Source organism: Castanea sativa, chromosome 6 (genome assembly GCF_040712315.1).
Source record: "Castanea sativa cultivar Marrone di Chiusa Pesio chromosome 6, ASM4071231v1".
Lineage (NCBI taxonomy): Eukaryota > Viridiplantae > Streptophyta > Magnoliopsida > Fagales > Fagaceae > Castanea > Castanea sativa.
Genome location: NC_134018.1, coordinates 27,582,751 through 27,643,698, shown reverse-complemented (window position 1 = coordinate 27,643,698; position 60,948 = coordinate 27,582,751). Strand labels below are relative to the sequence as shown.

At 38.0% G+C, this 60,948-nt stretch overlaps 4 protein-coding genes across 7 annotated transcripts; all 4 read right to left on the bottom strand.

Moving 5' to 3' along the window:
* Window positions 1-6,201: 6,201 nt before the first annotated feature.
* LOC142637912 (putative protein FAR1-RELATED SEQUENCE 10) lies at window positions 6,202-10,809 on the bottom strand. Of its 3 annotated transcripts, XR_012844933.1 has the most exons (6): window positions 10,674-10,809; window positions 10,465-10,555; window positions 8,406-9,486; window positions 7,885-8,328; window positions 7,031-7,751; window positions 6,202-6,647 (listed from the first exon to the last, which is right to left on the bottom strand). XR_012844933.1 is itself a non-coding variant. In XM_075811877.1 (5 exons), exons 3-5 carry the CDS (start codon window positions 9,435-9,437, stop codon window positions 7,146-7,148), a joined length of 2,082 nt encoding a protein of 693 aa, XP_075667992.1. In that variant the 5' UTR covers window positions 9,438-9,486; window positions 10,465-10,555; window positions 10,674-10,809; the 3' UTR covers window positions 6,760-7,145. The 3 variants fall into 3 exon arrangements, 2 of the variants coding, with proteins under 2 accessions (XP_075667992.1, XP_075667993.1); XM_075811877.1 differs by lacking the exon at window positions 6,202-6,647 and having other exon boundaries at window positions 6,760-7,751; XM_075811878.1 differs by lacking the exons at window positions 6,202-6,647; window positions 10,674-10,809 and having other exon boundaries at window positions 6,760-7,751; window positions 10,520-10,555.
* A 6,928-nt stretch (window positions 10,810-17,737) lies between these two features.
* LOC142639736 (phytochrome A type 3-like) lies at window positions 17,738-19,157 on the bottom strand. Its single transcript, XM_075813873.1, has 2 exons — window positions 18,836-19,157; window positions 17,738-17,958 (listed from the first exon to the last, which is right to left on the bottom strand). The coding sequence occupies exons 1-2, from the start codon at window positions 19,155-19,157 to the stop codon at window positions 17,738-17,740; spliced, it is 543 nt and encodes a 180-aa protein (XP_075669988.1).
* On the bottom strand, window positions 18,554-23,723 carry LOC142638323 (putative pentatricopeptide repeat-containing protein At5g09950). The gene has a single exon (XM_075812341.1). It carries the CDS (start codon window positions 22,834-22,836, stop codon window positions 19,549-19,551), a length of 3,288 nt encoding a protein of 1,095 aa, XP_075668456.1. The 5' UTR covers window positions 22,837-23,723; the 3' UTR covers window positions 18,554-19,548.
* A 242-nt stretch (window positions 23,724-23,965) lies between these two features.
* LOC142638322 (phytochrome C) lies at window positions 23,966-32,504 on the bottom strand. Of its 2 annotated transcripts, none has more exons than XM_075812339.1 (5): window positions 32,279-32,504; window positions 29,353-31,556; window positions 27,673-28,489; window positions 25,852-26,148; window positions 23,966-24,578 (listed from the first exon to the last, which is right to left on the bottom strand). In XM_075812339.1, exons 2-5 carry the CDS (start codon window positions 31,397-31,399, stop codon window positions 24,368-24,370), a joined length of 3,372 nt encoding a protein of 1,123 aa, XP_075668454.1. In that variant the 5' UTR covers window positions 31,400-31,556; window positions 32,279-32,504; the 3' UTR covers window positions 23,966-24,367. The 2 variants fall into 2 exon arrangements, with proteins under 2 accessions (XP_075668454.1, XP_075668455.1); XM_075812340.1 differs by having other exon boundaries at window positions 29,353-31,546; window positions 32,279-32,463.
* Between the last annotated feature and the right edge of the window lie 28,444 nt (window positions 32,505-60,948).

The window sequence follows — 60,948 nt, the reverse complement described above, 5'->3', positions numbered from 1 at the left end:
AAGCTAAATTTAAAAATAAAATAAAAAACTGGCTTTTTAAATCAACGTCAAACACAACCTAAGTATTAATAAGGTTATTGCTGTAAAAAAAATAATAAAAAAAAAGAAAAAAGGAAGAGTATTAACAAGGTTATCACTACCGCACACTCTTGGTGCGGTGGTCACTCCACAAATATAAGTGATTGTGGGGTGAGAATGGTAAGGGGCAGGATTCAAGTCTTTAGAAGAGAGTTTCACACACATATACATTTAGATTAAATTAGAGTAAAATTTATATATTGTATATATAAAATAAAATAAAAAGTATTAACAAGGTTATAGAAATAGCCAAAAATCATGTTCCCCTAGCTAATGTTCATAAATCATTTTACTAAGAACACTCATGTCAGCTTGTATAAAATAACATAAGGGGTGAATCTTACATATTTAAACTCAAAAATCACCCACATAAGTCAATCTAAAAGTGTGTAAGCTTACATTGTTGTTACTCTAACCATATAACTATAAATGAATACTATAATTTTATATCTAAATATTTTATTAATTTATTCAATTTTCTATTCTTTTCATATTATTTCATCTCTCTCCCTCTCCCCTCTTCTTCACTCTCACTGTCTCTTAGATAAATCCACCCACCACTGCACATAACATAAGTCAATCTAAAAGTGTGTAAGCTGACATTGTTGTTACACTAACCAAATATATATACATGACTACTATAACTTTATATCTATATATTTTATTGATTTCTTCAATTTTTTTTCTATTCTTTTCTCATTTTTATAAGTTCTCATTTAGGTCCACCACTAAAATCATATTTTTACTTACTACTATCAATCTGTCATATTAATAGATATGAAAAGTTTTGTCAATTTTTTTGTGTCTATAGACTTTCTAGAAAAGATTAAAAAAAAATACATAATTAATTAGAAATTTTGTATCTAATACAAGATAATAGAATTTAAGTAATATTTAAAAAAAAATTAAGTCATATATATATATATATACACACACACACATACATATATAAAGCCTCAATTTAGTTTTTGCCTAAGGCCTCCAAATGCTTCAAGCCGCCCTTGGGTGGCTAGGTGTTTTTGGGTTATGGTAGTGGATGGATTTATCTAAGAAATAGTGAGAGCGAAGAAGAGTGGAGAGGGAGAGAGATAAAATAAAGTTTTTCAACTTTATAGTTGTGAAAAATGTTGTGAAATTTTTTTGTCTTGCTCTTTTTTTTTTTTTTAAGAAGTACTGCATTCACAACATTTTCATAACAAATCTTTAGTGTTAAGTTGTTACTAGTTATAATTTGAACCAACCATTGAAATTACTTTTTTACTCACCAATAACAACTAGTAACAATCTGCTACTTAGAATTTGTTATGAGAAATGTTGTAAACACATTTCTCTCTCTCTCTCTCTCTCTCTCTCTCTCTCTCTCTCTCTCTCATTTGATAAAAAAAATTATTTATTGGCTAATATTTGAGCTTAATTAATACTATTACAATGAAAGAAATAACTTTGTTAGTTAAAATTTGGGGGTTTTTTTTTACTTGGGGGGCCTTAGGCGACTACATCATTCGCTTATACTATTAAGCCGCCCCTGAAGCCACCACCACCACAAGTCACAACCCATTACAAAATTTGATCATCTCATCACAAACCTCAATCAACCCATCAACCGAGAAACCCAAATCAAACCTAAACCCAAAATCATTTTTGATCAGCAACAAGAAAAACTATACAATGGTAATCCAAAATCAATCCCATCAATGGAAAAATTTGGTGAAGTGGGTCTCACATTGAGAGGAGACATACAATGACAGAGACCTAAGGTCTTGCTCATTTTGGTGATGTGGGTGTTCGGTCTTGCCATGGCCTTAGTCATTGAGGGTGGCATCAGTGTCTCAAAGAGAGAAAGAGAAGTAACGAATAAAAATAAGACAAAAATAATAATAATAATAATAAAAGAAAAAAGGTTATTTAAATAAGATAGAATGTAGAATAAATAATTTGATATAAGCATTTTTATAAAGTATTTGTGTAAAATAGGGGGAAAAAAAAGAGTAAATTCTTATGCTAAAATGGACATAAATTTTTGCATGAGCTGATATGAATATTCTAATGACAAATGGACAAAATGAAAATATAGAATTTCGGATAACTTTGGCAGAGAAGCAAATCTCATGTAAAAAAAAATTGACAAACTTTAAAATTTACCTAGTAGAGGAGAAGATGGGATGAGGATTGAAGACGGGTTAATAATTGTATATTTGTATTTAGCATTATATACTATTATTCTTTTTCTTTTTTAGAGATAATTACTACATGTTGTTAATCCCGCAACTCAAACCATTTTCCTCCTAAACCCCCCAAACACTTTGTACATGGGAAGGTACCAAATATGATTTGCGATAAATTTAACCTGAACTGGACTCAAATAAACCGGAATCATGTTGTGTTGGGGTACATTTTGGGACAGGGATGAGCCTCTTCTGATTTGACCTGGGGATTTCTAGCATTTTGCCCTTATTTTTTTAAAAAATTTAGCAATATGTCCCTATTTTGAAACTATTTAGGTCCATGTCCCTGTTTTGAAACTCGATTTTCTTAAAATCAAGTTTCAATGTAAAACTCAATTTGTAGAAAATCGAGTATGGGGTGATCAAACATATAATAATAATAAAATTAAAAAAAAAAAAAAAACTCGAGTTCTTTGAATAGAACTTGAGCTCCATGAACTCGAATTCCACAAATTTTTTTTATTTTTAAGTTTCATTTGGCATAACTCGATTTTAAACCAATCAAGTTTTACATTGAAACTCGATTTTATTAAAATCGTGTTTCAAAACAGAAACATGGATCTAAATAGTTTCAAAACATAGACATATTGTTAAATTTTAAAAAAAAATAAGAGCAAAATGCTAGAATTCCCTTAGACCTGCCCTGCATTGTATTTGTTGCTATCCCAAAGAAACTGTGAAGACAAAGGAATCTGAATTTCATAAAGTGAATCAATTGAATTCTACGTCTATGCTTTCTAGTCTTGATGGTGTTGTAATGTAAGACAGCTAGACAATTAACCGTGTCACAAGACTCGTTCTTCACCCCAAGGAAAAGTCTAGATGGATTACTTGGTTTGGCTCCCTAAAAAACAAAATAAAAAAGTTGTTGACTGACTTGGGTCTTTTTCTATCCATATGTACTACCCAAGAGTCCCTTTTTCTTTATTTTTTTATTTTTTTTAAAATTAAAATAATATATATATATATACACACACACACACAAACACATCGCTCCTTCAGTATATATAGTGAGGTGAACCAAGATTTCAGCACCTCTCAATTTACTAGTCATAGCTCCCTTTAAGCTCTCCCCAAAGGTTTCCTATTCTCCACGCACCGAAAAAAAAAACTCTTAAATTTTGTTGTTACCATAAAGAACATGGATAACATCCCGTCCCAGCATCCATACATCCAAGCTGCAAGTCAGTTCAGCCAATTGACCCAATTCTGCTACTATCCCAACAAAGCCATTAGACTCTTACTCTCAGTCTCAGCCTTATCTATCTTATTTTCTAGCTTTCCATTACTCTCTTTCCTTCTCCACTCCTTTCATGTCTACAACATTTCTACTTTACCCATGAAACTCTTTGGCTACACAATTGACAAGAACTACATGTTCCTACTTTGCAATGGACTCCTAGTTTTTATAGTCAAGAATTCCGGTCTGGTTGGGAATTCTCATTCTCAATCAGGGGATAATCTTTATCTTAATGAAGAACATGGCATCAAAAATGGACATGGGCAGCAATCAGTACCTGATCTATCAGAGAATAAGGCATTGGATTTGGATGAAAGTAAAATTGTAGTTATGGAGGTTCAAGAGGAACAAGTAATAGCAACTGGGTCTTTGTCTTTGATTACAGTAGTAGGGGGAGAAAATGAGCTTTTGACCATGCAAGAAGAAGAAGAAGATGGATTTGGGCTACTGAGTACAGAAGAGCTAAACAAAAGATGTGATGATTTTATAAGAAAGATGAAAGAAGAAATCAAATTTGGAGCCAAACAATTGATCACAGTTTAGTTTTGGCAATCCAAAGCCACACTGTGCTAGTCAATCACCCTGTTGGTGTAAGATGTCTGTGACTTCTAAATTAATTTTCCTTTTTCTGGAGGGTCTCTCTATGACTTGTAATTTCTTCTTTACATGTCTCTAGATTATGAATAGAGTTTTACTCTCCTAAGTCCCAGCCCTCTATTGTTCTAATTCTGATTTAGTTTAAGCCTGTGTAATGGTAATAATCTTAAGCTTTTTAAATTCTTGAACATTTCCATCAACTTTTCTGTACATTAAGTACCTTTCAGAAGCACAGCATGAGGTGGGTTTTTACTTGTAATAAACATCATTAAATGTTAAATATAAACACCAAGACCGTCTTTTTAAGTTAATTTCAACTATCGGGCTGTGCATAAGACTTTGAAGGTCTATAATATGAGTAATGCTACAAGCACAAACTATTTTACAATATTTTTATAAATTGTTGATGTGATAAATTCTTACTAATTCTAATATGTTTCTATCACTAACATCACATTTTACTTAACTATTTGAAAAATGCTAAAGCACATTAGCAGTTTGTAAAAATATTGTAAAATAATTTGTGTATGTAGTATTATTCGTATAGTATATATGAATAGATTAAAAAATATATATTATCAATCACAGAATAAATAAATTAAGTAACTTGTAAACAAATTCGAGTTTGTTTTGACAAGAAAATAAATGAAACTTGAACATGTAGTCTAACTTGAAAATAAATTCAAATATGGCTCATATTTAAAATAAAATTTAAAGAATCAAATCAACCCCAATTTCTAATACAAACCTAGTTAAAAGTGAGATAGTCGTGTAAATTAAGCCCTATTTTTGTTATTTGTTTCCAAGGATAACGATTAGGAGTTAAATATTATAAATTTTAAAATAAAAAAAAAATAAAATAAAAAAACTTTGATTTCATAGTCCAAGTCTTGATTTGACTATTATTCATTCTTTCATGCGACTGACAAAAGAAGCTACCAAGCAAATTCTTCGCTTGACTTGAGACTTGAGACACCGGGTCATTTGGAAACAACAAATGCAAATGAGTCTCAGTCATTCATTCACACCAGAGACAGAGAGACAAAAGATCGAAATTAATGCATATTCGATGCCTAATCTCTAAAATAAATAAAGCCAAATTTGCAAATATTAGTATTATTTTTAATGAATGAATCTGCAGACCAGGAAGGATAGTCCCTTCCCCATTTCATTGTCTTTAATTTTAGATGGTGTGACGTCATATATACTATATAATAATACATAAATAGTACATTTTAAAATTCATTTGAAATGGACTAGAGCCTAATGGGCGCATAACATTGATAAGTTCTATATCCATTATCCAATGACATGGGGAAGGTCATCACACTCACACAGACAGATAATTTTATTGTGTGCAAGTGCAAGAAATAGAGCCTAATTTGTGCAGTGATAACTGAAAAGTTGTAGCATATAGTAAGAGTATTATACCAAGCTAGAGAGTAGAGGCACTAATTAAGCAAGACATCCAGGTCCAGCATGATCAAACATTTCCCTATCTCGGATTCTATGCCTCTCAATTAGCATGTTTTAATGTTTTCCGCGCATGTGTTCTGCAAAATCAACCTCAAGCACACATGGTAAGGAAAAATCAAAAATAAAGTTGAAACAAAAACACTGACAATGACTTTGCATATGCCTAGGTCTCCTCTCCTTGGCTCCAAACACTACTCCAATCTCAATCTATATTCTACAACCGCTCATAGTGGGAGACATGAACTTCACCGTATTTGACCTGCTCCCCCATCTAATGACCCCACTATTAGATTTGGGTCTATTTTGTGGTAAACATACAGACAATGGATTTAGAAATCTAATCAAGAGTTCAGAACAAGGGAAACCATTTTTACTTCAAGTTAGACAAATTCTGGGACACTGAAGACATTGAATTAATCTCATGGCTTAATTTCTATAGGTCTTGTCCTTTGAATAGTAGTCAATACATATCAAAAAAAAAGTAGTCAATATTTGCACTTCAGTCCATGCGTTCTTACAATTCAAGTTTAAGATGCAATTAAGTATAACAATGAGGTTAGGATTGTTTTCATTCAAGTATAGAAATTTTTTTTTTTTTTTTTTTTTAAAGATATGAAGCCAAGAGCTTTGTGGCTCAACTAACACATCTTGGTATTTCCAATAGACATGTTCAAAATTCAAATCCCCTCACCACATTGTAGTAACTATCAAATTATTCAAAAAGAATACAAACAGGATTTTTTTTTTTTTTTTTTTTTAAAGAGAAAACTTAAACAAATACAATAACCAAGATTTATGTACTTGTAAAGTACAATTACACTCAACCTAACAGAGTCCAAATCTTCTATCTACTCCCAGCGGCTATCTGCGTGTTATATGCATTCTGATCCATCAATGGCCATAGTGATAGAGCCCTGACATCAGATCTACTCACATGGACCCAACAACAATACAAAAATGGGATGTTTATAGCGACTGAGGAAGAAATCCAATGAGTCTGCATCTTGATCATTCCCATCATCCCATGCATCCTAAAATAAACAATTGCGAGTTATAGTGTTGAATACCCGCTCTCAAAATGGGTAAAAATTTCACTCTTAATTCACTCTCTTAAAGAAGAAACACCAAAAATTTCACTCTTAATTCAAGGAAGAAGAAACACCACTTTCTTAATTCACCCTCTTAAAAGAAATTTTAAAAAAAATACATTTTACATTTACACTAACAGATGATCAGTCCTCACACATTTTATCAACATTCAATAAATAATCAAAAGAAAAACAGTAAGGGGGGAAAATAATGAAACTGGTGGGGATTCATTAAAAAAGAAAAATAAATAAATAAATCTGTACTTCCCTGACCCTACTTAGTTTGAAACTATCAAAAGGATGAGCTTATAAATGTCAGTAATTACTTTTTGCTGCCTTCATCATGACTTCCTTTCATCTTCCAGAAGTCCCTAAATCTCTGAATAAATCGGTCCCCAAATGAAGCACTCACATCGGCCAGCATTGCTAATTTAGCAAAACCTAAGATTCACTGACATTGTTAGCTGCTATATTCAAAGCAAATTCATCAATCACTGGCATATTTCTAACATGCTCAAGTAGTCCTGTAAGTTCTCTATGAACATAATTAAAACGTTCCTTGGAGATTAATGACTCTGTCAATAAAGTTGCAGCAAGAGAATGAAAAGCTTGAGTGCATTCATCGCTGCTGCTTTGAGCATGTTGATCATCCATAGGAACTAAAGAACTTTCTAACCGCCAACGATGTAGACAATATTTTTCTGGTAATTCAAAGTAGTTCTTCACCACAAGTACTCGAAGAGAGTGCCTGCATAACATTCCTGAATGTTCAAACTCCTTACACGAACAGTGAATTTGCTCACCATCTGGTATCCAAATCACTAGATATTCCCCATCCATTTTCTTGTAGTGTCGCACAAGATAAGATCCATTTGCCATTTCTGTTGTCGCATATTCCATGGAAAGCACAATTTCATGCTGTAACACATTGAAAGCATAAGGTGTGAGAATACTCCGTGCATGTTCTTCAATAGGCATGCATGTCTTGATATGCATAGACTGCATTTCTACTCTGGGTTGATTTTGAAGGTTAGCAGCAATTCCAACCTGCAAGGTCCAAAAACAAATCCGAACAATTTGTCAAATAGAAGTAGAGAACCCTGTGTTTTTTTTGGTGTGTGGTGGGGGGGGGGGGGGGGTGTTGGTTTGGGTTACTGGGTTAGTCCTGTAATCTGCATACCTGCTCAAAGAATACTTGCAAACACGTATGTGCACTTAAGATTCTTTTCAAGAATGAGTCCAAAGATTGTGAAAACTCGGCTGTCAACATATGAGCCAAAAAGTAACTTCTAATGTAGGAAAGTGGCCAGGATGCTCGATATGAAAAGAGTAATGCAATATGCTTATCTGGAACGAGTCCAAACCGAGCAACCAAAAGATTCCATTGATGCTCAAAATCTTCCACACTCTCTAGATGACACAACATATCAAAATCAGCTTTAAAATCTGCATACTGAGACCCAAGAGGCAAAGAGAACCAACTGGATAATTTGGACAGAATATGCGATATAGAAATCACATGTTTAGTATTTGGCAACTCCCTTGCTATAGCATCTCTGAGTCCGGAATCTATATCAGTTAGAATAGTCTGTGGGCGTCTTCCTCTCATAAATCGAACAAAAGTCTGTTCAAAAAGAGAAAATCATAAAAAATTACATGAAGATAGACGCAAATTGATCATAAGAATCTGCGTCCACAAACCTGTAAAGCCCACGCAAATGAATGAGAGTTTTCTTCTTGTAGCAAAACCGAACCAAAGAATATTGCCTTGCCATGACTATCTATACCAAACCACACTCCAAGAAGCAATCCATAGGTAATAGAACGATATGTGGTGTCAAAAGTAACTACATCACCAAAAACTGTATATGCACGTACAGAGTCACCAAATGTCCATGCAATATTTTCAACCTTACCATTTTCATCTGTAGTACAGTCATAAAGAAAATCTGGATCCCTCTCCACTATTGCCTTGCAGGCCTCAACAAGTTCCATCATATCATTCTCCCTTTTCTCACTGAGCAATGCATCATTTTCTTGGACAGTCTTTTTACAAGTCCGGACAAAATTTCTAACATCCTTCTCTATGAAGGGCAACTGTCCGGGTTGAACTCCTTTTTCTAACTCCAACACTTTCACTATCCGGTTCACAGGAAACCCAGCTTTGGAGAGTAATAGTATGCGTTCTTGATCCGCCTCTTGTATTTTCCGATAAGCAGGAAGTAGGCGAACTTGGTCATCTTCCAATAATTCATGGTTATGAACATTACTAAATTGTGAAACATACCATTGAGTAACATTGTCAATGATTTCCTTTGACAAGTATAATTTTGCATCACATCCACATCGTACTGATTTACGGTCCCTTGGATGCTCCACATTGGCTTTTTTCCTTGGTTGATTAAAGCCTGACCGATAACAAACAAAATCTCGTCTATATACCCCTAAATTTTGGCTTTCAGTTGAACGTGCTTTTCGAATTGAAAACCCATTCTTCCGGGCAAAATTGCTATAGTATTCAAAGGCATCATCGTCACTTTTAAAAATTTGACCCACATAAGGAGTAAAGACTGCCTCTGAGGATGATGATGATGAAGCCGTTGTTTCACTCTTTACTAGCTGAGAGTTTACTGAACTCTGATCATCTCCTTCGTACTTGATATAGCACTTCCAATCTCCACACGGACACTGTTGCCTTCGAATCCAGATGTTATTTGATGGCTTCATTGACATTTTATTGGAAAAAAAAAATGTCCCAAAACTATTGTTCTTCTGCTTAGTGCTGAGAAAACACAGAAAAAGAATAAAATATAAAAATTTTAGAATCAAATTTTTTTAAAGAAAATTTATTATTTGCTTCAGAAGAAAATGATTTCATTCACTCATATTGAAGTAAATATAACTATATTCATTAATTCAGCTATATTAAAACCACGGCAAATATAATTTTACAATTTTTCTGCATTATGTATTTTCCTTGTTTATCTTCAATTGTTCACTTGTTTCTAATTCACCATGGAGGGGAGGCTTTCAAGAATCAGAACGTGAACCCTCTAAACTAAAACATATCTTTTTGATTTACTGCAACAAATTGGGCTTTGCACTGTGAAAAATGAAGTAAAACAAACAAACCAGACGTACTTCACAGCAAAGGTTGGATAACAACATGTAATGATTCAATTCAATGTGGTTTCTAGGGGGAAATGAATGGGAATGGATAAAATTTGACTTAATTCAAGTTAGTTACCCTCCAAGAAGAAGAAAAAGAAGGAAGAATTAAAACATAAATGTGAGAAATGTTATGACTAATTCCTTGATTGTAACTATCTTGACTCCACTTCTTGCAATCTTGCAACTACCCCCACTAACAGATTCTTGGTTCTTCTTGACTCTCTCACAAGAGTTACACTGGTAATGCTCACTTAGACACATTACACAAGAATTTTTCTTTTTCTTTTTTTAAACAAAAAGATTCTGAATATACCCAATTCAAGGTTTAGTTTGACATAACATAAAGTAGAAAACACAATTAATAGGACCAATTTGAAAATATCTAAATTTAGGATGGGATTGTTCATGCACCACAATTTCACAGCAAACAAACGCAAGTCTAAGCAAAATGAGACAAACCCAGTTCGAAACAGATATTAAAACTCACGGCAGAAATCATAGAAACTCTAAATTTAGCTTCAGATAGTGAAAACAAATAACTGACCAAAAGCAAGGTAAATTATGCATTAAATACGAAAATTGCACATACCCAGTAAGAAAATTGCAAGATACTCCCACAAATGATTCAAAACTATATTCTCTACCTTTGTCAATGTGGTGTTGCAGAGCATCTGCAAGCACTGATTGAGGAAAATTTTATAAATTAGGGAAAGGAATTTGACGAAAAATACATAAATTTAAGTACAATAATACAAAAATTAGCAGTAAAAATAGATATATTAGACATAAATTACGTACCAGGGTGAAGATTGTTTTTAGTAACAAAATAATAAAACCCTAATTAGAACCCATTTTCAGATACACCGTTTTTTTTTTTTTTTTTTTTTTTTTTTTGGGTTCCTTATGTTTTCGTCCTCTGCGCTATTTTTTTTCTAAATTTGAAGAATGGGTGCACTTGGGTAAAGGTCCAATAAGAATTCAAAGTAAGTTGATGGACATGTCATTTGGTGGGCCTAGTGATGGGTCTTGGGCTTTTAGTTGTGAGAATTGCAAAGGTTGTTCGACTGGCCCATTTGTATAATGGGTCTTTGTGCTTTTTTTTTTTTTTTTTTAATAATTTGATACTATGATGTGTGAGTTGAACTACAAGGATTTTAGCTCGAGCCTTAACACTTGCCATCATTATTTTTGCATCTAATCCCACACAATATCAAATAGAAAACTACAAGAAAGAAATGGCATGAGTTCAAGAAGATTAGTGATGGGTAATTGAATACCAAATATCATCCAAAGGCCATTGTCCAAGTTAGCCACGTCTAACATTGATGTCCAGAGAGAAAGGAAGAAAGAAGTAACACCAGAAAGATTAAGTGTCGTATAGGACAAAGAAGGTTGTCTATAAATGAAGGCCATGGACGACCAACACTTGGTAAAATCTAAAAAGTCTTCTGGAAACCGAGAACAGTTACACCACGATTCACTATTCCGAGTTGTGGGGTAAGCTCCCTGAAATTCACCCCACTCTCCCCACTAAGTTCACACATCTCCCACAATATTAGTGGCACCCAACAAGTAAACCCACTCCAAACTCTCTATAAAAAAGACCTAACCTCTCCAAACCAAGATATGTTTTACTATTCATCCAGCCACTATACTTGAGTCCTAGAGAGAAACCGACTTAACTATTAGAAGATCATTGGCCGGTTCACCCCGATCACCTTCAATTGTCTTTCTTTCTTATTCAAGTCGTCAATCCACCATTAAATTTTGAAGCATATGACCCACTGATTTCAAACATCATCAGTTGGTGCCATTGGTGGGAACAAGTGTTAGCCACTATGCTCTCTAAGACAAAAGGTTGTATAGTCCAAACTAGGTTAATGGCCTCAAGTCCAAAGCACCCAGAGAATGGAGACACCTCTAACCATCCAAACCGCATACCAAGCCATCCAAATCACATACCATGGTGGTTGTATTTGCAAAACTAATCCAGCAAAACCAGGACTTGACTAGAGAAGTCCACAGAAAGAAGCACCATTGACATTGAGATGTAGAACAGGAGGAACTTGAGTAAAACCCAAAAGAAAGGAGGGCGGAAAGTAGCGCTGAAGGAAAAAATTAGTCCAGAGGTACCATTACCCAGAGAGTATCACATTTGGAGAGAGGGGTAGATCAGATGGAGATAGACATGAGAGAGATGAGAGACTATATAAGAAGAACAACACATATAGACGACCTCATCCACAGAACTTATTATCCTTTCATCGTGTCAATCACAACTCATCCCCTACCCTCCAAGTTCAGAATTCCTACCTTAGATTTCTACAATGGAACGCAAGATCCTTGCGATCACATTGTTTCGTTCAAGTCAACAATGCACCTCCAAGGTGTCCCGGACAAGATCATGTGCAAAGCCTTTCCTATAACATTGAAAGACCTAACTAGAGTATGGTTCAGCAATTGCCACCAAATACTATAACTTCATTCCAAGAGTTGAGCAAGTTATTCGTCAATAATTTCGTCAGAGGCCAAAGAAGCCTTGTTGGTAGATGAAATGCACAAAAAAATTCTCCTAGCGACTTTTTAAAACAGAGTCACTTCAGACTTGTTCGTTCACAATTTATATGACCAGGAGTCTCAGATAATGGTCGAGCTAATACACTCGGCGCAAAGTTTCATGAATGCTAAAGATGCAATCATTGCAAAAAGGAAGAAGAAAGATGAATGAGCTGAGGTTAGGTATATGCATCATCCAAAGCAAAGCCCTCGATTAAAGAAGGCCAAGACGGGAGAAAAGAGAGACTGAAATGATAGGAAGGTAGGATCTTCCTCAGGACGATACTCAAGCTACACACCATTGAACACTTTGCTTGATCAAGTGTTTATGCAAATTAAGGATGACCCATCCTTGAAGTGGCTAGAAAAGCTAAAAGGAGATCCTAGCAAATGGGTTAAAAGCAAGTATTGTCGGTTTTACTGAGACCATGGACATGACACTAATGAGTGCTATGATTTGAAGTAGCAGATTGAAGTTCTCATCAAGCAAGGGAAGTTATAAATTTTCATTCGATGAGAGCACAGAGACGAGAGACCACCACCAAAAGGTAGAGAAAAGGAACTAGTTCATCCACCCCTTGGAAAAATAAGGGTGATTGTGGGAGGAACATTAACAGGGTGTTCGTCCAAATCAAAGAAAACCTATATTTGAGCAGTTCAAAACGCCCAGTTCACTAGTCATTTACCAAGGATACCAAGAATGGACGAACCAATCATAATATTCATAGACGAAGACACTAGGAGATTACATCATCCTCATGACAATCGCGAACTATACAATGAGAAGAGTGCCAATGGACAATGGGAGTTCAGCAGACATCCTCTACTACCCGACCTTCCAACAAATGAGGATTGATAGGGAGTTACCCTATCCAAAAAATGTTCCTTTACGAGGATTTGGAGGAACAAAGGTTCTTCCTGTATGCACCATCTCCCTGCCTGTAGTGATTGGTTCCTACCCACAATAGATCGCCAAGTAAACTTCCTCGTCGTCGATTATTTGTCCTCATACAATGCCATCATAGGACAACCAACTCTAAAAAATTGGAGAGTTATTGTGGGTGCAAGCGCCCTTGATGTGGTGTTATCCTCGCAATTAAGAAGTATGCCTTGGCCTATGGTGGACCATGGTGGAGGGTGCAATTGGACTCGCCACCTAGTTTAGGTTTAGGAACCATAAATATAGCGCCCTTTGTGGAAGGACTAATCTTTTACCAAAGCATGTGTCCGAAGTTTAGGTATGGAGATTGGAAGGTGTTAGGCACTTAACCCCACCCGACCTGTGGGTCAGCTTCTACTTATTGTGTTTCAAATATAAATCTCATTAAATGCAATTTTAATATGTTATTCTAATCTAAACACATACTAGCATGCACCTAAGACACACAACATGGCATAATCATCTCCAAACCTAATATTCATCTATCAAGGCATACAAACACAAATCTCTTAGGGAGAAAACATCACATGGCAAAACCAAACAAGCATGTTATGACATCCAAACATTAAAGGCATAGCATTCAATCTAAGAATATTCATGTTATTTAATCAAGAAAAACTTATATTCAAATCAATGCATGTTCATGTGAATGCATGACTTACCTCACTACATCACAACACCTACGCATCAATGCATGTTCATTTTCATATGCATGTTCATGGTAATCAAACAAATTCAAACCCTAATAGACATAAAAGAGGTAAAACGAGTAAAACAAAAAAAGGCAGAGAAACAAAGACTCAATGACAGATAAAATAGGTTAAACAGAAGCTAGAACATATAAATAAGACAAGGGAAAAGCAAACATGAGTGAATTAAGATTTTTGGGCAAGAGTATACGTGCGCATACGCATACTCAAAGCATGCACATGCATACACACCCGAAACCCTAACCCAAAAACTCAGAAAATAGAAAATCTAACAACCTAACATGCTCTGAACACAAAAACAAAGCAAACCTAAACTAAACAAACATATTAAAGCAAATAAAACACATATATAAACACAAAATCAAAAGAAAAGCAAAAGAAAGCGAAGTGCCAAAGTTAAAAACTTTACCTCAACACTAGAACTTGATTTTGACTATTCCCCTTAGTCAATCTAGTCACAACCAATTCAAAATAAATTAGTAAACTTCATAACTCAAAGATCAAGACCAGAAAATGTCCTAATCAAATAAAATTTGACTTAAGGATGTTTTAGGGCGACTCCCAAACGATGTGGGATTCGTTCCGAACCTAGTTTAAATGTAGAAAATCTTTCCTTTCATAGTTTCTAGAACCCTAGCATATGCACGCAGATCTTAAGCAAATGTGCACATACGCGTGTATGCGTACGCATGCCCTAGGGTTTCTATGGTATTTATTTTCCAAAAATAATTTATTTGGTCCAAAAGTAAGTTATATTTTCCATAAACACTTTCCTCAAGTCAATTTTCATCTAATTGGGCCTTAAACCAACCTTGGGCTTTAGAATTCTTACATCATTAGGGAATAAGGACTCGAGTCGTAAGGGGTACAAAATGCGGTGTCTACAGATGCCCCTCTTTTAATTCATGACTATGATAACGAAATCAAAAGAATAAGAGACAAAATGTTTTGTTTCGATGTACAACTCAAGCGCAACACACACACATGGCAAATAGCACGCATACATGGGATGGGGTGCAACTCCGTAAAGTTGCGTGGGATTCATATGTCCGAATTCCCACCTTACACGAGAAACGAGCAACAATAGGTTCACTATCCAAGAGCCTGTTTTGCCAATTGCAAGCAAAAGGCAAGTGACTCACTATCCTAGAGTCACTAAAAAAAGAAACAAACATGGCCATCAGCTTAACCATCAACCAAGTAAACAAGGTGCTCTTACGAGCTAAAAGGATACGTCTCTTTAGTGTCCATTTGGGGCTTTTCCCTCAAACTTCTCCAGGTGACTTTCTCCTCTAGGTAGTGTCTGTCTCTATCTCAATCTCTTTTGATCTAGTGAGGCTCTTGCCTATATGTGACTTCTATCTCAATCTCAACCTCTTCTATTCTAGGTGGCTCTTGCCTCAATTCTGATGTACATGCTCAATTCCAAAAAGGATATGTACTCCAGTTCTACATTCTTCTTTTCTTGACTTGTCTAGGGTTTGTGCTTGCATATTCAATTCTTGCAGGATATGTGCACAAGTATGGTAGCGATCTTAGTAGCTCTGACTTATAAGTAAGTCCTTGGTGATGTATGATCCATCGGGAAAAACGAATCGCTGAGGAGTGTGTGTGGGTGACTCCCAAGGGAGCCTTCTAAGGGTGATTCTTGACCTATGAGGAAGTCTCTTGATGGTGCAAAGCCCACTAGGGAAAAATTTTCTTCTCTTTTTATGACTCCTTGAGGAGCTTATGTTAGTTCTACTCACGGGGGAGTTTTCTTGGTAATTCTCAGCTCCTTGGGGAAAAATTTTTTCCTCACAAACCTCAGGGGAGTTGTTTGGTGCTTTGGACCCACAAGGGAGCCTTTGATGATTCTTAGGAAACTTGTCTATTTTGTGACTCGCTAGGGAGTTGGTTGATTATTTTAACTCACGAGGGAGTTTCCTTAGCGATTTTCAATCTACTGGGGGATGTCCTTAACCCTCCTAACCCATTAGGGATGCTTGGGGAATCCTTGTGTCTTTCAACCTGCTGAGGGTATTTCTATCATTTGGGTGCATTTTTTAATTTTCCTTTGCATTTTCCACCTTCTAGGGGTCCATTGTGGAAATTCTAATTTTTTTGCTAAACTACAGGTAGTTTAGTGGGAGGCCTAAACTACATATAGTTTAGTCATCAAATGCCTTCCCGTCTCTTCATTTTTCTCCAATGGTTACCAACCGTTTCTTTTTCTTCTCATTCCTCTTCATCTTCCTCAACTTTTCATTTTCTCTCTAACTCTTCAACCTCCATTTTCTCTCTACAAAAACCTCTGCCCTTTCTTCATTTCTTCATCCCTCACCATTTGACTCTCTCTTTCTCTTTCAAACCCTTTCATCTTCTCCCAAACTCTCTCATCTTCTCTAATGGCACCTAAGAGTCCGTTTGGATAGAACTTATTTTGCTGAAACTGAAAACTGAAAACTGAAAACACTGTAGCAAAATAATTTTTAAATGTGTGAATAGTACTGTGGGACCCATTTTTAATGAAAAAGTTGCTGAAAAGTGAAATTTGTGGGACCCATGAACAGTGCATTTGTGCACTGTTCATGGCTGAATAGTCAAATCTTGCGGCTGGGTTTAAAAAAAAAAAAAAAAAAGGAAGCAAAACGCGGACGTGGGATGCAGACGTGGGATCCAAACGCATTCTAAGTCCAAAACCAAGAAAACCTCTTTCAGACATTGCTCCACAAAACCATCTTTCAAAGGGTGCACAGGCCAGATTGGTAAGTTTTCCAAAATTTTCCCATTTTATTGTAAATGCACACCTTGTAAATGTTTGCAACAAAACACAATGATTGACCAGGAAAAAAAAATAGCGTCCTTTTTATAGAATTTTGATACAGTGAAAATGCAAAATAGATTCCCAGATGAGCATAATAGATTGAAAACTGAAAACTTGGGAACTCAAGGAATTTTCTCTATAATGTTCTGCTAATCTATCTATCATTCCAATCAATCTTTCAAAAATGTCGATCTTCTTCTCATTTGACATATCGTGGGACCTTTTCACTCTTGTCCGAAAGATAAACAAAAGACTAGAAAACAAGGGGGGAAAAATTTGAGGACTCAAGAAAATTACAAAAACTAAGCATATTGAACACTAGGAAAAAAACTTAAAGACTCCTTGGACAACACTTTATAATGACTCATACCAAATAAGTATTTTATTTTGGATGACAGTGAATTTTCCTTAGCTACATGCCTTAAAAATAATTGTATAAGGACCACTAAAAACTGTCATGTATTATTATTAAGTTTCACAAAAACAATGAATTTGAGTGGAACTTTAATAAAATAATTATTTATGATATTTGTCATCATCTTACTGTTTTTACGAGATAATACTATATTTTTTAACTTCTTTTTTTAATAAATATTAAAACTTTTGGGAGGCAAGCCCCCCACCCCCCCTCTCTTAGTCTTAATGTCCAGGAAAGTGAAACCACATATTGGACCATCTTAATCGATATGGAAACAAATAAACTGATAGTACACAAGATTTCGAAGAAATACTCACTAAAAGACCATGCCATTCCTCAATTCTTTCAATATCAGTATCATTGACAAACTTGGCTAATTGTTCCCGACACAATGAGCTTGTCTTAAATAGCTGCTTCTGCTCTATGCTTAAATTAGAAGATATCATTAGATTCTGCATAAACATAATCCCACAGAGGCTTGCTGGTTTCCTGACCAAAATATGATAATTTCTTGATGCTATCAGCTTCGGCCTGTTCTGATATTCTCTGCACCTGCAGAGCATATTGAAGGTCTGGACTAGCCACATGCAAAAAGAACAATACCCCAGTAATACTTCCATTTGCATCAGTCCTTTTGTTTGCAGAAAGTAATGCTTCAAACATAATTACTCAAACGATCATAGAATTCAAATAACAACTTATCTGCATCAGGGCCAGCAATTGCCCCATTAAGTAGTATTCTAAGCTAGGTCAATATGTCATGGTCTGCATTGCTTCATTCCAATCCAAGCCTAGGCCATGCTCATCAGTCATAAAAATTGGAGGAATATATGCAGAAGGGCTCCAAATGATTCCAACATAATCAACTTGGATATGTGTATATTTATCCCAAATTACCCTTTTTCCTGTATATTTGTTCTAAGTTTGATTTCAATATTTTGCTCTTCTATAACTGCCATTACAATATCAGATTAGATGCTCTAGCAAAAAATCATGAAAGAATAATACAAGGAACATAAAGCAGAAAATAACAGTTTAGCTGGAACTCAAGAAGCAAATGAAGTTGTACGAGATAATCAGTCTCCATTTGGTAAACCTGGTACATAATTCTTATACATATTATGAGTCACAACGGAGCTAACCCCAAAATTTTGGGACTAAGGCTTGGTTGCAGAAGTAGTTGTCAACAGGATTGAATGTATAACTGTAATTTTCCATTTAAACAGCATGCTTTACAGAAAGTGTGTGGTTAATGTACAATATCCTTTTATTTTCAATATTCACTACATTCTCAACAATTCGTTGAATGGGACATGACATAATTAATCTTACGCTGTTAAAGGAGTGGGTTAGGAAGCAGCATTTAGATTAAACATGGCAAAAGCATGAATAATTCGTCTGTTCAGAGCTTTTTGAAGTTCATAAACTCAGAAGCGATAAAAATAAATAAAATAAAAGACCCAAGTAAAAGTCTAAAACAGAAGCTCCTAATTATTGGGAAACTAAATGTTAATTTTTGTACATGTTTACTTTCATTTATTGAGTCCATCTGATAAAATGCATCTTGATCTTCAGGCATGAGTGCATAGGTAAACAACCAACACACGGATTCTGACCATACCCAAGTCAAATACTCCGATCTAAATAACATGCACATAGAGGTACGTATGTACAAATCTGTCTCCAATGGAACATTCACTATAATCTTGGACTCATCCACAATCTCATCTTGGAAAGATACTCTCAATACCAGCTGCAAGGAAAGGATGGCATCCATTTCCACATCTTCCCAAGGCCGGCTACACTGCTTAACTATCTCCAGAAAAGCCTTGAATGAAGACCTGGGGTGCATCTTTCTTCCATCGTCCTTGTCACCAGGGTCAGGTTTTGCACCACCCCACTCGATTTCTTTTGCAGTGTGGGACCAGTTGCCGCATGCTTGATTAGAATAAATAGAAACATTTACACTCCCTTATCAAAAATTGGTCTCTGAATTCTGGTATAAAGAAAATGTAAATAGACTTTCAGGTGAGCGTAACATAATGAAAGTTGAAAACCTGATAACTCAAGGAGGTTTCTCCATAATGTGCTGCTAGTTGACCATTGGTACTCTTAACCCTCTACAGTCAACGCTGCTTCAGTGAATGTTGAAAAAACAAAAAATATTGAGGATGTTTACAGTCTCCTAAATGATGGATTCTACATCATATAACTTCCATGGATTTAAAGTTTCCAGTAGTCAACTACCAGTAATCCCCACATGAACACTTACCATCTTCAAAATGATGAAATCTATTTGAATCCCGTAACACTATTAGCCGCCCAACAATCCCCGATATATATTTAAAGGCAGTGTGGCAGTCACCACAAATCCGGAGATTTTTCATTATCCTTATTGGCAATCCTGATTGACGAGTGAGAGCAAAAGCAACAGCAAGTTTCTCACTGTGATAGCTTAGCAGTTCCTCCTTGTTCTCCAGTTCAAGATCATATAGTGCGAATTTTGTCTCAGGCACATATCCGGCATCTCTCATTTTCCTGTTAAGCTCCTTCAGTTTTTCATATATCAAATCTTTCTCTGGGTGTGAATTGTCTCCAGCCACAAAAACATGAACTTCATCCTTCATGGTTACCCAACTACACCCAGCTTCCTTCTTTACCGCTGCATTCCTCATTGCCTTTCTAGCCTTTGCCACATCTTCCCACTTCCCTCCAGAAGCATACATGTTGGAAAGAAGCACATAGTTAACAGCATTTTGAGGTTCCAACTCCAAAAGCATTTTAGCAGCCATCTGACCTAGCTCTGTGTTGCGACCATTAGCTCGGCAGCAGGCCCCTAATACTGTCCTCCAAATAAGAACATTAGGTTCCATTGGCATCTTATTGATGAAGTCTTCTATCTTATTAAGTTCACCTGCCCGGCCAAGGAGATCCACCATACATGAGAAGTGCTCAACACGAGGAGCCAAACCATATTCTTTACTCATGGATCTGAAATTCTTGAAACCTTCATCCATCAAACCCACATGGCTACAAGCTGACAAGACCCCGACAAAGGTGACATGATCTGGTGGCTGACCATGTAACTTCATTTGTGAAAAAAGCTCCAAAGCTTTGTGTCCATTTCCATGGCGTGCATAGCCTGATATCATTGAATTCCAAGAATAGACATTTCTCACAGGCATCAAATGAAAAAATCTTGAAGCATAATCTATTCTTCCACATTTGGTATACATGTCCACAAGTGCACTGCCAACTACAACATCACATTCCAAACAAGCCCTTATTGCACAAGCATGGACTTCCATGCCACGCTCTAGCGTTGCAACTGAGGCACAAGCACTGAGAACAGTAGCAAAGGTGAAACAGTCCAATCTCCGACCCCTCTGCATCATAAACCAGACCAAATCCATGGCCTTGGCCAAGAGTTCATTGTGTATGTACCCAGAAATCATAGAATTCCAACTTACTTCATCCCTCCTCTCAGTCATCCTAGAAAAGATCTTCTCACATTCATCTACCTCTCCACATTTACCATAGCAAGCCAAAAGTGCATTCTCAATAGCAGTGTCATTTGCAACACTATATTTTAGCACTAGACCATGAATCTGATGGCCCAGTTGGTGAAGTGCAAGGGATGACACTGCTGCGAGAATATTTATAAAGCTTATTCTGTTAAGACTCCATCCAGCTCGCATCATGTTTAAGAAGTATTTTACGGCTTCTACAACTGATGCCTCTGAATCAGCAAAAGCCCTAATTACTGAATTCCATGAAACTTGATCATAGTCTGGCATCAAGGAGAAAACCTTTTCAGATTCAGTAAGACATCCAGTTTCAGCATACAGTGCAAGAAGAGCATTAGAAACTGAAACATCCAAATCAAGTCCCAATTTAAGTCCTTCGCAATGTATTTGTTGTCCTAGCAGCTTCCACCCCAAGCTTGCACACGAACTCAAAGTACTAATCAATGTGAAATTTGAGGGCATTAATCGAGTTCTCCTCATCACACTGAAGTTAATGACTGCATCTTCGAAACACTCATTCTGGTCAAGACCAGCAATCATGGTGTTCCATGAGACTGAATCTTTATGAACCATGAGTCTGAAAACAGCGCAAGCATCAGCAATAGAACCACATTTAGCATACATATTAACAAGCCCATTCCCAATTTCATGCTTTATGTCAATTAAGCCTGTTCGGATTACGTACGCATGGACCTCTGTACCCTTCCTTTTGCCATCCTCCAACACACAAAATTCAGGAAAAGCACTTAGTAGAATCACATACGAATCAAGATTGCTATCAACCAAGTCTCTCATCTCCATGAAAATCTTAGCTGCTTCTTCTCCTCGTTTTTGCCTCACCAATCCAACCATCAAACCATTCATGGAAACTGCATTCCTCTTGCTCATCTGTTCAAACATCTGCTTAGCATAATCAATCAGTCCAAACCTGGCAAACCCACTTACCAAGGCACTGCCAACATACAGGTCCACAAGATATCCCGATTTCTTAACCCTGGCAAGCATCTGCTTAAGCAAACTCAAACCAGTATCAAATGATGAACAAGCAACGGATATTAAGCTTCCAAAAGTATATTCATTAGGTTTCAAACTGAGTCCGGAACCCTGCCATTCCATTCTTGAAAAGAGTTGAAAAGCAGAAACTGCATCTCCTCTTTGAGAACAAACTGAAATAATTGAATTCCAAGATATTGAATTTCTGATCTCAATCTGATCAAAAACACGGCGAGCATCATCAGCAGAACCAAGAGAATTACCGTACATTGATATCAGCACATTACATACCACCACATCAAATGCAAACCGAGTTTTTGAAACTAACCCATGAATTTGCATTCCAAAAGTAACACCCCATGGCCCACATTCCTGGCAAGCTCGAAGAGCACTACCAAAAGCATAGTGATTAGGTGAAAAACCAGAACCAACCATTCCTTTAAACAACAGGCATGCCTCTTCGGGCACACCATTCTGGGTATACCCGGAAATCAAACAAGCCCATGTAACAGAATTTCTTTGAGGCATTTCATCAAATAGCTTACGCGCGGAAAGCAAATCAGGAATTCTAGAGTAAATATTAATAAGGGTATTGCATAAAAAAAGATCATTGGCAAAGCCATATTTGAAAATCTGCAAATGAAGGTGTTTAGGAGAAGAAGAATGTCGGTATGGGGCAACAAGAAATTCAAATGATTGGGAATCTGAATACGATGTAAGTTGTTGGGGCTTATTGGATGATTTGTAGTGATGAAGTAAGTTTTGTAATGGGATTAAAGGAGGGGATGAAGAGGATGGTGTAATGTGATTTGGAGGTTTGAGGAAAAGAGTGATGTGTGGTACTGGCACTGGCACTGGTACTGGTACTGGTACTGGTATGGGCGAGACAGTTTTTTTTAATGTAGTTGTAGTTGTAGTTGTAGTTGTATAAAAACCAGAGTTTGAAATTCGCCTAGTATTACTATTACTAATACTATGACTATAAAACCAGCGAAATGAAAACAACACCATTTTCAGGTTTTGCCATCAAACTTCCCTTCCCAATTATCAAAGAAAAGAAAACAAATACTACTTGATTGATTTGATTTTTAAATGAGGATAACCTTTTTTTCCATAGCGTACCCTGCACTTTTAATTGTGATTCTCTTTTAAATATGCTTTCTCAAATCAGCTGGTGCAGCTCTAGTAGTCTAGCGGCACCTATTCAAAGGGCTAAGTAAGACATGGTCCAATAAGTAGTCATCAAAATATATTGTGTTAACGCATTTGGCCAAGACAAATCATATGTTGCTATACCAGTTAGAGATTAGAGAGTAGAAACCACTACCTTATCCAAGCTAAATTGAAGCAATTAATTGATTCACTCATCAGATACTGAATCACGACATTTCCCAAGCCATAGTTGAAAGTGATGACAGAGATTTGAATAGATACTATAGTTTTTTGTTTTTTTTTTTTAATTCTAAATATCTCTATAACAAATTTCAATTGAGTTGCAACATTTTGGCAATAGTTGATCGATCCAAATTTGCATCATGGAGAATATCGGTGTTATGCTCTGGCAACACCTGACTCTGAGACCGGCCTCATAAGTCCTGGATCTTCACTTCAGATGGACTCAAAAGGAGAGGCCGTTCATGTTTTAGCATCCTGGTATCTCAACAAAAGGTTGGAAGTTGGAAGGTAGTTTTGTTTTAGGCACTGCCCTTCTGTTTTTTTCTGATTGACATTACTTGCCCAGAGGAAAAAAAAAAAAGACTAAACTAGTCCTAGAAGCCGAAAAGGTCAACTTTCAATCATAGTCGAAACAAGATTTACAAATAACTTTAAACTTTTAGACCACAGATACGCAGCAAACACCATATATATATATATATATATATATATATATATATATATATATATATATATATATATATATATATATATAGAATGGGCTAGCATTACTATGCCCAAGGACCTTCAGTAGCTTTCAAAGTTCAGTTGGATGATATAATTTCACAACGTTAGTATGTAAGTTTGTATTGATGCAGTACCAAACATGCTATCACCCTTGCTTGGCTTATTGAACAACCCAAACTGCACGCTCCACTGCTGGAGTAAAATGAGAGAGAGAGAGAGAGAGAGAGAGAGAGAGAGATTTTAATTTACAAGGCTTTAGCCATTGAGCTTTTCCCTTAAACTAAGAGAACCTGATTGAGGAATGATGTTACAAAAAAGATGTTAAAGAAGGTCAGAAAGAGTATGTCTGGCTTGAGGCTGTGAGAAGGGTTCCACTGAACTTTATAATTAATTGTTCAGTCTCAGAAACATCCAAATGGACCCGGCTATTCAACTTTCACCTGTTTTGCATTTTCTGAACAACAATCATCCAGTTTCCCAAGTTGAGCAGGCAGCACTAATTCAAACATCATCCAGCCTATGAACAATCCCTGGGTCCAACTATAAGCTATTTAGGCACTTCTTTTGTGCGTACACCAATAACTTGATTAGTTGGCCAGCAGATGTTGGTTGTGTGAGAAACCTCAATAGACCATCGGATTCATTGGTCAATGGGACAAACCAATGGGAATTCTATAAGAATTATAAAGGATGATCTCTCTGCCTCTCTCAGATATTGTACAGTGCCATTCATGATCTTCACAAGCTTCTGGCAAATGTATAGGCCAAGCCCTTCCCTTGAGACACCATGGTTGTGGTGAAACATCTCCTGAATTAAATCTTCTGGAATCCCAGGTGCCGGATGGGTAATCCTGCCATGTTAAGCACAAATAAATTCATCAACTTCAGCAAAGAATATTAAATACAATGGGGAGTTTTATGCATAATGATTTGTTCTATTTTGTTTCAGTCACATGTACTTTATCTTAATAATAAGAGGTAACTAAACAAATCTTTAGAAAGAATGGCAACATTCACATATCAATTTATATCCTAGAAATCGTCTAATCCGTTCTCTCAACATTTAACCCAATATGCTGTTCCAAGTTTTTCATTTGATGCCATACATCAAATAGACCAACTAGCATACAGTAGATCTATACATCATAGTCATTGTCCTGGATCTTTTATTCTCTTATGCATTCAACCTTGTGATGCAACATATGGAAAGGATGGGAAATACAACATAAAGGCACGAGGAAATGAAAGGGACACTTAGCAAGGAAGAAACCAGGGTTTGGAAAGGGCTACAGGTGGCAAAGCAAGGGTAAAAATAACTGGTGTACTTGGAATACCATCACAAGCATTGTTTACCCCTGCATTTTTTTGAAGTGATTCTAAGTTGGTATCTATTCATTCTAAAATCTATTTTCGTGCATTTTAGGGCATTTCCAGGTCTGGTTCTGGATGTGCTTTCCCATTTTTGAAAACATAAATAAGTTTCTCACTCATCCTTATTAAAATGGACAACTATGGTTCAACCTATGTAATAAAGGCACTACCATTTCAGCCTTTCTTCCACATCATGTATTGAGAAGCAACAAGCATAATCTTATACATCATCAGAATCCATAATTAAAAAAAGAAGTGGCTTTTGAGATAGTCATCTCCTTTGCCTATTAATCAATTACCCACCTTCATGTCCTTGTCACACAGTATCTAAGTTATAGGGCTTTATAATCCTATATTGGACAAAGACCCTTATGGCATTCAGTATAAAAAAAATATTGGCACATTCTTTGATTTCTTTTTACTATATTTATTTTATATTTTCAGTGAAGAAAACATCTTTGAATAGGTGATATTCTGATGACTCAAAACTGAAGATGATACTCTATAGGTAATTTAGATATTGCTATTAGTTATATTTTGCTAGTAGTTGTCATTGAGCTTAGACGGCAACACATATCTAAGCAATATAAACCCCAACACTCAAGCAAAGGAGCTTTAACTCAAATGACACTTCCTCCTCCATAATAACGGGTTGGAAGGTGAGGTTGTGGGTTCAAGACCCATTGAGTGCATGTGTAGCTTACCAATCAAGAAAACCATAACACTTATTTATAAGTATGTAAAACAATTTACCTAAATTCAAGATGGACAATGTGCATTTTCATCCCTATATGCTCCTTCCTTGGAATCACTCTGAATGCAATAGATGATCCTTCGAATGCAGGGGTGAAGAGGAGTGCATTAGTCAAAAAATCTGAAAGAACTTGCTGAAGCCTCAAGTTGTCTCCATATAAGTTCATTGATGATGCTTCAGCAAGTGAATCACGGATGACCTGCACCTGGCGCTCCTGGCTCAAAATCATAACTTGATTTATGACAGCTTCAAGAGCTTCCCCAAGGTTGAATTCACCAGAGCTCATTTCCATGTAGCTGCAAACAGGTATACCAAAGATCAAAGGTGTTTCAGAAGGCATAACAATCTATAAAATTAATGAAAGAAAAGCAAACTAGTCCAATATACACCAAATATCAGACAACATAGAACAGGAAGAATAGAAAGAGTGATTCACAATGCAATTTGAATACTCGAAATGCACATATATGGTAAAATAATGAGTAAACATGCAACTAGTCATAATTTGTTTTTGATAAATTCGAAATTTACAACAATGGGGGCGGGAGCATTTGAACCATAGACATCTCTGTTGGAAACACCAGAGGTGCCAGTTGAGCTTCAAGGTCTTGGTTGTAACTACCCATAATTGATTGACAAGGAGATTAGAAACATGTGGAGACAAGAACCAATAAATATTGATCCTAGAAAATTGTAGCATACAAACAGCAATTGGAACTGAAGCCCGTAATGAATCAGAAGCTACAATCCTTTAACCAAGTCATATGATGATAACAAATGGCTCTATGGAGAGGTCATAACGTAAATTGAGAATAATTGAATCTTGTGGAAAACAATGAGTTTAGATTTTCCATTCTTTCTCATTGTCCTCTGTATTTCTTTCTTTTCCATATCCAATATCATTTGTACTCTAATTGCAACTAATCAATTTAAATCATAATTTAGCTCCTCAATTACTCCTGCTTGACAAATTAGAAAGAAAAGGTAATTGCAACTCATACCCAGTACACAAAGATCCCACTTTTTCAGGTCTGGAAGAGGCGATTGTCAACTAAAACTACAAATTTTGCAATTAACATTCTACTTTGAGACTAATTTACAATGTCCATACTGCTGTCCAAATTAGTGGATATATATTAATCTCAAATTAGGCTGTTAATCGTAGTATTTTTGTAGTTTAGGGTGCATGTTGGAAATGGGCCCCATAATTTAAGGTGGATAGTTACCCACTAGTTAGACAATGATTGTATAGTGAGGTGGAAAGTGCAAATTAACCTTGAATAAGGATATTGATTGCAACATTTTGTAGTTTAAGATGCATATTGCAACCATAATTTAGGGTGGATAGGCATTTAGCCATTCCATGCTGCAAAAAGAACACAAGTATCCAACATAAAGATCCATCAATGAATTTGAGTGGAACTTCTATAGAATCTGTATGATATATTTGTAATCTTATTATTTTTATGAGACAATACTATAATTTTTAACTATATTTTTTTTTTGGGGGGGGGGGGGGGGGGGGGGGAAGGGGAGACCATGGCCCCCTTTAGTCTTTTTTTTTATAGGTTTAACTCATTCATATATCTTTAGTCTTACTGTAGTCAGACTGTAGTCTTACGTATGCAAGCATTGACACAGCTAGATTTAGAGAGTCTATTGACTGTTAACAACTGTTAAGAATATTAATCAGAACTTAAATCATTTCTAAATGTTCAGGAAAATATAACAATATATTGGACCATCTAATTCAATATGGAAACAAATAACTGATTAAGTGCACAAGCTTTCGAAGAAGTAATTAAGCTAAAAGACCATACCATTCCTCAATTCTTTCAATATCAGTATCATCAACAACCTTGGCTAATTGTTCCTGACACAATGAGCTTGTCTTTATTAGTTGCTTCTGCTCTTTACTTAAATTAGAGGATCCCATTAGATTCTGCATAAACATAATCCCATTCAAAGGCTTGCTGATTTCCTGACGAAAATATGACAATTTCTTGATGCTATCAGCTTCAGCCTTTTCTGATATTCTCTGCACCTGCATAGCATATTGAAGTTCTGGACTAGCCACATGCAAAAAGAACAAAGCCCCAGTAATCCTTCCCTCTGCATCAGTCCTTTTGTTTGCAGAAAGTAATGCTTCAACATAATTACCCAATCGATCATAGAATCCAAATAACAACTTATCGGCATCATGGCCAGCAATTACCCCATTAAGTAGTATCCTAAGCTTGGTCAATGTGTCATGATCTTTAACCCGACAACCAAAATTTTTTACTGTGAAAACTTCCCCAAGAAGCATCCGCTCAGTTGCCTCTTCCCTCCTCAAACCAGACAATTTCTGCATTGCATCATTCCATTCCAAGCATCGGCCATGCTCATCAGTCATGAAAATTGGAGGAATAAGTGCAGAAGGGCTCCGCATGATTCCAACATAATCACCTTGGATACGTGTATATTTGTCCCAAATCACCTTTTGTCCTGTGACATCTTGGCCAATAAAGCAAACCCCTACAACATTTTCTTTTGTGTCCCGGCTGCAACATGCATTAACTACCAATATTACAGGACCGTTGTTTTCTTGAGGACCGAATGTTTTAAGTTTGATTTCAATATTTTGCTCTTCTATTCCTGCCATTACAATATCAGATTAGATGCTCTAGCAAAAAATTATGAAATAATATTGCAAGGGACATGAAGCAGAAAATAATAGTTTATCTGAATCTCAAGATGCAAATGTAGTACAACATATAAGTAATCAGGTAAACGAAACAAGTAATTGATTGAATAAAATATATCAGTCTCCATTTGGTAAATCTTCATATTACAAGTCAACAGAGCTGACCCAAAAAATTTGGGTCTAAGGCTTGGTTGTAGTAGTAGTTGTTGTACTTGTCACAACAGGATTGGATGTATAACTATAACTTTCCACTTAAACAATATCCACTATTGTTTTCAATATCCTTTATGGAAAGGGTGAGGTTAATGTCCAATATCCTTTTATTTTCAATATTCACTATATTTTTAACAATTCGTTGAATGGGACATGTCATAATTAATATTATACAGTTAAAGGAGTGGGTTAGGACATAGCATCCAAACTAAACACGGAAAAAGTATGATAAATTCATCTGTTCAGACCTTTTTGAAGGACATAACTCAGAAGTGATAAAAACTACAAAACTTAAAAACCCAAGTAAAAAACCATAACATAAGCTCCTAATTATTGGGAAAATTCTTAATTTATGTACATATTTACTTTCATTTATTGAGTTCATCTGACAAAATGCATCTTGGTCTTCAGGCATGAGTGCATAGGTGAACAACCATCCAACACACTGATTCAGACTATACCCAAATCAAATACTTCGATCTAAAGAACATGCACATAGAGGTATATAGTGCAATTTCTGTCTATTTTGATAAGTACAAATCTAAAACCACACAACACCATGAATAGAAAGCTAGATCTCAAAGGTAAATAGTAGGATCACCTTGTGAAGCTGAGTGGAGCAGATTCTTCACCACTTCAACCGAATCATCGGAGACAAGATCAATTAAGGACATACCAATGGCTTGCTCGACAGAAAGTCCTGTTAGTTCAGCTGATTTGGTATTCCACCCATTTATACTACCAGAGCCATCAACAGCCAATATGGGGACTGCAGCTGTTTCGATAAGGCGAACCATTTCATTTGTGACCACACGCAATTCATCCACTCTCTGTATCCTATCATCAACCAATGGAACATTCACAATCATCTTGGACTCATCCACAATCTCATCTTGCAAAGATCCTCTCAATATCAGCTGCAATGAATGGATGGCATCCATTTCCACATCCTCCCAAGGCCGACTACGCCGCTTAACTACCTCCAGAAAAGCCTTGAATGACGACCTGGGGTGCATCTTTCTTCCATCATCCTTGTCACCAGGGTCATGTTTTGCACCTCCCCACTTGATTTCCTTTGCAGTGTGGGACCGGAACCAGAACAGGAAATCCTTTGAAGTAATCCTAACAGCTGCCATCCCACAAACTTCATCTCCAAGAACTGAAGCAGCTGGGTAGCCAGCTTCCATAAGGCTATCAGTACTTAAACCTGTGCTCCCATTATGGTACTGAAGAAGCCATTCAGCTATATCTCTAATTTGTGCCTCTGTTGGGGTGACCCCAAGCAACCAAATTTTTTTCCTGTAGTATAGTGCAGCTCCATCGCACTTAACAAGATCCATTACATTAGGTGATTGAGTGACAATACCTACAGGAGCATCTCTAAGGAGCATGTCACAAAGCACAGTTTGAGTTCGCAAAATATGCTTCTCCCTCAGTTGAGCAGCTAACTCCACTTCTTTGTTGATCTGTACACCAAAAACTTGAATCAAGAACTCACAGGCATACCTCAAAGGAAATGGTATAAACCTTGGACTTGTGTGATGACAAACAATCAAGCCCCACAATTTTCTTCCCTTCTGCTGATCACTCTCCACCTCATTGTCATCTTCATTGATAGTCACAGACATCACAAAGGATGCAATGGAACCCATATTTGCCATATACTGGGCATGACAACCATGAGGAGATCTCAACGTAGATCCACAAAGGCTCAATGGCTGAGACAATCTCTTGTCTTGAATTACCTTCACTGGAGGTGCCAAACAATCACATATCATCCTAACCTTGTTTTTCATGAATAGAAATCTTGAAGCTTGTGGTATGTCAGTAGCCGGGTAATGCAAACCAAGATAAGGTTCCAAGTCAGGTCTGCGGCTCTCAGCCACAACTTCCCCGTGCTCATCTTCATGAAATTTATACACCATTACACGATCATAACCTGTCAAATCACTAACTTCCTTAACTAAAACATCACATAACAATGATATATTCCCACTTGGCAAGGACTGCAATTTTGAGATGGCTTTGGCTGCTAGCTTATAAGATTTCAACGCCCCAGCAGCAGTCACAGGCACATCAGCTGGATTCACTGGTTCCAAATCTATAACTAACCCAACATCAATTCGGTGCAGAATTGCATAAAACGGCTTACCTGAGGTTTTACAATGAACCAATATGGGATTAAGAAGATTTACTTCACCAAAATTGGCTGCTTTCTGCAAAGCAGTGGCACCCGAGGAGCGAAAGAGTGTTCGAACATCTGTTCCAACAGTGAGAGCTTCTTGCTGCTCAATGCTTGGAACAGCATGTGGAGCTAAGTCCAACATTTCAGGGGCATTTTCACTATAGGCAAGAACAGAGAAATTTTCGTCATCCACAGCAATCATGCAACCAAACGGTTGAATGAGGCTTCCTCTTTGCATCTTTTGGAGATAAGCTGACACAGTGGAGGAGGGGACATTACTAGTGGAACATGAGAGGTTGAAGTCAATTGAAGTGGAGTAATCAAAAAACCGTTTGGTCTCTTCAAAGTCCACATGAAGCTTTGCATCGATGGGCGTCTGTGCAACTACACGAGCCCCATGCTTTGATAGAGCAGAACTGCTCCTAGAGCAATTTGTCTTGTTCGAAACCGATTTTGATGACATCCCTTAATCCTCAACCCTCAACCCTCTCCAATTCCTCTCTTTTACTCCCTCCACTACCAGCTTCAATCTCAATCGACCCAACCGGTGTACATGAAAACATGGAAACCACTGAATATATGTTTAAATCCCCAAACATTGAACTCCCAACTATGTGCTCCTAACAAAGAAAACCAAGAAATTATCAGCATAAGCCAAAATCAAATTCACAAACCCATATTAAATTACCTACTCTTTTTATCACTTGGAATCTACCGGACCCAGGAATCATCATCATCATGAAAAGTTGAAAAGAGTGAAACCCACCACTATTTAAATCAATACCAAAAAAGCAGTCCCCTTTTTCATTTAAAAATAAAATCCCATGACGCAGTGTGAATAGGTTAAACCAAAAAGAAGGTACTTCAACTCACATAGTCCTCATGATTTTATTCTCAACCAAAAGAAAAGTCTACCAATAAATTTTTTTTTTTTTTTACAGAAAAAAAAAAAGAAAAAAGTATCATCTATAAAGGATTCTGCAGGATAGAACATCTCCAAAGTGGGGGTGTCCCTAACTAAAGCCTGAAGACCTCTCTTTTTTCTTACACATCCCAGATAAGATAACTACAAAATCTTACAACCCATTATACAAAACAAAACCACTTTCACAGCCTAAATTTCAACTTCTTCACAAATCACAACATTTAATAAGTAATCCAAACTGGGTTTTGACATTCACATCTATACTATACAAACAGAATTCAAATCCCAAGACCCAAACTTCACAAAGTTCCAGAAATATAAAAATATTAGCAAACCGAATTACCAGCAGAGAGTATGAGAGCTAATAATAATAATAATAATAAGACGGTGGGAGTGAGAGATATGGGCGTTACTGACCATCATATTTGCAGTTGCAGGGCATGGATCAGTCAGTAACACGTGAAACCGACCTGATTTCTTTGCCTTACCCTTTGAATCAGCAAGCTTTACCAAACAAAAACAAAAACAAAATATTATAATATACAAAAAGTTTTCCCCTTTTTTTTTTCTTTTTCTTTTTCTTTTTCTTTTTCTTGCTTAGAACTCAGAACAGAACTCTCTACGACTTATCACTGTTTTTGTTAAGTGGAGTTTGCTATAACTTATTTTCTTTTAACATGACGAAGTAAGCTGAGCTGAGTAAAAAAGTACAATACCAAAAATGAGTTAAAAAGAAAATTAACCAAACTCACATGACACCATGTGAGCTGGAGAGGTCATTGCTTGTTTGTACTTGTAATTTGTTAGTAATAGCTAATGGAAAATGTTACCGGACACCTCTCAAGCATCCACAATAGTGACACTAAAAAGTTAAAAAGTTATTTTTAGTACTATCATATACAAAAAGTGTGTTACAACAGTGGTATAGGTAAATTTTTTAACTACATTGCTACAGTAGGGCTCCCCTAGATTTTTTTTTTTTTTTAAATCATTATAGTACATATATTCGGAAATTTTTTAACATTTAGGTTCAAGATAATTACTTTTGGCCCCTCTCCCCAACAATTTACAAATTGGCCCTTAGAACCCAACCAAAAAAAAAGTGAAAAAAAAAAGCCCATCACTTTAGTTGATGGCCTCTCCACTGACAAACAAACAAAATCCCCACAAACAAGTAACAAATCCTTGAACAGTGAGATATAAAATAAAAATAAAAATAAAAACCTCTTTGGCATCCTGTTTTGCGTTATTCTCGAGGAATGAGGATACAACTCAAAGAAATTTACTAGACACTTTGGAGAGTCACTCACTCTACTCTATTTAGAATGTTTATTTGAGAGAGACAAAGGATTTGTACTTAGACTACTCTTGCTTACTCTTATTTGAAAATTAATTAAATAAATAACAAAATCAACTAATGGAAACATTAATTTTTATAAGATAGTCTCATTTAGTTACAGGTCAAGAAACTTTTTTAACGTATTTTTTGCCCCCCCTAAGTCTAAAGTCTGGTTCTGTCCTGACAATATGGCTTTGCACTATAAGTGAAAGTTAAAAAAAAAATTTAATTTTTTATTCTACCTCGTATTGAAATAATGTTTCTTTCTTCTTCTTTTTTTTTTCTTTTTTTCTCTTTCTTTTTTTTTCCCCTCTTCCCATTACTAACTCCCTTTTTTTTTTTCCCAAGCTCATGGTTCTCTCTTCCTCCATCTCCCCTGCTAGGCTGCCAAGCTCCGACCATCTTTCTTTCTCAACTCGCCGCCAACCCAAGCCCCAAGTCCCAAGCCTCCATTGCTGACCCATTTTCGGCGTTTGTGTTTCTGTTTTGGTATGGGTTTCAGCGTAATTTCGGGCTGGGTTTCAGGTTTTGTTTGTGTTTCAGGTTTGTGTTTCGGGCGTGGATTTCAACCTCTCTTTGTGTTCCGGGCTGGTTTTTCTCGATCTGGGTTGCTTATATTTCTACTCTTTTTCTGATTTTTCTGATATGGTTTTTTGTGCGTTTTTGCTCATATTTCTAGGGTTTTTTTTTTTTTTTTTAGTTTTTCTAATTTGGTTTCAATCTGCATTTTTTTTTCGATCTGGGTTGCTCATATTTTTCTGGTTTTTCTGATCTGGGTTGCTCATATTTCTCTTTGATGGTGGTTATGGTTATGTTTTTTCCGTCGAATGATATATTATTTAATCAAGTTCTTTATCTGTATATATTAAAAAGATTCAGAAAGTTAGTTATTGCTTTTTTTCCTGTCAAAAATGCCCCTAAATTAATTAACCAACAATTTAAAAATGGGGTTAAAATAGTAAATTGGCAAAAGAAAATTAGTTATTGCTTTTTTTATTGTCAAAAATACCCTTACCTAAAACTTAAAAATTGGGTTAAAATAGTAAATTGACAAACATAATAAATTCCTACATCTACGTTGAAATGCATTCTGCTTCTAATAAACTCCTATTTTTACATTGATTTAAATTCCTACATCTACTCACTAACTCCCTACAAAATAGGATCACTTTTTGTTAGTTTTAAAACTCCTCCAATCTACAAAACTCACCCCCACATATTCATCAAACCCTTAGATTTTTTTTTTTTTTTTTTGTGATTGGAAAAAGTATAAATTCCAAATTATAATAAATATAAATTATTAATCTTTACCTAAAAATTAGAAGAGCCACGCGCATGCTCAGAGGCTAGTGTTATTTTATTGTGTTAAATGTGCCCGTTAACACAACCCTTAGCTAATAGATGTGTATCAATGTTGGATTGGAATGGGAAACCAAACAAACACATAATGACTTGTGTATGTCACTTGTCTACAGCATACAGTTTTGTTGTGCTATATAAAATTTGAATGTAGTTAGAGCATTCACACCTGTACTGTCATATGCTATATGTAGATATGTTTTACCATCAAAACACAAAAACACAGTATTACCCGGTCTTGTATTCTAAAGAAAATTTACAATTGTGTTACAGTACTATCACAAATTTGTGACGGTACTATAACACAATCGTAAAACGAAATAATATTTTTTTTATTCCTATATTTAATGTATCTACCTCTTTCTCTCTCTCTCTCTCTCTCTTCATTTTCTCTGTTTCTCATCTCTCTCTTTCTCCACAATGTTCTAGCCTCTCTCTCATCACATCTCTTTCTCACGGTGGCCCACCGATCAGTGTTTAAGCTGTGAAGTTTCACTGGGTACCACTGTCCAGCGTGGGTTTGGCGGCGGCGTGGATTTGGTGGCGTCGTGGGCTTGGTGGTTTCGGCGGCGTGGTCCTCTGATGGAGGCACTTAGGGGCTGTTTGGATTTTTTTTTTTTGTCATCACTCATCATTCCTCACTCAATTTTCATCACTCATCACTTAAAATACCCAAATTTTTCCAAACACACCCGTTTGGCACCATCACTCAACTGGTCATCACTCAAAATTTTCAACTGTTTGTGGGCCCCACTGCTGCAACTTGGTCAGAGTGACCCGCCCATCTTTTTCTCTTTTCTCATTTCCCCTTCACCCCTTCATCCCTATTGCTCTCCCAAAACCCAAACCCGAACCCAGCTTCAACCACAATAATAGCAACAACAACAACAACAACAATGGCGATGACGACGCCGACGGCTAATTCCACCTCCACTTCAGCCGGCGCTGATGGCGATGACGATGACGATGACGATGAGCCGATGTAGAGCAGATGAAGCCCAACAAAATTTTCTCACATTTTCTCACCTTTCTCTTCCCCTGTGATGATCTCCACCGTCACTAGTGGTGGCACCAAGCATTCCTTTTTTTTTCTTTTTTCTTTTTCCTTCAACCCCTAATACCCACAACGACGATCAGACCTGCAGCGACGATCGGACCTACACAAACCCAGCCATGATCGAACCTGCACAAACCCAACGACGGCACCACCGGTGGCGAAGACCAAATGGGTTATGTGATGAAGAACAAAAAAAAAAAGAAAAAAAAGAAAGAACTGAGTTTTGACCAAATGGGTTCTGTGATTAAGAAGAAAAAAAGCACCTGAGACCATCAAAAGAATTGAAGGCAACGAAGACTAGAGAAAGGAGAGAAAAAGAAAGAAAAGTGGAGAAAAAACAGCGCCACCATAAAAGCAATCTGACAGTGGGTTCCTCAAAGGCTGTTTAATTACAAAAATGTCATTAGAAATAGAGTTTTGGAAACTGAAAACGCCCAAAATGTGTTTTTAGTTTCCATAACTCATCACTCAAAAATCAGAGAATTGAGTGATGGAAATAAAAACAGGAAACAAATCCAAACAGACTTTTTTTTCGTGGATCTCACTTATTTTGAGTTATGGGTGATGGAAACAGAGTTATGGGCGATGGAAATCACAAATCCAAACAGCCTCTTAACCTCGCCTCTGATGATCGGCTGCTAAAGCTCGCCAATGATGGGATGTGATTTTTCTAGCGTGGGTCCGATGGTGGGTTGTGGTGTATAGGTGATTTGAGGGGCTATAGATTCCAATGGTTTTGGGTGTTGTGGTGCAATGGTGGCGGGGCTATGGATTCCAATGGTTTTGGGTGTTGTGGTGCGATGGTGGCAGGGCTATAGATTTTGATAATTAGAATCCGATGTTTGGATTTTGATGGTTTTAGGTGTTGTGGTGCGATGGTTTGAGGGGTTGTGGATTTTGATGGTTGGATTTTGATGGTTGGATTTTGATGGGGTTTGGGTTAAATTTGGATTGATTGGTTTGGGTTAGTTTGGTGGGCAATGGTGGTGGTGTGGTGGTGATTGGGTTGTTTTTGCGATGGGTTTGCTGGGTTTTTGGTGGGTTACTCAGTTTTTTTTTTTTTTTTTTTAATTTGGGTTTTTGGTTCTGGTGGGATTTTGGTGGGCAGTGGGCAGTGGGAAATGGTGGCGTGGTGGGCATGGTGGTGGCGTGGTGGTGGTGACTAGGTTGTTGAGAGAGGGATATAGACTATAGAGGCAGTGACAGAAATGAGAGAGAGGGGAGAGATAGATAATTTTTTTTTTATTGCATAATTTATATTATTTTAATGTGTTGTATTGTAAAATAAAAGTTGGGATGTTGGGTGTATTGTAAAATGGTATAATATAATAGATAAAGTAGCATTTAAGATGATAAAATAACATAGTTCGAAAATATGGGATGTGAATGCTCTCAATTGTTATAACTTATAACTCCTAAAAAAAAATATGACAAAATTTAATTACAAAATTAGTTTTAGCCTTAGGCTACAACCTTACTCAATATCTTTTTATTGAAGGTGAATTTTGACAAATCCACCATTGGATTACATCTTCTTCTTATATCCTTCATGCTTGCAAAATTTCAAGAAAATTAAAAATCAATAGCTATGTAATCAATAATTTTTTTTTAAATTGTAAGTTTTTGTAATTTTAAATTATGCACAAAATATAAGCTTATAGATCATATAATAAATAATATCCAATTGACACAAAATTTGACATGTGTATTAAGAGCATAAAGAACATGCAATTTAACGGTTAGATTTTTAAAATATGTTGTAATATTTATTTTATTGAGTGAGTTTGTAGTCTTAAGCTACAACCAATTTTGTAGCTAAACTTTGTTCAAAAATATATATAGTTTGGCTCTAAACATGTTTGGAGTTTTGGACTTCAACTACCAATAGGAAAATGACATTTGTACTTTGCATATAACTTATTCAACCCAACCAACCAAGTGAGTCATGTACATTGCATATAACTGGGCACATGTCATTTTCCTATTAGTGGTTGGAACACAAGCTAAACATTTTCCCTAAAAAAATTAGCACAACTACATATTTTGAAAAAAAAAAAATGACTACATATTTTGAAAATCTAATTATTTCATTATATGTTCTTTATATTATTAACAAGTATGGACACCCCAAAAAAGTGGGGAAAAAGCTGGTTTAGGGCTTTTCTCCTATTTCTTTTGGTTTATCACACATTAGGTCATTGGCAATGTGACTCTTTGTGTGCTTGTGTCTTTAGGGTGGAGTGTGTGTATGTGAATTCCTTTTTCTTACTTTTATTTTAGGAGTTGCCATCAACCATTGATTTTGGATTATACATGATTGGTCACCTAGGGGTCTAATTCATTTTAGGTTGCCTAATTAACTAAACCAAATTTTGAGAGTTCATTAATTAAGGCAAACCAAAAGTTTGGAACCAAATATCTTGGACTTGGAAGTTCAATTACATGTGGGGAAGGTATTAGCTACCTCACAACACTTATACAAAAATAGTACTTCATTTTAATTTATTTCAAACATTATCTTTTTAGTGAAGAAATAAACTACTTGGTATTTTGATTTTTGAATGAGTTTTACAAACAATATCTACATATATACACGTGAGTAATTATTTACTTATAATATATCATGTGAATACTAACGTCAAAGAATATTTACAACCAAAGCATGTGATATATATATATATATATATATATATATATATATATATATATAAAAGTAGCATGTGAGGAAGCATAAAAGAATAATGTACAATATCATATGAGTATTTATTTACTAAGTAGGTAGCATGTGAACACTAAGTAATATACACAAATAAACTACAACACAAAAATAAAGAGAGGGAGTTGGAAGAGTAGAACCTTCTTGTCATCTACAAGTTTCTCACTTTTATCATGCAAGAAAGATGACAATAAAAATGTGTTAGTGCCAAAGCAAAGAAAATGGCTATGTAATCTTGATGGGGGCCTATGAGTTCAATGGAGATTGAACTATAGGCGCAAATTCTTAACAATACTATTCTAAGGAAAAGTTTTTAAATTACAATGCATGAACAAATTTGAAAAATGAATTCTTTTCTAGAAAACATTAGTCTTATTATTATTTTTTAAAGAAAAGTTTGGAAAGAACACATTTTTTTGAAGAAAGATTTTGTTTTGAAAAGAGGAAGTTTTAGAAAAAGTTACTGATGATGCCGAAAATATCACCAGTGAGTTGCAAGCGCTCCTCGAACGAAAGCAATATCTGCAAAAAGAAAGCAAAGGACCTAAAAGAGAGCACCGGTGTGGTGTCGGCCAAATACCCTCCGAAGGTCAAGTTAGAATCTCCTTCCTTTAACCCTAGAGTGCCAGAGTTAAGAATATTATGCGTACCTTCATACCTAGGGTTTCTGGGGTATTTATATTGAGTAGAATTACCTTTCTTTTAGGATACAACTTCCTTCTCAAGTTCCTTTCCATATAGGGGTCTTCCCAAACGTGCGTCGCAAGAAGTCCAAATATACACGTTTGCGTGGGGATAAAGCAAAAGCTTATCTGAAATATATCAAACGACGTGCCACGTGGCATCCATAATTAATTTATACAAGACGGACATTCAGCAACACCCAACCGTCATAGCTGGGTTACTCATGGTGTCGATCCGTCCTCACCGTCTCCATCCACTTACTATTTTTATCCCCTTCGGTTGCCCCCCTTCAGTCCTTGGATCCGTCCTTATAATCTGACGGATCCATGGAATGACTAAAAGCAATGTATTAAATGGGGACGGCCTTGGCATACCATGACGGATGACACGTGGCCCGTACTTCTGACGAAGAGCACGTGGCCCTCGTGGATTGGATATTTCCCCAAAACGAGGCGTCGCTTCGTATTCCGTGCCCTCTGTTCTATAAAAAGCCAGATTTTTCTCTCCTCATTTCATCTTCATATCAAAAACTTGTGAGCAGAGCACAACCGTCACAACTATCGTGCCTTCCTGCCATCTCAACAGATCCGTCCGTCGTTCTTCGTCAGAAACCGTCTCAATCCGGTATGTATTACAAACCTTTCTCCGTCTTTCTTTGAATTTCATTGTTTTAAGTATATGCACTTTCTTTAGAACCGTCGGTATCTTAGGTTATACCGTCATAAATGTAGGTAATGTCTAGTGCGTCAAGTAACCAGTCGTTTGCCGCGCGGGGGGGGGCAAAGATGAAAAGTTCCCGTCAGGTCCAAGAGATCCTGACACTTCAAGTGAAGAGAGGAATTCGTCAAGTACCTCTTCTTCCCTTGACGGTGGTATAGAGACAGAGAGTTCAGAGTCGTCCAGTAGTAGTTTGGACGGCGTTGATCCCCCCGTCCGATCAATGATTGGCCCGGATGGCCTTAGGGAATTCGTCATGCTGCCTCTGCGGACGGTAAATGATTTTAGGTCGTCCATGACTGAATCCCAACTCAACTTACTTAGGACCAAGTATCAAATACCGGATAACATCCGTCTGCGTCTTCCCAAAAAATCAGAGAAATGCTACTACAAGGGAGTAGACGGTGTTGGGATCTACGAGCAAGCTTTAAAGGCGGGGCTCAGATTTCCATTAAGTTCTCTTCACCGTCGACTTCTTCAATACCTTGGTCTGTCCATCACCCAAATCTCCCCCAATGCCTGGAGAGTGTTCATTGGGGTTGAGGTTTTATACGGGGCAATGTCTGACGGTTCCAGAAGGTTGACGGTGGAAGAATTTTTCCATTGTTACCGTCCGACAGAGATTGTTAAGTCCAAGGGGATGTATAGCTTCGCAGCTAGAAGTCCTTTATTGAGGCTCGTCAGTGACACTCCAGACTCGAACAGAGACTGGAAGAGCCGTTACTTCTTTTTAGAAGGGGACGAATGGATGTGTCATTCAGGAGATGTAACTAATATGCCCGTCGACACAACATGGGGCATAATGCCTCCGTCGGGTATGTGTATCCCTTTTGCTTCCGTCCAGTCTTTTTTATTTTCATTTTTTTCTTTTAGGCTTAACCGTCCTTTATTGCAGCGCGGGACCGTCCACAGGTTGACTTGGAGCAGTGGAGTTTTCTAGAGAAAATCTTCAACAAAACAAAACTGCAAGAGAGGACTTGGGCTCAACTCGTCACACTCGATACGCTTCACTGGTATTGTGACGGACCAGAACCTTCATCCGCTGCCCGTCAATACGATAACAGAATTCGAAAATGTAAGTTCATCAAAATTATACCCGTCTGTAATTCTTCTCGTTTTACTTTTTTATCTTCTCTCTCATCCGTCTTTGATTTACAGAGATGGACGCCGCCAGGAGGAAAGCATTCATTAAACAACAGGCGGCGAAGAAAAAGCAAGAGGGAGGTCAAACAAAGGGGACGGTCCCACCTGTACCGTCAAAACGGATTCAAGTTGAAAAAACGGACCGTCCTCCCAAGAAGCAAAAGACCTCCACCGAGCCCGTCGTGGCTTTAAAGGCGAGAGAAGACGGGCGTCAAGCATGGAAAAGGCAAAGGCTTGATGAAAGGCCCGGCAACCTCCGAGGAGAAACCACCCGTTCTCTTCGGGAGGATTCTAGCTATGCCCTTGAGAAGATGTCGTCTATGCGACGGTGACGACTATGCGGACCTCGGCAACCATTCAACGGAAGCTATGGGTGAGACGGGTCTTTTCACCCTTGCACGAGTAATTTTGAATCCGTCTAATATTGTTACTAAGTTCCTTCACATCCGTCATAACGTTGTATTTTGCTTCCGAGGCCATGGTGATGATGAAAGGGCTCCATGGCCGTTGTCTCAATCATGAGACATCCATGGACCGTCCGAGAAAGAAAAGCCGGACGATGGAGGATGAGCTGCACGAGTTGAAGACCTACAAGATCAACATGGACGAAAGCTCAAATATTCGGAGCGAGGTCGGAGAGGAGGTGGAAAAAGAGAACGGGCATCTTCGTGAGATATTGAAGGACAAGGAGAAGCGGTGACGGAGACAACATCCAAGCTTCACAACGCAAAAGAGATTGCCGTTCTAGAATATCGGGATTCGAACTCCTTCGACGGAGCTAGGGAGCTCCTTTGCGACGGGTTCGATGACGCCATCCGTCGGGTGAAGTCATCGTACCCCGATCCGGACGTATCCCATATATCTATTGATGCTCAAGGGCAAACGCTTGCACAATCCGTCCGTTCGGAAAGTACGGAAGAAGTGTTTGCCGTCACTGCTCCAGCCGACGAAGGCGAAGTTCCACCTCCCAGCCAGCCAAATGACGGTCCAATGGTCGAGAACTCTCCTCCTAAGAATGAATAGGACACTTGCTTTTTTGTAAATATTTTTACCGTTGTAAGAGAACTTTATTTAATCCGTCATTTGTAATTTAAACTTTGATTTGTCGAATCTTTTATTGCATGTTGCTTGCTCATTATCCGTCGTGCTTTCAGTTAACCCGTCCACTTGATGAATGGCCTTTCAAATGTGTTTTTGCTAACCGTTTATTTTGTGAACGAGATTTCTTTTACTCTTTGGGTGATCCGTCCACTTTGTGGACGTGTAGGTTTCTCACCCTGTGGGTGATCCGTCCTCTTTGTGGACTTTAGGTTTTTCACCCTTTGGGTGATCCGTCCACTTTGTGGACTCGTAAGTTTCTCACCCTTTGGGTGATCCGTCCACTTTGTGGACTTGTGAGTTTCTCACCCTGTGGGTGATCCGTCCACTCCGTGGACTTGTAGGTTTCTCACCCTGTGGGTGATCCGTCCACTTTGTGGACTTTAGGTTTTTCACCTTGTGGGTGATCCGTCCACTTTGTGGACTTGTAGATTTCTCACCCTTTGGGTGTTCCGTCCACTTTGTGGACTTGTAGATTTTCACCCTTTTGGTGATCCGTCCACTTTGTGGACTTGTAGATTTTCACCCTTTTTGGTGATCCGTCCACTTTGTGGACTTGTAGATTTCTCACCCTGTGGGTGATCCGTCCACTTTGTGGACTTTAGGTTTTTCACCCTGTGGGTGATCCGTCCACTTTGTGGACTTGTAGATTTCTCACCCTTTAGGTGTTCCGTCCACTTTGTGGACTAGTAGATTTTCACCCTTTTGGTGATCCGTCCACTTTGTGGATTTGTAGATTTTCACCCTTTTTGGTGATCCGTCCACTTTGTGGACTTGTAGATTTCTCACCCTGTGGGTGATCCGTCCACTTTGTGGACTTCAGGTTTTTCACCCTGTGGGTGATCCGTCCACTTTGTGGACGTTAGGTTTTTCACCCTGTGGGTGATCCGTCCACTTTGTGGACTTGTAGATTTTATTGTAGACTTTCATCAGCATGTATAAAAAATTCCTCTCATAAGTTTCAATAAACCAAATTGTTCATGAAAAAGAAAAACTCAGCTCTAAGAAGTAAAAAGCCATAACATTTAAACTGAAAAGTAAGGCAGTAGGTATTGTGATTGCTGCACTATTGGTAGTACTTCTTCAGGTGCTCCGTGTTCCAGGGGTGGCCTAACTTCTTTCCGTCTAATGTCTCCAAGTAGTACGTTCCTTTCCTGCGCCATGAGATGATTCGGTACGGACCTTCCCGAGTTGGGACCCGGCTTTCCCGGGGATGCATCTTTCGTAGCGCCAAGCACTTTACGCAACACTAGATCTCCAACTTTGAAGTCCCGTGCCGAACCTTAGAGTTGTAATGTTTTGCCATCATGTCACAGTACCGCGCCGGTCTTTCGGCCGCCGTTGCCCTAATTTCATCAACAAGGTCAAGCTCTAGACGTAATGCTTCGAATTCTTACTCTCGTCATAACTTTCCACGCGGTAGCTCGTCAATCCCACTTCTACTGGTATGAGGGCTTCTGCACCAAACGCCAATCGAAACGGTGTCTCTCCCGTTGGCGTCCTTGCCGTTGTTCTGTACGCCCATAGGACACTTGGTAGTTCGTCCGGCCATATGCCCTTTGCCCCTTCGAGCCGGGTCTTGATGATTTTTAACAAGGACCGGTTCGTGACTTCAACTTGTCCGTTGGCCTGTGGATGAGCGGGCGACGAGTAGTGATTCTTGATTCCCAGCTGAGAACAAAAATCTCGGAACGCATCGTTGTCGAATTGCTTCCCGTTGTCGACACGAGCACTCTCGGGATCCCATATCGGCAAACAATATTTCTCCATACAAAGCTGCGAATATTTTTCTCCGTGATAGTAGCAAGAGCTTCGCTTCCACCCACTTGGTGAAGTAGTCGATACCAACCACCAAGAACTTCAGTTGTCTTGCCGCTATTGGAAATGGACCCATGATGTCTAACCCCCATTGTGCGAATGGCCATGGGGCCGTCATGGGTGTGAGTTCCTCCGTTGGCTGCCTGATAAGGTTGCCGAATCGTTGACACTTATCGCGAGCTCTTACGTACATATGGGCATCCTTCGCATTGTCGGCCGGTAATACCTGCCGGAGTAGTTTGTGTACCGAGAGATCTTGATCCTGAGTGGTTTCCACGAGATCCCTTCATGAACTTCCCTCATTACGTAGTCCGCTTCGTCATGGCCCGGGCATCTTAGATAAGGTCGGGAGAATCCTCTTTTGTAGAGGATGCCTTTGATCGATATGAATCGGTCAGCCCTAACCTTCAATTTCCTAGCTTCTTCCTTCCTGTCTGGAAGCTTGCCGTCCTTGAGGTACGCCACGATTGGAACCGTCCAACCCTCTCCAGTGGTTAATTCCTGCACCTGAACATTATCTAGTAACGATGAATATTGGACGAAGGACAATACACCGCTCTAGGACGACCTTAGGTTCGGCCGAAGCAGCCTTTGCGAGTCGATCCGCTTCTTGATTCTCTTCTCTCGGTATCTGAGTTATCGTGAATTGGAGGGCACTCGTCCGACCCTTCACTTCTTCGAGATACCTTCTCATTCGTTCATTCCTACAATCATAACTCCCATCAACTTGGCTAGCTACGATTTGGGAATCGGAGTAGACCATTGCCTTCTGGCCCCGAGTGCTATCGCGAGCTCCAATCCCGCTACCAGGGCCTCATACTCCGCTTCATTATTCGTAGCAGGGAATTCCAGACGGATCATAGATTCAATTTTATCTCCTTTCGGGGTATGGAGTACAACTCCGATTCCTCCCGCATGCTTATTGGAGGATCCGTCTATGTGAATTCTCCATGTAGGCGTCTCTTCTGCCCTGCTCCTCATGTGTAGTGAATTCCGCAATGAAGTCTGCCAATATTTGTCCTTTCACAGCTGTTCATGGCTGGTATTGGATATCGTACTCGCTTAGCTCGATAGCCCACAAAGCCATTCGTCCGGCGGTTTCAGGATTGTGCATTGCTCTCCGCAATGGCTGATCCGTCAGGATTGTTATTGTGTGTGCTTGAAAATACGGCTTCAGTTTTCGAGCTGCAGTTACAAGTGCGAAGGCGAGTTTCTCTATCCGTGGGTACCTCTCCTCAGCGCCTCGCGGCGCCGGCTCACAAAGTACACGGGCTTCGGACCTTCCCTTCCTCTCTAATGAGAGCCGCACTTACCGCCGCCGATGAGACGGCAAGATACGGGAATAATTCCTCCCCGGCGTAGACGGGCTAAGTAATGGCGGGGCAGACAGATATGCCTTCAACTCTTCAAATGCCCTTTGGCAGTCGTCCGTCCACTCAAAAGATTTCCTTAGCGTTCTAAAGAAAGGGAGACACTTGTCTGTTGCTCTTGATACGAATCTATTTAAGGCTGCTATCTTTCCCGTCAGGCTTTGCACTTCCTTCACCGTCCTTGGAGGGGATAGATCCATAATTGCTTTCACTTTTTCGGGGTTGACCTCAATGCCCCGGCGGGACACCATGAACCCTAAGAACTTTCCGGCGGTTACTCCGAATGCGCATTTGCTTGGGTTCAGCTTCATTTTGTACGTTCGAAGAGTGTCAAAAGTCTCCTGGAGGTCCCTCAGATGATCCGACGCTTTTACGCTTTTTACCAACATGTCATCTACGTAGACTTGGACGTTCCGGCCAATCTGGTGCTCGAACATCTTGTTCATTAATCGTTGGTATGTGGCTCCTGCATTCTTGAGCCCGAATGGCATTACCTTGTAGCAAAAAAGCCCTTGACTCGTCACGAATGATGTCTTCTCTTGATCTGTCTTCTCCAACTTAATCTGGTTGTACCCCGAGAAGGCGTCCATGAAGCTCAACAACTCATGTTTTGCGGTTGAGTCGACTAAAGCGTCAATCCGTGGGAGCGGGTAACTGTCTTTAGGGCATGCTTTGTTCAGATCCGTGAAGTCAACGCACATTCTCCACTTCCCATTTGACTTTTTGACCATTACCACATTCGCCGGCCCGGTCACGGGTAGTACACTTCTCGTATGAAGTCCGCTTCTCGTAGCTTCGCACTTCCTCTGCTGTGGCCCGATCCCGCTCGGGGAGCAAACACGCGTTTCTTTTGTCGGACTGGGGGGAAGGAAGGTGATACATTCAATTTATGAACTATGACGGCTGGATCTATTCCCGGCATGTCGTCATGGCTCCATGCGAACACATCTTGGTTTTCTTTAAGGAACATTAGAAGCGCATGTCGAATCAGTTGGTCGACCGAGGTCCCTATCCTGGTGGTTCGATCAGGCCTTGAATCATCTAGTTGGACTTCTTCCAATGTCTCCACGGGTTACGCCATTATTCTCTGTTCTTCGATGCTCATTGTACGTACATGGTCATCCATCTCCATCATGGCCACGTAGCATTCCCTTGCGGTTACTTGATTTCCGCGTAGTTCTCCAACCCCATGTTCGGTGGGAAACTTGATCATCGGATGGTAGTTTGAAGTGATGTCTTTCCATGCGTTGAGTGTAGGTCTTCCGAGTATGGCGTTGTATCTTTGAGGAACAATCAACCACTAGAAAGGAGATATTTTTAGTTATCTGTTGTGGGTAGTCTCCTACCGTCACCGCCAGCGTGACGGATCCTAAAGGATGGACCCGGGTTCCCCCAAAGCCAACGAGGGGCGCGGACGCCGGGATCAAGCGCTCCTTTGCAATCCCCATTTCTTTGGAACGCCGGATAGTAAAGGATATCTGCTGAGCTCCCGTTGTCTACTAGAACTCGGTGGACGTTGAAGTCTCCTACCTGTATACTGACCACAAGTGCGTCGTCATGGGGGTGGTGAAGACGCCGGGCCTCGTCTTCAAAAAACTCGATACTGGAGTCGTTCCGCCGTATTCTTTCTAATGAAGGTCCCGTCGACTGGACACTTTGCACCATCCGCAAATAAGTCTTTCTGGCCTTCTTGGACGATCCTACTGAAGCGTTGCCCCCCATTATCATCCGTATGTCTGCCACCGGTGGTCTGGGACGCTCGTTTTCCCGTCTAGGGTTCTGTTCCTGGGGCTGATCAGCTCTTTCCTTCCTCACGAACCTTTGCAACCTTCCCTGCCTTATAAGGGCTTCGATCTGTTGTTTCAAGTCATAACAGTCCGTCGTATCATGGCCGTGGTCACGGTGAAAGCGGCAATATCTATCTCTTGGCCTTTTGTTCGGATCTCCCTTTAACTTACCCGGGAATGTCAAGCTTCCTTCATCTTTGATTTGCATAAGCACTTGGTCAATTGGGGCTATGAGGGGGGTGAAACTTGTAAACCTCCCTGAAGGTGGTTTGGGTCTCCGGTCTTCTCGTCGATCTCTGGTTCTAGCCGCTTTTCGTCCGTTATCTGGTTTCATATCTTCCTCTCTCTCCCTTTTCTTTGGTTTATAGTCGTCTCTGGCCAGTATGGCATCCTCCGCATTCATATACTTCGTCGCCCTGTAATAGACATCGGACATAGTCTTTGGGTCATTCTTACATAGGGAAAATAAGAACTTACCCTCTTGTAACCCGTTTGTGAATGCTGCCACAAGTGTCTTGTCGTCGGCCTCGTCTATCGAGAGGGATTCCTTATTGAAGCGGGCTATATAAGACCTCAATGTCTCACCTTCTCGTTGTTTAATTCCCAGTATGCATGCAATAGACCTCTTGTGTCGATGACTTCCAATGAAGTGTGACACAAACTGCGCTCCTAATTCCTTAAAAGTGCCGATGGAATTAGGCGTCAACTTGCTGTACCAATCCCTCGCAGGCCCTTTCAAAGTGGTGAGGAAAGCTCTGCACATGATTTCGTCCGGTACACCCTGAAGATGCATCAGTGTTCTGAAAGACTCCAGGTGATCCAACGGGTCCTTGGATCCGTCATAATTTTCCACATGGGGCATTTTGAACTTTGAAGGGACGGGGCATGAATTCACCAACGCCGTGAATGGTGAATCCGTTCTATGGACTAGGTCGTCCAGATTGCTGGATACCCGTCCCTTAAGGGCGTTCATCATGGCATCCATACGTTCCCTCATCTCCTGCATCTCGGTGGCTATGTGAGTCGGCACTGTGTCTAAAGCAAGTGGTGGATTGGTTTCTTGTCGCTCGGGTCTAGTCGGAGCGTTGCTGCCCTCAGGTCTTTCCGCGTTCCTTCCTTCGGGGCTAGCGCCCTCCTGATCTTCCTGTGGTGCACTCTGATTTGCGGTTATTTGCCGCAACTGTTCTTCCAAATCATGATTCTGCTTAGTGAGGCGCTCAACCGCCGCCGCAAGCATTTGGACCTGCCTTTCCAAAGCGGTGGTACGTGGTTCGTCGCCTTGATTGTTGTTCGTCGCCATCGATCGGGTGAGTGCCATGCAACTCTTTGTCTCAGGGATAGAGCGAGGCTAAAAATAATCAGAAGATTTTCTTCCTCTATTTCCCACAGACGGCGCCAACTGATGATGCCGAAAATATCACCAGTGAGTTGCAAGCGCTCCTCGAACGAAAGCAATATCTGCAAAAAGAAAGCAAAGGACCTAAAAGAGAGCACCGGTGTGGTGTCGGCCAAATACCCTCTGAAGGTCAAGTTAGAATCTCCTTCCTTTAACCCTAGAGTGCCAGAGTTAAGAATATTATGCGTACCTTCATACCTAGGGTTTCTGGGGTATTTATATTGAGTAGAATTACCTTTCTTTTAGGATACAACTTCCTTCTCAAGTTCCTTTCCATATAGGGGTCTTTCCAAACGTGCGTCGCAAGAAGTCCAAATATACACGTTTGCGTGGGGATAAAGCAAAAGCTTATCTGAAATATATCAAACGACGTGCCACGTGGCATCCATAATTAATTTATACAAGACGGACATTCAGCAACACCCAACCGTCATAGCTGGGTTACTCATGGTGTCGATCCGTCCTCACTGTCTCCATCCACTTACTATTTTTATCCCCTTCAGTTACTTTTATCATTTTTTGAAAGAAAGGAGATTTTTTTTTAAAAGACCTCATTTCCGAATTTAAAAAAAGAAAGAAAGAAAAAGATATGTATATTTTAGAAAGAACATTTTTAAAGGAAAGAAAAGATTTTGGGGTCAAAATATAATTTTGGAAAATTTTTGGGGTCAAAATACAATTTTGAAAAAGTTTTGGGGTCAAATATAATTTTAGATAAAATTTTGGGTGAAAAATATAATTTTGAAAAAGTTTTAGGATTAAATACAATTTTGGAAAAGGGAATAAAACTTTTTTATTTTGAAAAATCATTTCCTTAGAAAAGATATTCAAGGAATTTGTTTACCCAACCAAATTTATCTATGGCAACATTATTGATGAGAAAAGTAAAGAGCAACAATAGTAAGAGTGCTATAAATGTAAAGACAAGTAAAATAAAGGGCTGGAAATTAAATGACAGAGAAAATAAAATGCTGGAATTTAAATGACATTGAAAATAAAATGCTGAAATTTATATGATGTTAAATCTATGGCAACATTATTGATGAGAAAAGTAAAGAGCAACAATAGTAAGAGTGCTATAAATGTAAAGACAAGTAAAATAAAGGGCTAGAAATTAAATGACAGAGAAAATAAAATGCTAGAATTTAAATGACATTGAAAATAAAATGCTGAAATTTAAATGATGTTAAAGCAAAGTGCTTGAAAAATAAAGTGTTGAAATCTAAGTGACTTTAAAATAGAGTGCTCGAATTCAAATGACAAGGAAAATAAAGAGCTGACATTTAAATGGCATAATAGTAAAGGTTCATTAAAAGGTTTTTTGTTAGGATCCCTCTTAAATAAGTCTTCATATCTTTCAAGCCCTATGGGTGCTTCATCAAAAAGAGATGGGAGTTCTAAGCCATCAACTATCCTTAAGATGACATATCCATATTGTACTTTATTTGAGGTTTAAGATCCATTTAAAAGAGATGGGTAAAAAATCTTTTTTTTAGGTGTCTAGATAGTAGTACACACACACACACACACAAGAGTGCAATAAATAAAAGGAGTGGGAGATTGAGCAAGAAATTGAAAAGGATGACATAAAAGTAAAGGGCATGGAAGAATAACAAAAATTAAATGGGTAACAACATATATATATATATATATATATATATATATATATATATATATATATATATGAACAAGAACATAAAAATTCCTAGATGCTTAGAAGAAATGAGATTTCTTCCTCAGGAGTACTTCCTATATTAGGTCTAGGAGATGGTTCAATACCCATCTCAGAATATAATCACAATATCACAACCAATAGCAAATAAAATAAACATAAAGATAAAGAGATATATACACAACAATATAAAGCTTGAAATTTAAAGCAAGTAAAATGAAGAGACAAGATAAATAAATAGAGATTCATATTTATAAATGGATGGTGTTTACATGAGAGAGTAAAGAAAATGGGATGAGTATAGTTATGGAAAAACTATCCCATCCCTCCAAGCTTACCCACAAAAATTACAAGTAAAATGCAAGAGGCTTTTATATATATATATACATACATATATATATATATATATATATATATATATATGATGGGTTTCCTAAAGAGATCGGAAATAATTTTTTTCAGAATTTTCTAGGGATTTTCTAGAGTTTTTCCACTATTTTCTAATTTTTCTTCCTATTTTAGCTCCCTTTTTCTCATATTTTTTTTCCAAAAAAAATGAGAGGGTATTTATAGAGATGCTAAAAAAGGAGGAGGCTTGGTGTAGTGTATCTTGATACACTACACCAAGCCTCCCATTTTTGCCACCTCATCAGGCTATTTTGTCTTTTTCTTGGTTTCTAGTCCGATATTTGTGCAGTTGTTTGGAGGCATTCCTAAGCTACGATTTCTTCAAACTTTATATGCCTAGAAAGCTTTAGATGTCTAGTTTCCAATGGTCATGACCTAGCAAGATTTGGAGCTACAGTCATTGAGATATCGCATCTGTAAGAAAGGTAACGCAGTGATGAAAATTTTGTGATGTTTTTCCTTAAACAATTTGTATCTTCCAAACCATGGTAGATATCATCAAGCCCTATTTATGAGAGGTAGTCAAGATCTTATACTGATAGTTGGCCAAGACCTTATACTTAAAGTTAGTTAAGCTAGAATGCTCCAATTTTTACCAAATCAGTCCAGTTTATTGCGCAAAATTAGCCCAAAAATTACTTGGTTTTCTTGAAAAAGTGAAGATTTTATTATAATTTATGATATTTTGTTGATATCTCATCTTAATCGAGATTTTGGCCTGTAAATTATCATTTCGAATGGAAAAATATGCCCTACGAGATGGTCCAAAATTCAAATTGATCCAATGGTTGAATCAAAAAGTCAACTTTTTTACCATACTTGGTTAGGGTTTTGGCTTCAATTGCTATCAAAAGGGTTTTTTTTTTTTTTTTTTTTTTTTAATATTGTGACCCTTTGATCCACTATCCGATCATGTTGTATTTATTTTTTTACCCTTTTTTGGTTTTGAAACTTTGCAATTTGCACATTTTTTCAATTTTTTGGATTTTGGCATTTGTTTTAACACAGGAATCGGGGTCGGACAAAATATGATATCAACAACACGCATCACAAATTTTGTGCTGATAAGATGTTATTTATTATTCGATTTCTAAAGTTATTCTTATGTATAATTTTAGATTATAAAAACTTAAAATTTAAACATTTGATTGATTTTTTATCTTTTGGAAATTTTGGAAGCATGGAGATATAACAAAAAAATGTGATCAAATGGTGGATTTCTCAAAATTCACATCTAATAAAAAGATATGAAGTGGAGTTGTAGTCATTAGTTTCAACCACGTTTGTAGCTAAAAATTTATCCTTTTATGGACTATAGTTAGTTCAATTAGAAAAGTTTTTTGTTGTACTTAAGGATGGAGAATGACTTGTATGATGCTCTCATATAGTTAATGGGTTCTAGGTAATTCAACTAGTATTTATTTTGTGTAGCTTAAGTACATTTAGTGGGTTCCAGCTAGTTCAATTACTACTCTTAGGTGTGAGTATGGACTATTTAACTCCTCAAAAAGAGAATTCCCTTGAATTATTCAAGACTTATTTTGATGGGTGGCTTCGTTGCCCATAGCCCCTATAGTCCATTTTACTAGCTAGATGAAAGTCAAAAATGATTTTTCTTTTAAAAAGTTCTTTACATTACTGGTAAAGAAAATGAGTTAGTTCAACTAGTAAAGTTTTTGTAGTGAACAAAGGAACAAATAGCTAGAGATATTTTGGCTGGGTATCGGGTTGGTCAAACTCCCATAAACAGCTAGTTCATTCCATTAGTTCGCCACAATGTTTAAAGGAAAGCCTCACCATCGGAGCTTGTGAAGATAAACTATAATGAAGCAATCTTTCCTAACTGCAACAAGGCTGGGATCAATGTGGTGATTAGAGACAATTGGGGATCTGTGTTAGCTTCTTGTTCTAAAATACTACCAAGGGCTTACTGTGGAGAGGAAATCAAGGCACTAGCAGGAGCTTTTGCTCTTTCTTTTGCATTGGATATTGGCTTCTCAAGAGTTGTGCTTGAAGGAGATTCCTGGATAGTGTTTAAAGCCTTGAAGGGTGATGATTTCTCATTGGCTTCGTTTGGTTTATTAATTGAAGATGTGAAGTGTTGGTACAAACACAATGATAATGGAAATAACACAAAGAGAAACTGAATAATACTTCTGAATTTTTATTAGTTTAAAAAAAGAGATTACACAACACTATTTGGGCTGAGGCGCGGCACTCGCTCTCTTTAAGGAGATTCAAGCCCTTGGTTGGCTAAACTTTGTAACCGGTGCAGACCGTCTCTGACTTGTCTCCCCCAAAATACAACAGCCCAACAAGTGTCGTATGGCTAGAACAACCTCTGCACAAAGTGTTCAAGCCCAAAGCTCCACCAGAAAGAACACCTTTTCTTGCCAAGAATCTCTCTATTTTTTTGGTATATATTCCAGTAACTTGGATTGTGTCTGAATGGGTCTATTTATAGGCTCAATGGGCCTTACGAAATTACTACCCAAATTAATTTGATTAATTAGGTCAATTATTCTGATATAGTGGGTGTTACAAAATTAATTGTTGGATATTATTTTGATGGGCTAGAGTTACACAATTAATGGTGAGATAAAGGGTTTTCTGAATAATAAAAAGGCCCAAACGGATAGTCCATTAAGTGGGTTAATGGCTCATTATTTTCCATAATAAAAATAGAATATTAATTCGGGCCATTCACTCACCAACGGATATGGTAATTACTCTGAATGGGCTGTCAAGTAGGAGGATCCAAGGTGCTGATTCATTTCCAAATTTGACACATCCACCCTTCACCTCCCCCTTGCGCACGTATCTGACCCAATATTTGAGACAATTCATGTTAGCCCATTAATCACCACAATTAAAAAGAACAAAATAGTCTCTCTCCTTTTCAATGTGAGATTAAACATTTTCACTAACTCCTCATCTTCCACATTCACTCCCACATCTTTACATTTATGTTATAAAATTTATTCATTTTAATAATTTAATATTAAAATGCTCCAACACGAAGTTTGAGTTACGAAAATTTGAACAATTACTTGACTCTCATACCAAGAAAGATGGCAACGTTATTACTCATAGTTTGACTAGATATGCCATTAGCATCCCAGATTTTCTTGTGTAGATGGAGGATGTTCCACAACTAGTAGAGATTTTTGTGGTTGTATAAGATTCAAATGTCGTTTACACCAAAATCAATTATTATCTTAGCTTAATCAATTATTATCTTAGAACCACCGCATGTGAACAAGGTTTCCAAATTCGACATTTTTTTATTTTGTTTCTTTATTTTATTTTTAATATGCCTCTATTCTAGCTTGTTTCCACGTGTATGTCTTTGTTTCTATAATTTTTTTTTTAATCATCCTTAACAAGTTAGATTAGGGTTTTCCTTCAATGTTTTCTTTTTTTGCCATGGACATGCATATGATATGAACATGCATTGATGCATAGCTGTTGTGGTGGAGTGAGATAAGTCACACATTCACATGAACATGCATTTGGTTGTGGATACAATGGATATGGTATATATTGGATGTGTAACCTAGTTTTGCCTTGAATATGATAACATGATTTCTTGATCTCAACATGCTTATGTTTTTGCCTTTGTGATATATGTTTGTTTGTTTGCTGCCTTAGATGAATTATGAGATGAAATGCCTTGATAGGAATATGCTAGGGTTTGTGATGTGATGAGATGCCATTATAGATGTATGTTAGGGTTGGGATGAAAATGTCATGTTGTATGCTTAGATGTATGCTAGCGTGTGTGAGTTTTAGTATGCAATATTAAGCATGCCTTTAATGAGATTAAGACGTAAGACACAATGAGTGGAAGCTAACCCACTAGTTGGGTAGGTTGGGTGCCTAACACCTTCCCATCCCCATACCTAAACTCCAAACCCATAGTCTAGTAGTAAGATCAGTTATTTCACGTAAGAGCACTATATTTATGGTTCCTAGACCTAATATAGGTGGCAGCTCCATCTTTTCTCCGCCTCGGTCCACTCGGCCGAGGCATACTCCCCTTCCTTTCTTTTAAAAGGAGAAAATGGTTGCGCCCATAATATGCAATGTTCATCCATCTTGCAAACAAACCAAAAATCAAAATCAAAATCAAACCCTAACATTTTGATCCCTTTTATGTCTTGCTTTTGTCCAAATTGTGTTTTTCTAATGGAAAATGGACAGGTGAGTTATGGAATCCTGATGGAGTAGAGCTCAAGTAGGTAAAGTGCCAATTTTCAAACCACATGTAGGAAACTTAAATTCCAAAATAACCTTAAAACCACTAAAATAGCCAAAATGATAGAAATACCATTGAAAAGTCCAAAATAGCCACACACAAAAAAGGATGGAACCTCCAAAATGTCCAAATTACCCCGAAGGCACTAAAATGACCCAAATACCCTTAAGCCTCTAAATGACCAAAATACCCCCAACATAACCAAAACTACAAACAATACCTTTGAAAATTTCAAAATAGCCAAAAATTCCCAAAATGTGTAAAACAAACAAATTACCCCTACACCTCACTAAAATGACCAAAATACCCCTAAAATTATTAAGAGGTCCCAAATACCTTTGAAACTATTAAAATTAAAACCTTTAAAAATGACCAAAAATATTACCCAAAATGGTGTAAATACCCCCCAAAAATTCCAAAATGACTCAAATACCCTTGAAAATGTCCAAAATGACAAATTTTTCCAAAAAATGACCAAAATACCCTCGAAGCACTAAGTTACCAAGATTCCTAAAAATTGACCAAAATGTTGAAAAAGCCCTTAAAAAGTCCAATATGATTGAAATACCCATAAAATATCCAAAATGACTAAAGTATACTCGAAACCCCTATAATGACCCAAATGTCCCCAAAACCTCCAAATGACCAAATAACATTGGAACCATATCAAGAACCAAAATACCACCAAAAATAACAATAGAACAACCCATTTTTTGTTAGTAAATAGTAAAATTGAAGGGAATTTCATGATCTTTAACAAAGGAATAAAATTATTCTGATCAAATGATTAGATTTAAATTAAAACTCAGTCCTAATCAATCAACCTAATTTACAAATTTTTAGATAGCTATACTAAATTAATACTAAAAGATCCTTTGGTAAGATTACTATAGATATTTTTTTGAGTTATTGCATAATTTATTTTTTGAGAGATAGCATTTGGTACTCAGACTTTCACTAAAAATTAATTACAGTAATTAAAATTGTGTTTGCTATGTTTAAGGATGTAAACTTTCTTTGTCGTGCCTTACTCAATTTGCCCCACGTGGGTAGGAGTTTTGCTAGCCTCATCCTAAACCTGTAAATATATATATTTTTATTAAATTTAAATTTAAATATATAATTTTTTATATAAATATCCTATTTATACTATAGTTTTTATTACTATCTTTCAAAATGTTTGGGCTCTCTCTCTCTTGCATTAATGTCAGACCCACATCAAAAAGAGAAGTCCTAAATTTTAGGTTATTTTTTAAAATTTTTTTTTTATGTTCATCTTCTTCTTTTTTTCCCTAAAATTTCTTTCACATTCATTTTTTCCCCAAAAATTTAGCCCTTTTTTATTCATTTCTCCCCATTCACATTGATCTTTCTATTTTCCCCAAATTTTAGATTTATTTTTCTTTCTTTCAAACATAGTCCTGAAATTTAGGTTTTCTTTTCTTTTCATGTCATTTTTTTTCTAAAATTTCTTTCATATTCCCTAAAATTTAGCCTTTTTTTTTATTCATTTCTCCCTTTTACATTAATCCTTTTATTTTCCCTAGAGTTTAGTCTTTTCTTTTCTTTTTCATCTGAATTACCCACCTTTTTATATGATTTTTTTAAAATTAAAGCAAGCATATTATATTTGAATTCATATTAATCCTTTAAAAAAGAAATACTTTTCTCAATATCACTTTTATTATTATTGCGGAAGCCCACTACACAACTTTCAAATACACGTTCAAAAAATAAATTGCGGTTACTAAAATCACATTCATCTCTCTCTCTCTCTCTCTCTCTCTCTCTCTCTCTCCCTCTCTCTTAAATCTCACTTCACAAAAAGTCCTAATTAAAACTAGCCTCATAGCACGCACTCCTTGTGTGCATGAGATTCTTTTTTTTTAAAGTTTAGTGTCATAATTTTCTATTCATTACAATTTGAAATTGTGATTTAAGTGTATATTTGATCATATTATGCATTTGAAAAATGCTTTTTTTTTTTTTTAGGAAGAGCATTTGAGAATTGCTATTACAACGAAATGTCATAAGACTAACTTCAAAAAATGAATAATGAATAAAATCGAAATTATATATTCATGTGCGGATGTATTCATTTTTGAAGCTAACCTCATAACACTCCTTTGCATTAGTAGTTCTCAAATGCATAATTTGATCAAACATACACTTAAATCTCAAATTGTGATGAATAAATATTATGATACTAAACCAAAAAAAAAGCCTCAACGCATACACCGTGATAATATGACAAAAAACAATATAGGCAACAACAAATTCCCATAATATATATATATATATATATATATATATATATATATATATATATATATATAGGCAACAACAATGTTCCTTGTCTCCACTTAGTCCACTACACATTCATGGCAACGTCCCCACCTCTAAGTTATTTACACAACCCAGTTGAATCTCCAAACACCAATCAGTAAAGAGTACCCAATTGAAGTAAGTTGATCTGGTAGCCCTCTTAACCCATTTATTAAACCACCAAACACCATAATCGAACTAGGGATGGTAATTTTGCCCCGCTCCGCTTGACTTGTCCCTCCCCACTTCGCTCCACACGGATTTTCCTTGCCTTGAAAACGTCGTGGGTCAGGGATGGGGTGAGATTTTAGCCCCGCACCACGGGGCGGGGTAGGGATAGGTTTAGACTTCTTAGACCCAACTCACCCCATCCCCACCCCACCCTGCCCTGCCCCGCCCCATCCTCGCCCCACATTGATAAGGGTTAAATCGTAAATTTTTCATACCCTAAAACCTTACTATTTAAACAAACATATCATCAATTTATTTTATTTTTCCCAACAAGGATTTCTGCCTCTTTTTTTTCTCTAGCAATGTTGGAAAAAAGGTACCAATTTTAACACTTTCTTTTGTCTTTATTATAAACAAATTTATATACTATTGAATCATTGATTTTGTATTATGATATTTTTGTTTTTTTTGTGATATTGTCCAGTTAAACACTTTAATAATATTATTCAATTTTTCTAAAAATTAGTTTGATTTGATGGGATAAATTTATTTTTAATTTCAAGTATATTTTTATTAACGAAATAGGTTTTATTAAAAACAATTGCAATAGTTGTGAGAAAATTAATAAGAAGTAGAGTTTTACAGGGTGGGGTGGGGCCTCATAGGGCTCCAAGGAGCAGGGATGGGGTAAGAAAATTTTCCCAATCATGCAGGGCGGGGTGGGGATGGGGTAAGACAAAACCGTGCAGGGCAGGGGTGAAGGCCCTATCCTTCAGACCCACTCTGCCCCATTACCATCCCTACATCGAACCATCAATCAAACATTAAAATCCCAAATTTGAGTCGCCATCTCTCACCGCCGCCAATACTAAATGATAGGGGTAATTTTTAATTGGAAAAATAAATGAAGCTACTAGTCTCCAAGAACCCGCCAGCTCTATTATACATGCTGACGACTTCACGCAAGATGAAGCCGTCAGCCTCGAAGTCGACGACTGAACACAAGATGAAGCCATCGGTCTCAAAGCCAATGACTTCATGTCACTACTTGACAGTGTCGACACCTGGACGGGATAAGAAGCTGAAGGGGAGAAAGTTGAAGGCTAGAAAGGAAATAGTGACAGGTATAGCATGGCTATACTTGACCCCCAAGAATATGTATATAAAGAAACATCTTGTGACCTAGGGTTACCCAAATCAAGGATAGCTCTACAAGGAAAGCATCCCGCGATATACGCTTGTTAAAGAAGATCTTCCCTACAAGGAAAGACCCTCTTCATCAAGAAACGGATGTCAACTCTACGCTACTATAAAAACCCCACAACCCTCACAAACCAATGTACATTTAATTCATCCCAACTCTGGCACTCTAGAGTTGTGAACAAGAAATTTCTCTAACTTGACTATTGGAGGGTATTTGGCCGGTACCACATCGGTATCCTTCGTAGGTTCTTCTTCTTCCCTTTGTGTTGTGCAGGTCTTGTTTGGAGCACGTGAGGACCATATAGCTCACTGACAATTTTTGGCATTATCAGTTGGCGCCGTTTGTGGGAAACGATAGAAAGTAAGCTGTATTACCGCTTCCCAGACAAAGAGTTGCATGGTACTCACTCACTCAATGGCAACCACCACTAACAATCAAAGGGACGAACCACATACCACCGCCTTCGAGAGACAAGTTCAGACGCTCGCTGCAGTTATAAAACTCCTTACCAAGCAAAACCATGACCTAGAGGATCAATTGCACCGAAAGAACGAGGTACTTAACACTCAGGAGGAGAACCAGGAAGGACCCAGCGATGTGAGAAGGAACCAAGAGGGGCCGGAAGGCAGCAACGCCCTAGCCAGACAAGAGAGGCAGGATACAAGCCGTTAGTCCACCGCAGATACAGCTCCACCGTCACATATAGTGGTCGAGATGCAGATGATGAAGGAACAAATGGACTTCATGATGAACGCCCTTAAAAGGCGGGCATTGAACGATCTTGATGAGTTAGTCCACTGGACGGACTCACCCTTCACCGCATCTGTTACCTCGTTCCCCCTTCTACCAAAGTTTCGTATGCCTAGTTGGAAACTTATGACGGCAGTAGGGACCCTTCGATCACCTGGAGACCTTCAAGACACTGATGCACCTACAAGGGGTGGCAGATGAAATCATGTGCCGGGCCTTTTCGACTATGCTAAAGGGTCCTGCAAGGATATGGTTCAGTAAGCTGACGCCAAATTCCATCGGCACTTTTAAGAAGTTGAGCGCCCAGTTTGCCTTGCACTTCATTGGAGGGCACAGACATAAGAAGACCACGACGTGCCTAATGAATATCAAATAGTGGGAGGACGAGACGTCGAGATCCTACATAACACGTTTCAACAAGGAGGCACTCTAGATTGACGAAGCCGACGACAAGATACTTGTGGTCACGTTTACCAACGGACTACGGAAGGGTAAGTTCTCGTTTTCCTTATACAAAAATGACCCCAAGACAATGTCAGAGGTACCCTACAAGGCAACTAAGTACATGAACGCTAAAGACGCGTTGCTGGCTTGAGAAGATAGACCTAAGAAGAAGGAAAGACAGGAGGAAGCACAGCAAGACAGAGGGCGAAGGAGAACAAGAATTGGAGACCAATGAGAAGATGGGCGTTCCAAACCCCCCACTGGGAGGTTTACAAGCTTCATGCCTTTAAATGATGCCTTTAAATGCCCCAATCAATCAAGTCTTGATGCAGATCAAGGACGAAGGAGCCCTGACGTTCCCAGGGAAGCTGAAAGGGGATCCTAACAAAAGGTCTTGAGATAAGTACTGTCGGTTCCACCGAGATCACGGGTACAACACATTTGACTGCTACGACTTGAAGCTGCAAATCGAAGCTTTTATCCGGCAAGGAAAATTGTAGAGGTTCGTCAGCAAAGAAAAGACGAACACACCACCAAAGCAACCCATACAACGATGATCGTGGGAGGAACTACCACCTCTTGCTCCACTAAAAAGGCTCGCAAAACTTACCTAAGGATGGTTCAGATCATCCAGCTCACAGGCGTCGTTCCCAAGATGGTGCGAGTCGAAAACCCCGTCATTGGGTTTTCAAAGGAAGACGCTCACCATTTCCACCACCTGCATGATGATGCACTAGTTGTTAGCATATAGATAGGAGATTACAACACACACTGGGTCTTGATTGATAATGGCAGCTCTGCCGACATCTTTTATTACCCAGCATTCCAGAAGATGAGGATTAACAGAGAACAGCTGGTTTCAACTAATGCTCCGCTCGTTGGTTTTGGAGGAACAATGGTATTCCCCTTCGGTGCAGTCACGTTACTTGTCACGATTGGTGATTACGCTCAGCAGCTCAATAAGGACATGACATTCCTTGTGGTCAACTACTCGTCCACTTATAATGCCATCTTAGGATGGCCTACCCTCAACTCGTGGAAAGTGGTAACTTTAACTTACATTTAATGATCAAATTCCTTACCGAGTACGGAGTGAGAGAATTACGTGGAGACCAGGTGGCTGCTCGCAAGTGTTACATAGCTATATTGGAAATGGACGACCATCTTCAGGCCATGAATATAGAAGAGCATCGGGCAGTGGCGGAGCCCGTTGAAAAACTTGAGGAGATACATCTTGATGATTCCAGACCCAATCAGACGACTAGGATTGGCACCGTTGCCAGTCCACCTGTTCGCCAAGCACTCACAACTTTTCTCTAGGAGAATCAGGATGTCTTTGCCTGGAGTCATGAAGACATGACAGGGATCGAT

Bases quoted from the DNA above. Each gene is read 5' to 3' on its own strand.
- LOC142637912 (XM_075811877.1), bottom strand. From the start codon at position 9,437: ATGTCAATGAAGCCATCAAATAACATCTGGATTCGAAGGCAACAGTGT. The intron at 8,329-8,405 runs GTTTGTGGACGC...CTTTTTGAACAG, and splicing joins CATTTGCGTGGGCTTTACAG to ACTTTTGTTCGATTTATGAG. The intron at 7,752-7,884 runs GTATGCAGATTA...TGGACCTTGCAG, and splicing joins TGCAAGTATTCTTTGAGCAG to GTTGGAATTGCTGCTAACCT.
- LOC142639736 (XM_075813873.1), bottom strand. From the start codon at position 19,157: ATGCACCCCAGGTCTTCATTCAAGGCTTTTCTGGAGATAGTTAAGCAG. The intron at 17,959-18,835 runs GTAAACATGTAC...TTATGTTTGAAG, and splicing joins GATGGACTCAATAAATGAAA to CATTACTTTCTGCAAACAAA.
- LOC142638323 (XM_075812341.1), bottom strand. From the start codon at position 22,836: ATGGTGTTGTTTTCATTTCGCTGGTTTTATAGTCATAGTATTAGTAAT.
- LOC142638322 (XM_075812339.1), bottom strand. From the start codon at position 31,399: ATGTCATCAAAATCGGTTTCGAACAAGACAAATTGCTCTAGGAGCAGT. The intron at 26,149-27,672 runs GTATGGTCTTTT...ACCTGTTTGCAG, and splicing joins ATTGAAAGAATTGAGGAATG to CTACATGGAAATGAGCTCTG. The intron at 24,579-25,851 runs GTAAATTGTTTT...TTAACATGGCAG, and splicing joins ATTGTCCATCTTGAATTTAG to GATTACCCATCCGGCACCTG.